Here is a 72089-nt window from a genome sequence, read left to right as displayed (position 1 = left end):
CCCCTTTTTGGTGATTGATGACAATACCACCTCGAGTATGTAAAAGAGTGAGGTTTTTGACATGCTTGGTTCATATAAGCTTTTGTCAATAAGAACAAAAGAGTTAGGCAAGCTTATATGACCCAAGCCAACATAATGTACTCAAAAGATATGAAATAAGCATGAGTACAAGTGGTAAAGCTCATTTGCATTGGAGTAAAACATGGAAGCAAAAGCAAATGAGTATAATACAAGTGATGTGACATATAAAGGAATTCAAAGTAGAGAGCACACATGTCATATATCACAATCACATAGATATCACTATCACATAGATATAATAGTATGCATGAAAGTAAACACACGAATGCATAATAGTAATAGTGTATCACACAAATAAAACTCCAAATGTATATAATAGACTAATAGCTAACTAGACTCCCCCTAAAAGTCACTCCCCCTGAGTCTACATACTCGAACCCTCTCCCCCTTTGGCGTCAAACACCAAAACCTAAGGGTCGGTTGGCGAGGCTATAGTGGACAAGTCGGGCGTTGAGGTATGAGGAGCAAGCTAGAACTAGGCGCCATCATCATCTGACCCTAAGCTCTATACTGGCTGACTCTCTATGGCTGGAAGTGTTGCTGAAGCAGTCTGGGTTTGAGCTGGGGCAGGTGCTGCCTGAGATGCTGCTGGTATATCTATCGTAGGATCTAAAGATGCGACAAAAGAAGGGAGCCTCTGAGTAGTCACGGTGATGGGAGCTACTGTAGAAGGACCTAGGGCATACATATGTGGCAGTGTAGGCATCCCTGTCAACTCACTGAAGGATGCTCCAAGACTCTTGGAGACTGACGTGTCAAGCACAAATAGCAAGGGTGACTGGTCCGATGTGAAGCCTGTCTGAAGTGGTGTGAACTGCAAGGCTACCACTAGTGAGGATAACCACTAGGACACCTATACTATGGGAGAAGCAAATGGAGCTAGAGGATGTCCCTGACTCTGAAGCCCACTAGGCTGTACTGCTAGAGTCATCATAGTGGTAGTAGGCTGACTAATCTAGGGTGAAAGTTGTGGCTGTGGGGCCCCAATGGCTGTCACTACATGCTGCATGAATCCTAAGAGCTACTACTGCATGAGTAACTGTTGCTGATGCATCTGCTGCTCCTGCTACTAGAGGACCTGCTGCTGTCGCTGGAACTCATCCTAACGAGCCTAAAACTGTGCAAAGTTAGCAACAGTCTCCTAAGCCTGTCTAGCCTGATCCTGCTACATCCGCTCAAGGATAGCAATCAAAGCGGGGTCCATCTATGGTGCAGGTGGAGCTGAGCTAGAACTACCGGCCTCTGCATCATGTCTGCATGGAGGCATCTGAGGAATAGGCAGGTAGTCGTCATCTGAACTATCACTAAACTCGCTCCTCTCCTCCTAAGCCTCAAGCTCCTCCTCCTCAATAGCTACTATGCCTCTAATAATCTCATCCTAGTGAGCTATGGACTTTGGTACATCTAGACGACAGCGAGGCTGAGTGGGTGCCTGTGGTGTGCTATGCCTGATCCTCTGTGCCATGTTATAAGCTAGAAACTCTATGGTGGCACCTCTGTACTTTGCAACCATCTCTAGTGTCCTAACTTGCATAGCCTTGAGAATGAGGAATGTGATCCAATGTGCATAAGGAAGCTGCCTGCAACTCTTGAAGCCCTCAGCTATAGTATCCTCCATCTCTGATAGAAGGAGGTCCCAAATATCAAACACTGTCTGCTGCATCAGGGTGTTGAGGAGCCAAAGCTAGAGGCGAGTCAAACCCTCTCTATATCTCATCCTAGAAAGTAGTGTCCTCCTAATGATAGCCTCTAGAACTCTAGCTATAGGAGTAAGGTCACTAGGGTTCCTCCTCGACCCCTCACCAAAGGGCTCCTTGAAGCAATGGTGCACAAGATCTTTAGGGGGCACCAAACCACCATGAGGACGCCTGGGAGGCTCTTGCTATCCATAACATACCTCATGTAACCTGACAGGCTGCTCCTATAACCTCAGTATCTCCCTGGCCCTCTGACTCATCATCCTATAGTCTTTGCCTCTGAATGCAAAGTGTATAAAGTTATGATGCGGTCCAATGTAGAGCGAAGCATAGAACTGTCGAACCCAAGAAGGTACATACAATCCTGTCCGGCCAATTAGAACTGTCAGCCCTAGTACATATGCAAGGTGGGGGTGAATATGCTCTCCAACTGCTATGACTATAGCCTCTATGCTATAGACCCTCTGAGATCTGAAGACTGCTCCACTGTTCAGATAGGCATTATAGAAATCCTCCTACAGTGGCATGTAGAAACTCTCTACTGGTCTCTCATCCCTCCTGGGTGGAAACCACACATCAAACTCCACAAAGTGAAGCTGCTGAACCTACTTGGCTGTGGTGGCCCTCAAGTCAAGGTGGGTCACTAGAGGTGGACCCTATGGTCTAGGCGGTGGGCGTGATCCCCTTCGCTGTGTCGGTGGCCTCGGTGAGACTGGAACACGGGTACGACCAGAGCGGCGTAGCTATGGCTAGGGTGCCTGCTCGGTCTCCTTGGCCTCCTCGGCCTACTGGCCCTCCTGAGTCTGCTGTGACGGCTGTCCCTCCTATGTCTCCTGAGCTGGCTGAGGCTCTGCTGGTGGGGGCTGCTGTTGTGACTCCTGCTATGACTCTCCCTGAGACTAAGGATCCACAACAGGAAGACGTCATCCTGCCATCATGATAGTCCTAGGTGGACTACCATGAAGATGCTCAATCTGCTCAAGTCTGCCCTGCGCGTCTGGTGATAGATGATCTGCAATGACAACTCCACTATGGGCACCTCCACTCTCGGCACGCTCTGCGGCCTCAGCAACTGTAGCTGCTCTGGCTATCTCTGCATCAGGGTACTTCCTCTTCTTGGATGCAGTCTTCTTTGTCGCCTTGCCTTTAAGACCTGTAGGTAGGCAAGGTGGAGGCCTCCAATCATCATCTCCTAGACCACCACCAACGTTCTTGGTGCGAGCCATCTGATCTGACTAGAACCACTGCCGCTGACAAGATCAACTGTCCACTGACACTTTCGACGCTAGGCCTCTATCTGTACTCGCGAGCTTGGCCCCGAGTTGACTAACAACTGCACCTGACACCTCAACGGCACCGACTCGCTGTATGATGGAATAGATGGATATACAAATAAATACGATATATCTAATAGATGCGAAACCCTATGAGAGCAAGCATTGTAGGTACGAAATTTAATCGACTGGCTTGCTACCTGATGAACCAACGATCCAAAGAAAAGGAGAGAAGCTTCACGTGGGGGAACCACCGAATCTAGGGTTAGGGTTGGCGGTGAGCAGTTAATCGATAGACCTAGATGCAATGGAGAACAATGCATTGAAATCGATTTAGGTTACAAGTGAGGCAATGTGGGTTAGGAGCTAGGTCAAGGGCAATGGCATTAGGTCAGACCCTTACCAACGCTGGATGTGGACGGCAGAGAGGCGGCTCTAGACCACGGCGGCATAGGCCATGACGCGGGACCTCGACGGCACTAGAACAAAGACACGATGATGCGCTGGGTGGCGCAAAGCAGGGCGCGATGATGTTGCGAGCACCGACGGCGATTGTGGCGTGGGGAGCTATGGTGGTGGCGTAGAAGGCAGCGATGGCATGGTGGCTTGGGAGCACAGCTTGGCCAAGAGGTGCACGAGAGAGGCGGTGGTGGAGCTAGGTAGCGCAGTGGCTAGGGCTTGCGGCGACTCGGGACAAGGGAGGCACGATGATTAGGGTAAACACGCGACAGGATTAGGTAAATAAGGGTCCCCAGACGTGACACAGAAGGAAATAGGAAAGAAACCTGATGCCACACGATATCTACTAACCAGACGCTCTGGTGGTAGTGACCGAACGCTACCACCTAGCGTCCGGTCGATTCCAGAGGTCTAATTCCTCTAGAAACACGACCGGACGTGTCCGGTGGACACCGATAGAACATAGCCAGAGTCCGGTCAACTTAGCCTTCGTCTTTGTCACACGATCGGATGCTGAGACATCATCTGATCGGACGATGAAAGACAGAGTCCGGTCACTCCTTCGCAGCGAGTTCACCTCCTGTGAACTGACCGGACACTGGACTGCAGAGTCCGGTGCAGCGTCCGGTCACTCTTTTCCAGCAAATCTTCAATGTCCCTTTGCGCTGCCTGTTCCCAATCAAGTCCCAACTTGAATAAGATCCAAATAAACACCAATTGGGACTGATGTGAGTGACCTCTCTTAAACCCTCAAGTTTTTCAAAAGATTTTACCTTAGGCTATAATTCTTTTTATGAAAATAGGCAATAAAAGGGCAACTGGAACAAAATGACAAAACAACATTCATGCATATGCAATACTTGTAAGTAAATCTAGTTGCTTGTCAAGTTTGATCCAAGGTTAAGCTTCTTCACACGCTTTTCGGCGGTTATCTTAACCATGTTAGACAAGCCCTATATGCATTACCAAAAATTAAATATGTTGTATATTACAATGAATGCAAGGGACAACACAAGCTCATCTTTTAGTGAAGTTACTAAAATCAAGTACATTGAGCTGATTCCGCAATCTACAAAATGTAGCCTCATCCAGCGGTTTAGTGAAGATATCCGCTAATTGATCTTCGGTTCTTACACCTTCTAGTGATATATCATTTTTAGCAACATGATCTCTTAGAAAGTGATGGCAGATATCTATGTGCTTGGTGCGAGAGTGTTGAACCAAATTATTTGCAAGTTTTACCGCACTTTCATTGTCGCACAAAAGAGGTACCTTTTCTAGAACTACACCATAGTCTAGCAAAGTTTATTTCATGTATAATATTTGTGCACAACAAGCACCCACGGCAATGTATTCTGCTTCGGCGGTGAACAAAGCCACACTATTTTGTTTCTTGGAGGACCAAGACACAAGTGATCTACCAAGCAAATGGCACCCTCCGAATGTGCTTTTTCTATCAACTTTGCAACCGGCATAATCCGAATCGGAATAGCCAACTAATTCAAATATAGCTCCTTTGGGATACCAAAGACCAATGCTTGGTGTGTGCTTAAGATACCTAAGGATTCTTTTTACGGCAATTAAATATGTTTCCTTGGGATTAGCTTGAAATCTAGCACACATACACACACTAAACATGATGTCGGGCCTAGATGCGGTTAAATATAACAAGCTACCAATCATGGAACGGTAGAGAGTTTGATCAATCGGGTTACCTCCCTCATCTAGGTCAAGATATCCATTGGTAGGCATTGGTGTCTTGATTGGCTTACATTCATGCATCTTGAATCTCTTGAGAAGATCTTTCGTGTATTTCTCTTGAGAGATGAAGATGCCTTCTTTCATTTGCTTGACTTGAAAACCAAGAAAGAATGTAAGCTCACTAATCATTGACATCTCAAACTCCTTTGACATCAACATATACTTGACAAATGAAGATATACCCATCAAGTTTCTTGGTGAATAGTATGGTGTCAACCTTTCTAATGGTGAAGCCCTTCTCAATGAGGAAGTCCCAAAGGCGCTCATACCAAGCTCTTGGGGCTTGCTTAAGCCCATATAGTGCCTTGGATAACCTATAAACATGATTAGGATATCTAGGGTCTTCAAACCTGGGAGATTGATCAACATAGACTAGTTCATTAATAAAGCCATTTAAAAATGCACTTTTCACATCCATTTGATATAGTTTCATTTCATGATGTGATGCATATGCAAGTAGGATACGGATGGCTTCTAATCTTGCAACCGGTGCAAAGGTCTCTCCAAAATCCAAACCTTCAACTTGGGAGAACCCCTTTACAATTAGTCTTGCCTTGTTCCTCATAATGACACCTTGATCATATTGCTTGTTACGGAACACCCACTTTGTTCCAATGACTCTTTCACCTTTTGGTCGCTCTTCAAGAGTCCAAACTTCATTGCGAGTGAAGTTGTTCAACTCTTCATGCATGGCATTGATCCAATCTGGATCTTTAAGAGCTTCTTCTACCTTGGTAGGCTCATAGCAAGAGACAAAAGAGTGATGAGCAATAAATAAAGCAAGTTTTTGAGATCGAGTCATTACACTCTTTGATGGACTCCCTATGGTGAGATCTTGTGGATGATCTTGTAGGAGAGGTGTATTTCTTCTATTGACCACTTGAGGAGGAGGTTGTGGAGCATCAATATCTTGTGCTTGTACCACCATTTGCTCATGAGAGACATGAGTATCTTCTTTTTCTACTCTCTCATCTTTTTCACCATCTTGTGGCACACTTGATGAAGAAGGTTGATCAATGACTTGTACATCATCTTCATCATCTTTTGGCTTGATGTCTCCCACCGGAATATTCTTCATAGCCTCCCTCAATGGTTCATCACCTACATCATCAAGATTCTCATGTGCTCCTTGGAAGCCATTAGATTCATCAAATTCTACATCATATGTTTCTTCAACCAAGCCAGTGGCATGATTAAATACTCTATATGCTTTAGACTTTGATGAGTAACCAACAAGAAAACCAATATCATAATGTCTTTGGAACTTCTCTAGGTGTTGCCGCTTCTTGTAGATGTAGCATTTGCTACCAAACACCCTAAAGAAGGAGACGTCTGGCTTCTTCCCATTGAGCAACTCATAAGGTGTCTTGCCAAAGAACTTTTGAAGGAATAGATGGTTGGATGCATAACATGTGGTGTTGATTGCTTCCGCCCATAGAGCTTTGGGGGTGTTGTACTCATCAAGCATTGTTCTTGCAAGAGTGATCAATGTCTGGTTCTTCCTCTCAACTACACCATTTTATTGAGGAGTATAAGTTGCGGAGACTTCATGTTTGATTCCAACCTCATCACAATAGGCTTCAATGTTTGTATTATCAAATTCTTTCCCATTGTCACTTCTTATCTTCTTGAGCTTCACTTCAAATTCATTTTGTGCTCTCTTGGCAAACTTCTTGAAGCAAGATGCAACTTCAGATTTGTCATGAAGAAAGAATACCCATGTATACCTTGAATAGTCATCAACAATCATAAGACAATAAAGATTTCCTCCCAAACTCTTGTATGTTGTTGGTCCAAATAAATCCATGTGAAGGAGTTCTAGCACTCTTGTGGTTGACATGAAGGCTTTTGTTGGATGGGTATTTGCAACTTGCTTGCCGGCTTGACATGCACTACAAAGCTTGTCCTTTTCAAACTTTACATCCTTCAACCCTCTCACCAAATCATTCTTCATAAGCTTCTTGAGTGAGCTCATCCCAACATGAGCAAGTCTTCTATGTCATAGCCACCCAAGTGTTGTTTTGGTGAATAAGCAAGTCTTCAAATTTGCATGTTCGGAGGTAAAGTCCACTAGATATAAGTTATTGTATCTAAATCCATTGAATATCACTTGATTATCATCTACCTTGGATACAACAACCTCTTTTTCGGTGAACAAGCATTGGAAGCCAAGATCACACAATTGTCCAACGGATAGTAAGTTGAAGCTTAATGAAGCAACATAAAGCACATTGGAGATGGAATGATCATTTGATATTGCCACTTTGCCCAATCCTTTAACCTTGCCCTTTGAGTTATCTCCAAATGTTATTCTCTCTTGTCCATCTACCTCTTCATCTAGTGAGGTGAACATACAAGGATCACCAGTCATATGTTGAGTGCAACCACTATCAATAACCCAATGACTTCCACTGGTCTTGTAGTTCACCTACACACAAGAGATTCAAGTTTTAGGAACCCAAACTTGTTGAGGGCCCTTCACCTTCTCAACAAGTGACTTAGCCACCCAAATCTTCTTAGGCCTATTCTTGTTAGGGGGTTCTAAGAACATGACTTTCACCTTTCCACTAGAATCCTTTCTAAGCATGTAGTGAGTATTGAAGGCAAAGGGTCTAGCATGCTTGGGCAAGGGTTGTGGCAGTGGAGTTTGGCACTCATGAGCAAAGTGGCCTTCTTGTCCACACTCAAAATATCTCTTTGGCTTTGGCTTTGGCTTTGATTGTTGTTGTTGAACTTGAGCCTTCTTCTTCTCTACACTTGCCACATATCCAATGCCACTTCTATCCATCTTTATGATGGTGTTTATGAGTAGCTCACTTTGGAGGTGCTTGCCTCTAGCAAACTTGCTCAACCCAATCTTGAGATGCTCTTTCTCCAACTTCAGCTTCTTATTTTCTTCCTTTAGAGCATCATCTTTCTTCTCTTCCTTGAGCTTCTTGTTTTCTTCTTTGAGCTTCTCATTCTCAAGGATCAACTCTTCATCATGATCAAGAGTTTCTAGCACAATGGCGTTGTGGCTTTTGATCTCTTCAAGATCTTTCTTGAGCTTCTCATTATCACTCTTGAGCTTGACATACTCATCATAGTCATTGCACTTAACCACTTGCTTGCCTTTGCCACTAGATCCTTGCTCAATGCTCTCATTAATTAAATCATCACATGAAGTAGCTATATCAATCTTAACAACATGGTTAGTAGCATCATGTGGCTCATTTGGTAAAAATTCTTGAGCAATAACAAGAGTATCATAATTGATCTTTAGAGTTGTATATTCATCTTTTAGCTTGTTGTGGCTAGTGATGAGCTCATTGTGCACCCACTCAAGTTTATCATGTTTATCTTTAAGCTCTTTCTTAGAAGATTTGAGCTCCTTGAGTTTGGATGATATAGTATCATTTGTTTCTTTGAGCTCAACATTAGCCTTTTCCAATGTATCACATTTTGCTAAAAGTGAATCATTTTTAGCATCAAGCTTTTCATTTTTAGCTCTACTCTTTCTAATGATCTTAGTGTATTGTCTTAGTATTTTGGCAAGATCATTATATGAAGGTGAATCATCATCATCGCTATCGCTATCATCATCACTAGCTTGCTCATCATCACTACTATCATCATTATTAGTTACCTTGCGTTCACCCTTGGCCATAAGGCATAGGTGTATAGAGGATGATGGCGATGGTGGCAGTGAAGATGAAATATCAAAAGCAATGGCGGCCACCTTCTCATCTTCACTATCATCGGATGATCCACTAGATGAATCAATGTCCATGAGCCAATCACCGCCTTTCCACTCTTCTTCTTCTTGTGGAAGTTCCTCTTTTTGTCATCTCTCTTCTTATATGGCTTGTTCTTCTTCTTCTTCTCATCTTCATCTTAGTTACTTGAGTCATCTTTCTTGCCCTTGTTCTTGTTCTTGAACTTGTTTTTCTTGGGCTTGGTGCATTGATATGCTAGATGACCAAGTTCACCACAATTGAAGCAATCCATTTCAAAGATTGGCTTTCTTCTAGAGCTTGTGAAGAACTTCTTCTTCTTGCCATCGAACTTGATGCCACTCTTGTTTAGCTTCTTTAGCATTTTGGCGGCTTTCTTCACCATGAGAGCAAGATCTTTATGTTCATCTTCTTCATCACTTGAGCTCTTATACTCAAGTCTTGCTTTGCCCTTATCTTGGCTAGCTTTGAATGCTAAGTCCTTCTCTTTCTTCTTGGTAGAGGATGAGCCATCTTGTGGCATGATGTGCATATACATCTCATGAGCATTGATCTTTCCCAAGATTTGTGTCGGTGTAGCGGTGGAAAGATCACCTTGGTGTAGCATGGTCACAATATGCCCATATTTGTCAATGGGGAGGACACTCAAGATCTTCCTCACAACGTCGGATGGTGACATTTGAGTAAGTCCAAGCCCATTGAATTCCTCTACATGAACATTCAAACGTGAATACATCTCATTAGCACATTCTTTGGGAAGCATCTCAAATGAATTTTGCTTTTTAATCACAAGATGATAGTGTTCCTCATGCTCACTCTTGGTTCCCTCATGGAGCGCACAAACGTCCAACCATAGTGCATAGGCGTCTTTGTGGTTCCTTACGTGGTTGAACACATCTTTGCAAAGGCCTCTAAAGATGGTGTTTCAAGCCTTTGCATTCCACTTTTCATAATTAACCTCATTGCCTTGTAAATGTATAGCATCCCGAGGTTTTGGGAAGCCTTGTGTGGTAGCTCTAAGAATACCGACGTCTAGAGCTTCTAAGTACGCCTCCATGCGGATTTTCCAATATGGAAAGTCATCTCTCATAAAGATAGGAGGAGGTCCATCCCTATGAGACATCTTGCTCTAAGAGATTAAGCTTAAAAATGTGAGCACGAGGCTCTGATACCAATTGAAAGGATTAAGATGCCCAAGAGGGGGGGTGAATTGAGCTAATTCTAAATTTTCTTGCAATAATTAAATCCTATGGTTAGCCTAATTAACCCCTTGTGCCTAGAAAAGGATTTCTATCAATCTAACGCACAAAGGACTTGCAACCTATGTTCCAAACTTACTCTAGCATGGTAATTCTATGAATATAAAAACAAGTATTAAATTACTCAAAGTAAATGCTCAAAGTAAATAGAGAGAGAGGAACACGGCGATGTTTTGCCGAGGTATCGGAGAGTCGCCACTCCCCACTAGTTCTCGTTGGAGCACCCGCACAAGGGTGTAGCTCCCCCTTGATCCGCGCAAGGATCAAATACTCTCTACAGGTTGATTCTTTGATACTCCATCATAGTGAATCACCCACAACCGCTCACACCTTGAGTTGGGTCACCCACAAGCTCTGCCGGGTGATCACCAAGCTCCCAATCACCACCAAGCCGTCCAGGTGATGGCGATCACTAAGAGTAACAAGCACGAACTCTCACTTGACCACTCAAAGCCTAATGAGAACGGTGGATGCACACTTTGCTACTCTTGATTCACTAATGAGGCTACTCTCTTGGATTCATGAATCTCAATCACCTCATTAGGACCTTGCTCTTTTTGGCACTCACAAATATGTTTCTCAGCTGTTGGAATGAGCAAAAGTAACTCCACACACGGGTGGAGCTTCTATTTATAAGGCAGCCTAAAAAATAGACCGTTATGTGCCTCTGCGGGGTGACCGGATGCTTTGGTCAGTTCAACCTGCACACCAGTGTTTGAGTGTTGACCGAACGCTGGCAGGGTCCGATCACCACTGACCGGACACGTCCGGTCGCATTAAACCCTCACTGGAACCTTACTATACTCAACCGGACGCTAGATCCTCAGGGTCTAGTTAGTATTGACCTGATGCATCTGGTCGCAGATTCACTCTTCTAGAACCTTACTAGAGTCGACCGGACACCGCTTCTCAGTGTCTAGTCACATGACCACTCAGCATCAGGTCACGCCAGACATAATCTCCTTGATCAAATGTACTGACTGGACCCTACGGCCAGCGTCCGGTCGCACCGGAGCCAGCATCTGGTCAGTATTTGACCATCCATTTACTTCCAACTCTCGATCATATGTGAATGAAGTTTGCTCCAAAGGATCATAGGGCTATTGTGGAGCTATCTAGTGCTAGTTTTAATAAGTGTGCACCACACCTAACTCATTAGACTCATCTCTAGGTCAAGCTACCCATCCATACCCCCCTTAATAGTATGGCCAAAGGAGAAACAAAGTCCTAAACTACTCTAAGTGTCTCTCCAACTCCAATCGACACTTAGAACTAGTCATCCTTAACCTTGTCGTCCATCCTTTGAAAACCAAAATGATTTCCATCGTAGGGGCATGACCACCTTGATTGCCCAATTAATCTCCATTACCATGACCTAACTTAATTGCCTCTGCAAAACACACGTTAGTCATAGTAATCTTGTATTGTCATTAATCACTAAAACCCAACTAGGGGCCTAGATGCTTTCACAAGCTTCAGACTTCCCTTGAAACTCAGATCGGAGCAACTCTTTATGTGTCTCGATATACGGATCCACCAAAGAGGAGTTTTGCAGAACTGTGTAGTGTGCTTTATTAAAATAATTGTCCTGCATGCCAATATATTGTTTCTTCCCTAGTGTCCCCTTTTCACTTAGTCTCCCCTTGTGTCGCGATTCAGGAACACCAATCGAGTCAAGGTCGGGAATAAAGTCAACACAAAACTCAATGACCTCCTCTGTTCCATAGCCCTTGGTGATGCTTCCTTTTGGTCGAGCACGGTTGTGAACATATTTCTTTAGGACTCCCATGAACCTCTCAAAGGGGAACATGTTGTGCAGGAACACAGGACCGAGAATGCTAATCTCCTTGACCAGGTGAACTAGGAGGTGTGTCATGATATAAAAGAAGGAAGGAGGGAACACCAACTCAAAGCTAACAAGACATTGAATCACATCATTCTGTAGTTTAGCTAGATACATTGGATCGATTGCCTTCTGAGAAATTGCATTTAGGAATGCACATAGCTTCACGGTGGCTAGACGTACATTTGGAGGTAGAATTCCTCTTAATGCAACGGGAAGCAATTGTGTCATGAGCACGTGGCAGTCATGGGACTTTAAGTTTAGGAATTTCTTCTCTGGCATATTTATTATACCCTTTATATTCGAGGAGAATCTAGATGGTACCTTGATGCTTGCTAGGCATTCAAACATGCTTTCATTCTCTTCTTTGTTAAGAGTGTAGCTGGCAGGGCTTAAGTAATGGTGTCCATCATCTGTTTTCTCTGCATGTAGGTTGTCTCGTTCTTTCAAACACCGTAGGTCCTGTCGTGCTTCAAGTGTGTCCTTAAGCTTCCCATACACACCCATGAAGCCTAGCAGGTTCACACAAAGATTCTTCGTTAGGTGCATCACGTCGATCGCGCTACGAACCTTTAGGACTTGCCAATAGGGTAGCTCCCAAAATATGGACTACTTCTTCCACATGAGTGCGTGACCGTTGGCGTCGTTCAGAATAGGTTCGTTGCTATGTGCCTTTCCAAATACTACTTTCACATCCTTAACTATATTGAGTACATCCTCACCAGTTCGGTTGCCCGGCTTGGTCTGGTGGTCTGCCTTACCTTTAAAATGCTTGCCTTTCTTTCTTAGGGGGTGATTCACAGGAAGAAATTGACGATGGCCAAGGTACACGACCTTTCAACATTTTTTCAAGAATATACCTTTAATATCATTGAAACAGTGCGTGCACGCATTATATCCCTTGTTTGATTGTCCTAAAAGATTACTTAGAGCAGGTCAATCATTGATTGTTACAAACAACAATGCTTGCAGGTCAAAGTGCTCCTGTTTGTGCTCATCCCACACACGTACACCTAGTTTGTTCCATAAAAGTAGAAGTTCTTCAACTAGTGGCCTTAGGTACACATCGATGTCGTTGGCAGGTTGTCTTGGGCCTTGGATGAGCACTGGCATCATAATAAACTTACGCTTCATGCATAACCAGGGAGGAAGGTTGTAGATACATAGAGTAACAGGCCAAGTGCTATGACTACTGCTCTGGTCCCCGAAAGGATTCATACCATCCGTACTTAAAGCAAACCTTAAGTTTCTTGTGTCATTTGCAAACTCTGGGAATTCTCTATCGATTGCTCTCCACTGGGACCCATTAGCAGGGTGTCTCAACATATTGTCTACCTTACGATCTTCTTTGTGCCATCACAACAACTTTGCATGGTCTTTGTTTCTGAATAGACGTTTCAAGCGTGGTATTATAGGAGCATACTACATAATCTTTGCAGGGATTTTCTTCGTGGGACGTTCACCCTCAACATCACCAGGGTCATCTCGCCTGATCTTATACCACGATGCATGACATACCGGGCATGCATCTAACTTCTCGTACTCCTTGCCATGGTAGAGGATGCAGTCATTAGGACATGCATGTATCTTCTAGATTTCTAATTCCAAAGGGCAAACTATCTGTTTTGCTTCGTACGTAGTGGCGGGCAATTCGTTATCCTTTGGAAGCATCTTCTTTTGGATTTTCAGTAACTCTTCAAATCCCTTATCAGATACACTATTCTTTGCCTTCCATTGCAGCAATTCTAGTGTGGTACCCAACTTTTTCTGCCCCGCATCATAAGTTGGGTATAGCAATTTCTTGTGATCCTCTAGCATGCGCTCGAACTTGATCTTCTTCTTTTCACTTTTGCATTCTCTTTGTGCATCACGAATGGCCTGACCAAGATCATCAGTGGGCTCATCTTCTACCCCTACCTCTTCTTCAGCTTCCCCCATTGCAGTATCATTGAAGGCCCCATATTCAGCAATAATGTCATCATCGTCCCATTGTTCTTCTTCACCTTCTTCCATTACAACCACGGTTTCTCCGTGCTTCATCCAACAAATATAATTTGGCATGAAACCCGACTTTAAAAGGTGTGAATGAAGACTCCTTGAGCTAGCATATTCCTTCAAATTCTTACATATGACACATGAGCAGCACATGAAACCATCGTGTTTGTTTGCCTTGGCTACACGTAAGAAAGAATGCACGTCCTCAATGAACTCTTGGCAGCGGCGATCAGCATTGTACATCCAATACCGTCTCATCTGCATTACATGACATACATACCATATTAAAACCTAGAACATAATTAGTTAATTATACGACATGCATGCCACCACATAATGTATTAATTTATGAAAGTCTCGCTACAATGTGGGCAATCCTAACTATCACTAATAAAACTAAAGCTAAAATGCACTTCAGCAGCATAAGAATTTTGCGACCAATCCCAACTAAAATAGATAGATCATGCGTTTGTTCAATATCTATGGGCTTCTTTGTAACACCTCGGGTGTTTAAATATTAAAATCTGACATGTCATCATATGCATTGCAAAGCATTTGGCATTTGGTGAAAACTTTGAGATGCATACACTAATACAAGTTTATATTTATGTGGTATGTGTTGCAATGTATTATTTGACTCAAGTTCAATGTTTGTTTGGATTTTGAATTTTTCGAGAAAACCCCGTTTTTCAACATTTAAATCCTACCCTGAAAATCCATTTCAAAATCTAAGCATATTTTGGGGTTGGGCCCAAAAGCAAAAGTGTAGAGCTTGGCAAGTTATACAAAGTTTATTTTTGGAGTTTTTCAAGTTGTTTAGAAAAATTTTGAGTAATTCAAAAAGGCATAATTCGTTAAATTTCCCTATTTGAGTTCAAAAGTTCATTTCAAAATCTAGACCGAAATAGGAAATGGTTATAAAAGCAAAGTTGTAGAACTTTTGATTTTGAACAACTTTTATTTTTGGAGATTTTTGAGTTGTTATGAAAATTTGGGAGTAATTTGTGAATTTTGGCGAATGGCAAACTTGTAATTTCGATGAACAGTGTTCACTGCTTGCGCTACACCGCCGGCGAGCTTCGGCTTGCTTCCAGTCGCGCGCGTGGCCATCTGGGCATCGCGTTGGCACGCTGAAGGCTTCATCATGGCTTCCTTGAGCTTCCTGGCCATCCTTTTAAGCCTGAGCCGCCATCGTCGTTGCCCTTCTCCCTTGCTCTGTTTTCCCGTCGCCGCTGCTCCACTCCGGTGAGCCCGTGCCATCGTTGTCGTGCTCCACCATCGCTGATAAGCTAGTCCCAGCTCCGCTTTAGCCTTACGCACTCAGCCAACCCATCAATTCAGCTTAATTTCGCTGGGAACCACCGCTCGTCGTGTTTCTTCTCCACGGCCGGTAGCCCCGCCGTCGAGCTTGCGTCGCCGTGGCCAGCGTGCTACGGTGAGTCCCTGCCCTTGCTGAGTCTTGCTTCGGCTTCACTGCAATGATGTAGTGCTTTGTGACCCATTGGTTTCTCATTTTGACCACCACAGCTACCGGAGCATCGCCGTCGTTGAAGATTGCTTCACCGTGAACCCTGTCAACGTCGACCCGTGTCATCGTAGCTCATCCGGTCCCATTCTTTGCTCCAATGTGTTCGTGGTGAGCTACTGGACCTTCCCATGCCCTCTGTTTCCCCGTTTTCGGCTTCGTTTCGCCGGCGTAGCACTGCCGTGTCACCGCGTCCGCCATGGCCGACGACGAGCTAGTGTAGGGTCGTAATCCGTGCTGATAGGGACATCAATCGATGCGCCTAGACTTGGTGATCATTTTGGTACGTTGGCCGTCGCCGTTGATCTCACCATCGGTGAGAAATCACTGGTCAGAGCCGTCGCTACCGTAGTCAACGTCGGAGGTTGAAGATGACATGTGGGACCCGTTGTCAGTGACTCAGCGTTCAAATGGATTTTTTTCTATTTTCAGATTTGATTGAATAGTATCTGTTTTTGTTATTTTTGTATAGATTTATTTAAAGCTCCAAAAATTATGAAAATTTTTGTGTGACTTCTCTGTGATGTATAGTATTTAAGAAAAATATGAAATAATGTTTTTCAGTAATTTTTAAATGTGGTAAAAATTGCTCAATTAATTCATAAATGGATTTCCATGATTTTTCTAGGCTTATTTATTTATCCAAAAATTATGAAATTTGTTTTGCCACTTAGTTAACATGTAATGAACATGTACTAAAATTTTGAGCTCAATTAGAATAAGTTGATTTATTTCATAATTTTGAATTAAATAATTAATTCATAAAAGCAAATAGTAACCTTTAATGATTTAGGTTTTTGTTTGGACTTTTGGATTGAGTGATGACCTTGGGTCCTTAGTTGATGATGATCCTTGGCAATTGATATATGTGTTATGAAAAAGGATTTAGTTGGTTGACTTGCAACTGTACCGCGAAGGAAAGTTGTATTCAAATTGTTAATTTTGCATCCATCATCGAGCATCATGTTTCATATTCCACATCATGTTAAACATGGCATTGTTATTACGTGTAGTGAACGAAGGTGAAAACATGGTAGTTAATCAAGCTATTGAGGAGGTTAATCCATCTATTGAGGTCGGATCAAATCCTTGTGTAACGTCATAGGAACCGGACTTTTCCGTCAACGAAGGCAAGCCCCGGATGCATACAACCCTACCTTGTGTTTTACAAATTAATTTTGCTTTTGCTTTCTGTTACTGCATTAAGTGATTAGGAGTTAAGCAAGAGCCTAATTGGTGCATTACCACCCTTGTTATTTCATATTTACCATATTACCAGTTTTAAACTCGTATATGCCTAGTTTTGCTTAGCTATGCGTAGAACGATGAAAGTCGGGTGACCCCCTGCCACCTGCAAGTTTTAAATGGGACATTGGTTAATATTGTTAGCATGTGATATGGGAATGTGGAGTAATAAATCTAGACCGGGCGGACTCGGTGTGTGTGAGCCACAAGACATGGAGGTCTTGTGAGCGGGTTCTTTCCGCCTGTGTCGATTAAGGCACGTCCGTTGTTGAATTGTATGAGGTGAGAATTTATAGTACTAACCACATACTCCGGTAAGCCTGAACTTGGAAATTCCATTACGAGAATGGCTACTCGCGCACTGGGAGTGGAGAGATGGCGGGAATAGCGTATACCCATATGGCCATGGGCTGGAATGGTGGAGTACTGTATTCTCGGGTGGCGCGGACCCGTTCTTATTTTAGAGGATCCAAGGGTAGGTTGATATATGTGAGTCGGGACCTGCATATGTCGTGTGGTCTAGAATCCCCAGCTAGGCTTAATCGGTTTGAATCGTCGTTGCTCCTCGGTTATGGAGACTCAACTCACTGTTCATCATCGTAGAATTAATAACCGAAACTTGAATAAGGCTTGTAAAGGTGTTGGATATGAAGTTTCATGATCTTAGTGCGGATCGTGTCAGCTTTGTATATAATTCTTGAGAAGTTTTCTATATAAAGAATGTTGTTAAAAGAGCTTTTACGCAAAAGAACTTTGATCATTGTTAAAGCTATACCTTGAATCCCTGAGCCTGTATTACTGAGTTTATTAGTTAATATTTCGGTTAAGTCTTGTTGAGTACTTTTGTACTCAGGGTTCGTTGACCCCTTGTTGCAGGTGAGCTTCATGAGCAGATCTATTTTGGATCGTGCTGCATGACTATCGTTCGTTCTGACGATGAGAAGTAAATATGTGATCCTTGGGCAGGATGTTTATTTTGTGTGTTAAGTATATGTTCATTATGCCACTCCACTACTACTATGGTTTGTAATAATTATCGAACTTAGTTTGTAAGGTTTGAAACAACTGGTTTATGAACTATGTTATCGTAAGACTTCCGCTGTTTTTACTCTGGTTTTGATATTTGAATAAATGTTGTAATACTGCAATGACTCTGTAATGTGATCTTGCTCGGAAATCATGGATGATTCGGGGTTCCCTGAGGACACCCGACAGTCTTTTTAAGTTATTGGAAACATATGCATAAATGTCAAAGGTCGTCGGACAGTGATAGGTGCATGTGAGCCCTATAACTTAGGAGGTTCTGCCACAGAATGGTATCGGAGCGATCGTTACAAGGTTTTTGTTGTATTGTTTTACAAAAACTTCAAAATGATTTGGATGACTAAATTTAACTTGTTAATTTGGTCCAAATTGCTTCTGACTTATCTTATTTCTTTCTCACCATTCCCTATTGGATTAAAAAGGTTTTGTGTGGTGGAGTAGTAATCATACTATGCCCTATATAAAAACAAATGTTTTTTATGTGTATTATAAACTTTGTTGTTTTTGTTCGTAAGAACGATTCATGCATCAGGAATAATTCACTCGTTACTTCCTTCACCTCTTAGTCTGGAATTAAGTAGTGAGTCTGGTTCGAGGAATGTAATCCATCTTAGCTACTTTTTGGATTTTGATCAAATGGTCTTACTTGGATTAAATTGGCTTCCTACAGTATGGCTCGTGCCAAGATGACGCCCCGTAAGTCCACCGGACCCAAAGGAGTTCCTCGTCACCAACTTGCCCCTAGAAATGATGGTGCTAGCAGTAGCAGCTCTAGGCCTGATCCCCAGGCAGAGATACTGAGGGTTTCTATGGAGTTAGCACAATCTACGAGAGATAGGGCTTTGAATGTTATACAAATAGGAGAATTACAAGGTCAATTGAGGCAGCTCACCACCGCGCATAGGAACTGCGAAAGCATGTTAGTTCGTACGGTGGAAGGAAGAAATGAAGCTTGGCACAGGGAAAATGTAGCTAGAGCTAGAACTCATGAGCTAGAATTCTATGTAGAAGATTTAGAAGAACATAATATGTATCTACATGAGGAGGTTCATAGGCTTAGCAATCTACTAAATCCGAATCATGAGCCTCAAGCTGATGCCATGGACCCCGGTGTCATCCTTGCCGATGATGATGAATCGGGAGAGGAAGAAGAAGAAGATCCTGAAGAATTAGTAATGATTGATGAAAGTGATGATGAAGGCGGTAATAATTCCGGAATGGATACCGAGCCTGAAGTTTGAAGAAATTGAGGAAAAGAGTAGAGTTGTATAATAGTAGCTTTAGTTTAAGTTATGTAGTTCTATTTTCATACTCGTGGGTTTGTTTGTACATTAGTAAACTCTATGTAATGTGTCTAGAGTAAGCTTTGGTACAATTCAATAAAGACATGTGAATAAAGTTTGGTTTGTTATGAGCAGATGCATCGTACACGGGGTTCGTTTATTCTGGGAACTTCACAAGATGAGGACGGTATTCCAGATCCGCCACCAGTTCCAACCAATTTAGCTGATGCTATAACTGCACTTGTCAATGTGACGGCTGAAAATTCTCGTTTGCTTCATGAGATGGCTCAGAGTAATCAGAATCAGATGTACGGAAACCGTGGACGCCACCATAACCGACAGGAGGCTACATATGTTGATTTTACAGACACAAGACCCCCGGTGTTCACCAAGGCAGATGAACCATTAGAGGCTGATGACTGGCTTCGAACCATGGAATAGAAATTTGACCTTATCCCATGCACGGAGTATCAGAAACCTACGTTTGCCGCCCAACAACTTAGAGGAGCAGCAAGTGCTTGGTGGGCAAACTTAGTGGCTATGCAACCAGCTGGCATTCCAATAACTTGGGCTGAGTTTCGTACAGCCTTCAGAGCCCATTATATTCCTGAAGGAGTGATGGCTATGAAGCTAGATGAATTCCTTGCTTTGAAATAAGGAGATCAAAGCGTGATGCAGTATGTGGGAAGATTTAATCATCTGTCCCAATATGCATCTAAACATGTCAATACTGATGCCAAGAAGAAGAGGTGGTTTATGAGAGGCCTGAATACCAAGTTGCAGACTATGATGACCACTTGCACCAATGTCACTTACCATGAGGCAGTAAATATTGCAATTGCTTCAGAATTAAAGTATCGGCAGCATAAGGAGCTCAAAAAGAAAAAGAGTGTGCCGTCTGGATCTTTTGGGGGAAATCCAAAGAGGCAGAGGGTGATTTATCATCCAGTACATCATAATCGTCCTCCTTATCGTCCGCCGTAGTTCCAAGCCGGGCAACAGTCAAATGTCCGTCCTGCTATAACCTATCCGAGTTCACAGTCAACCAATACTCCTGGTGGCAATGCTCCAACATCCCAGGGTCACAACTATCCGTGCTACAATTGTGGAAGGACTGGTCATTTCTCTAGGGAATGTCCATATCCTAGGCAAGCTAATCAAAATTATCACAAGGCCCTTGCTAATCAACAACAGGGTCAGGCACCAAACAAGAACCCCAATCAGAATGCTCAGAAGGGCAAAGATGAGAGGAAGACAGGACGGGTGTTCTATATTCAAGCTGGAGAAATTTCGGAAGGGGAGCCAGTGATGATGGGTATGTTTCCTGTTGCCAATCACCCTGCAGTTATACTTTTTGATTCTGGCACATCGCATTCATTCATCAATAGAACATTTGTCGTGAAGCATGAAATTTTAATTGGGGCAACAAAGGAAAGTTTCTTTATACAGTCGCCCGGGGGACGTCTATGTACTAAGGAAATGGTATACCAGGTACCCATAAACCTGGGTGGGCATATTTTTCCCACTACCATGATTATCCTTAAGGATCAGGATATAGATGTAATCTTGGGAATGAATTGGATGTATCAGCATAAGGCTGTTATAGATATTTTGAATAGGACTTTAAGAGTAAGTTTGCCTGATAGTAATTCTCAACTTCTTATCCAACTTCCAACCCTAAGAAGATCAGTGGGTAAGATTTGTGCAACTGCTGTCAAAGAGATTAGAGATATTCCGATAGTGTGTGAATTTCCGGATGTGTTTCCTGAAGATTTACCCGGTCTACCACCTGATAGGGATGTACAGTTCAATATAGAGTTACAACCTGGAACAGCTCCGATTTCTCGGAGAGCTTATAGGATGCCACCTAAGGAATTGGCCGAGTTGAAGACTCAGTTATAAGAATTGATTGAGAAAGGGTTTATCCAACCTAGTTCTTCACCTTGGGGATGTCCGGCAATTTTTGTGAAAAAGAAAGATGAGACTTTGAGGTTATGTGTCGACTATCGTCCATTGAATGAAGTGACCATCAAGAATAAGTATCCATTACCTCAGATAGATCTGCTTTTTGATCAATTGGTCGGAGCTAAAGTTTTCTCCAAGATAGATTTGAGGTCAGGATATCACCAAATCAAGATAAAGCCTGAAGATATTCCCAAAATAGCATTTACCACAAGATATGGATTATATGAATACTTGGTAATGTCTTTTGGTTTGACAAATGCTCCAGCTCATTTCATGTATCTAATGAACTCAGTATTCATGCCTGAGCTAGACAAGTTTGTAGTGGTGTTTATTGATGACATTTTAGTATATTCCAAGAATAAGAAAGAACATGCGGAACATCTCAGAATTGTTCTGACCTGCTTGAGAGAACATCAACTATATGCCAAGTTCAGCAAGTGTGATTTTTGGCTTAAGGAAGTGCAATTTCTTGGACATGTCTTGTCAGCCGAAGGAGTTGTAGTTGATCCAAGTAAAGTGAAGGATGTGCTTGATTGGAAACCGCCAACCACAGTTCATCAAGTTCGGAGTTTTCTGGGTTTGGCGGGGTATTACCGTCGGTTTATTCTAGATTTCTCGAAAATATCAAAGTCCATAACTGAATTGTTGAAGAACCAAGTTAAGTTTGTTTGGTCATTAGATTGTGAGGAGGCTTTCCAGACTTTGAAGAGACTATTAACCACTGCACCAGTATTAGCTCAACCTGACATTGAGAAGCCGTTTGATGTTTATTGTGATGCTTCAGGTATTGGTATTGGATGTGTGTTGATGCAAGAAGGCCGAGTCATTGCTTATGCGTCCCGGCAACTTAAGCAACATGAAGAACACTATCCGACTCATGATTTGGAGTTAGCAGCTGTGGTTCATGCTCTGAAGATTTGGCGGCATTACCTGTTTGGTAGTACGTGTCATATGTATACAGACCACAAGAGCTTAAAGTATATCTTTACTCAGTCAGAGTTGAACATGCGACAAAGAAGATGGTTAGAACTGATTATGGATTATGATTTGGAAGTACATTATCACCCCGGTAAAGCAAATGTGGTTGCAGATGCCCTCAGTCGCAAAAGTTATTGCAATTGTCTGACAGTGAGAACAATGGGTTTGAATTTATGTCAAGAAATGGAAAAGTTGAATATAGAAGTAATTCAACAAGGAAGTTTGACCAACATAATTGTTGAAGCCACTATTCGAGATCAAGTTATTGCTGCTCAGAAGGAAAACAAAGGTATAGCCCATATTAAGGAAAGAGTCAAGAATGAAAAAGTGGAATGCTTTAGTATTGACAATGAAGATGTGTTGTGGTTCAAGGATCGCCTGGTGGTACCAAAAGTTCCTGAGTTGCGACAGTCAATTCTAGATGAGGCACATGCTACTAGGTTATCAATCCATCCGGGAAGTAACAAGATGTACTATGACTTGAAGCAAAGATTCTGGTGGACTAAAATGAAAATAGAGATTACTAGATACATAGCAAAGTGTGATACTTGTCAAAAGGTGAAAGCTATACATTTGAGGTCTGCTGGTGAGTTACAACCATTACCTATTCCATCTTGGAAGTGGGAGGACATAAGTATGGACTTTATTGTTGGTCTACCCAAGACATCAAAGGGATTTGACTCAGTATGGGTTATTGTAGATCGACTCACTAAGTCAGCACATTTTCTTCTAGTCAAGACAATATATCCTACGATCCAATATGCCAAGATGTATTTAGCAAGAATCATGAGTCTCCATGGAGTACCCAAGACTATTGTGTCAGATAGGGGTACATAGTTTGTCTCCAACTTTTGGAAACAATTGCATTCTTCATTGGGTACCAAACTTCTGTATAGTACAGCTTATCATCCGTAGACTGATGGACAGACTGAAAGGGTTAATCAAGTACTTGAAGATATGTTAAGGTGTTGTGTCCTTAACTATTCCAATAAGTGGGACGAATGCTTACCTTTGGCCGAGTTCTCATACAACAATAGTTATCAGGAAAGCATTAGAATGGCTCCATTTGAAGCACTCTATGGTCGTAGGTGCAGAACATCGTTGAGTTGGTCTGAGCCAGGAGAGAGAAGATTCTTTGGAGTTGACCTTGTGAAAGAAACAGAAGACAAGGTTAGGCAAATACAGAGTAATCTGAAGATAGCTCAGTCCCGCCAAAAGAGTTATGCGGATAGACGACGGAGACTATTGGTATTCAACAAAGGAGATTTTGTATATCTGAAAGTATCACCAATGATGGGAGTTAACCGTTTTGGTGTTAAAGGAAAGTTGGCACCCCGATACATTGGACCATATCAAATTTTGGAGAGGTATGGAAAAGTGGCATATCGCTTGAAATTACCTGAACATCTTGCAGCTGTGCATGATGTGTTCCATGTTTCTCAATTGAAGAAGTGTCTCCGAGTGCCTGAACAGAATGTTGAAGTTGAAGGAGTGGAACTAGAACCGGATTTAACTTATTCCAAATATCCTATCCGAGTGTTAGATCAGAAAGATCGTGTTACTCAAAGACGGACAATCAAGTTCTATAAGATACAATGGAATCAACATTCAGAAGAGGAAGCTACTTGAGAATCAGAAGATTACTTGTTAGAAAAGTTTCTAGAATTTCTAGCGTCAATATAGAATAGAGTAATGTAAGTTGAGTTCGGTAGTACAAATTGTGTTTTGTAAAGGGACCTCAACTGTTTTATGAACAGAGTTTGTATGTGTTCTTGCGACACATTTCCTTTCCCATTACTTACCCTATGACTTTGAATCTCGGGGCGAGATTTCTTTTAGGGGGAAGGATTGTAACACCTCGGGTGTTTAAATATTAAAATCTGACATGTCATCATATGCATTGCAAAGCATTTGGCATTTGGTGAAAACTTTGATATGCATACACTAATACAAGTTTATATTTATGTGGTATGTGTTGCAATGTATTGTTTGACTCAAGTTCAATGTTTGTTTGGATTTTGAATTTTTTGAGAAAACCCCGCTTTTCAACATTTAAATCCTACCCTGAAAATCCATTTCAAAATCTAAGCATATTTTGGGGTTAGGCCCAAAAGCAAAAGTGTAGAGCTTGGCAAGTTATACAAAGTTTATTTTTGGAGTTTTTCAAGTTGTTTAGAAAAATTTTGAGTAATTCAAAAAGGCGTAATTCGTTAAATTTCCCTATTTGAATTCAAAAGTTCATTTCAAAATCTAGACCGAATTAGGAAATGGTTATAAAAGCAAAGTTGTAGAACTTTTGATTTTGAACAACTTTTATTTTTGGAGATTTTTGAGTTGTTATGAAAATTTGGGAGTAATTTGTGAATTTTGGTGAATGGCAAACTTGTAATTTCGATGAACAGTGTTCACCGCCTGCGCTACACCGCCGGCGAGCTTCGGCTTGCTTCCAGTCGCGCGCGTGGCCGTCTGGGCGTCACGTTGGCGCGCTGAAGGCTTCATCATGGCTTCCTTGAGCTTTCTAGCCATCCTTTTAAGCCTGAGCCGCCATCGTCGTTGCCCTTCTCCCTTGCTCTATTTTCCCGTCGCCGCTGCTCCACTCCGGCGAGCCCGTGCCGTCGTTATCGTGCTCCACCATCACTGATAAGCTAGTCCCAGCTCCGCTTTAGTCTTATGCGCTCAGCCAACCCATCAATTCAGCTTAATTTCGCTAGGAACCACCGCTCGTCGTGTTTCTTCTCCACGGCCGGCAGCCCCGCCGTCAAGCCCGCGTCGCCGTGGCCAGCGCGCTATGGTGAGTCCCTGCCCTTGCCAAGTCTTGCTTCGGCTTCGCTGCAATGATGTAGTGCTTTGTGACCCATTGGTTTCTCATTTTGACCACCACAGCTACCGGAGCATCGCCGTCGTTGAAGATTGCTCCGCCATGAACCCTGTCAACGTCGACCCATGTCATCGTAGCTCATCCGGTCCCATTCTTTGCTCCAACGTGTTCGTGGTGAGCTACTGGACCTTCCCATGCCCTCTGTTTCCCCGTTTTCGGCTTCGTTTCACCGGCGTAGCACTGCCGTGTCACCGCGTCCGCCATGGCCGACGACGAGCTAGTGTAGGGCCGTAATCCGTGCTGATAGGGACGTCAATCGATGCGCCTAGACTTGGTGATCATTTTGGTACGTTGGCCGTCGCCGTTGATCTCACCATCGGCGAGAAATCGCTGGTCAGAGCCGTCGCTGCCGTAGTCAACGTCGGAGGTTGAAGATGACATGTGGGACCCGTTGTCAGTGACTCAACGTTCAAATGGATTTTTTTCTATTTTTAGATTTGATTAAATAGTATCTGTTTTTATTATTTTTGTATAGATTTATTTAAAGCTCCAAAAATTATGAAATTTTTTGTGTCACTTCTCTGTGATGTATAGTATTTAAGAAAAATATGAAATAATGTTTTTCAGTAATTTTTAAATGTGGTAAAAATTGCTCAATTAATTCATAAATGGATTTCCATGATTTTTCTAGGCTTATTTTTTTATCCAAAAATTATGAAATTTGTTTTGCCACTTAGTTAACATGTAATGAACATGTACTAAAATTTTGAGCTCAATTAGAATAAGTTGATTTATTTCATAATTTTGAATTAAATAATTAATTCATAAAAGCAAATAGTAACCTTTAATGATTTAGGTTTTTGTTTGGACTTTTGGATTGAGTGATGACCTTGGGTCCTTAGTTGATGATGATCCTTGGTAATTGATGTATGTGTTATGAAAAAGGATTTAGTTGGTTGACTTGCAACTGTACCGTGAAGGAAAGTTGTATTCAAATTGTTAATTTTGCATCCATCATCGAGCATCATGTTTCATATTCCACATCATGTTAAACATGGCATTGTTATTACGTGTAGTGAACGAAGGTGAAAACGTGGTAGTTAATCAAGCTGTTGAGGAGGTTAATCCGTCTGTTGAGGTCGGATCGAATCCTTGTGTAACGTCGCAGGAACCGGACTTTTCCATCAACGAAGGCAAGCCCCGGATGCATACAACCCTACCTTGTGTTTTACAAATTAATTTTGCTTTTGCTTTCCGTTACTGCATTAAGTGATTAGGAGTTAAGTAAGAGCCTAATTGGTGCATTACCACCCTTGTTATTCCATATTTACCATATTACCAGTTTTAAACTCGTATATGCCTAGTTTTGCTTAGCTATGCGTAGAACGATGAAAGTCGGGTGACCCCCTACCACCTGCAAGTTTTAAATGGGACATTGGTCAATATTGTTAGCATGTGATATAGGAATGTGGAGTAATAAATCTAGACCGGGCGGACTCGGTGTGTGTGAGCCACAAGACATGGAGGTCTTGTGAGCGGGTTCTTTCCGCCTGTGTCGATTAAAGCACGTCCGTTGTTGAATTGTATAAGGTGAGAATTTGTAGTACTAACCACATACTCCGGTAAGCCTGAACTTGGAAATTCCATTACGAGAATGGCTACTCGTGCACTGGGAGTGGAGAGATGGCGGGAATAGTGTGTACCCACGTGGCCATGGGCTGGAATGGTGGAGTACTGTATTCTCGGGTGGCGTGGACCCGTTCTTGTTTTAGAGGATTCGAGGGTAGGTTGATATATATGAGTTGGGGACCTGCATATGTCGTGTGGTCTGGAATCCCCAGCTGGGCTTAATCGGTTCGAATCGTCGTTGCTCCTCGGTTATGGAGACTCAACTCACTGTTCATCATCGTAGAATTAATAACCGGAACTTGAATAAGGCTTGTAAAGGTGTTGGATATGAAGTTTCATGATCTCAGTGCGGATCGTGTTAGCTTTGTATATAATTCTTGAGAAGTTTTCTATATAAAGAATGTTGTTAAAAGAGCTTTTACGCAAAAGAACTTTGATCATTGTTAAAGCTATACCTTGAATCCCTGAGCCTGTATTACTGAGTTTATCAGTTAATATTTCGGTTAAGTCTTGTTGAGTACTTTTGTACTTAGGGTTCGTTGACCCCTTGTTGCAGGTGAGCTTCATGAGCAGATCTGTTTTGGATCGTGCTGCATGACTATCGTTCGTTCTGATGATGAGAAGTAAATGTGTGATCCTTGGGCAGGATGTTTATTTTGTGTGTTAAGTATATGTTCATTATGCTACTCCACTACTACTATGGTTTGTAATAATTATCGAACTTAGTTTGTAAGGTTTGAAACAACTGGTTTGTGAACTATGTTATCGTGAGACTTCCGCTGTTTTTACTCTGGTTTTGATATTTGAATAAATGTTGTAATACTGCAATGACTCTGTAATGTGATCCTGCTCGAAAATCGTGGATGATTCGGGGTTCCCCGAGGACACCCGACAGTCTTTTTAAGTTATTGGAAACATATGCATAAATGTCAAAGGTCGTCGGACAGTGAGAGGTGCATGTGGGCCCTATAACTTAGGAGGTTCTGCCACATTCTTCCGCAGGATCACTGCCTCATCAGCCGCCGTAACCGCCTGTGCAAGAGAGTTTTGCACGTGTTCAACATACTCTTCCTCCCAGTACCAGCCTGAACATCCAGTGCCATCCCACTGAAATTAAAACAAAAAAATAGAACTTTGATCACAATCATCATGAAAATAAGTATAAATTAACCATAATCATCAAATGTGACAAAATAACTCACATTGCGATCCGGACACTTGTAGAAGATTCGGCCCTTGTTGGGACACTCCTTCCTCACCCAGTACTCCATCACAATCTTCTCCTCACACTTGCCGCATGCAATGAGAGGGAGGTTCGGCCTCAGTCGCTTTGTAACCCGATGAGAGGCTGAGGACCCGAAAGCAGTTGTCATCTACTCTCTATACTCATTTTTAATATAATATAAATTTCTCATTTTATAAACAAATAAAATTAAAAAAAACTCTAAAATTCTCTATATCTCTAAAGCATGAAGTGGGCTATGCATGCTAGAAATGAAAGCTCAATACTAGTTTTGAATAACTACTTTAACCTTCCTTCATCCAAATATTCAAACTTTAAAGTTATTTTGAGCTTAAATGGCTTACAAATAAAAAAAATCTACCATAAAAAAACCACATATATCTAGTCCACAAAATGAAATAAGCTACTGATGAAACATGAGAGTATAAAGTTGGTAACCTTTAGAACCGAAGAATCGATGGAGGAATGGAAGAAATCTTGTGATCACCGGTGATGAGGAAGAAGAGAAGCCAGCGATGAAGCAAAAACACTGAGCTCGAAGTGGCTCAGGCTTGGGGAGGAACAAGGGGTATATAGGAGGGGAACTGTAGTCCCGGTTGTATACAGAAACCAGGACTAAATGTCCCTTTCTAGTTCTGGACGGAGCCTCCAGTTGGGAGTAGACTTTTACTCTCGGTTGGAGGTACAAACCGGGAGTAAAAGTGAACCTTTAGTCCTGGTTGGTAGCTCCAACCGGGACTAAAGGTCCCCTACAGCAAAAGCCTGCCGCAGTAGCCATTGGGCAGGGACCTTTAGTCCCGGTTGGAGCTACAAACCGGGACTAAATGTCTGTCTACTCCTGGGCACGAAAAATACTGGGACTAAAGCCAAATTTCGAGGTGGGATCAAATGTCGTTTCTCTACTAGTGTTAGGTACCTTCACTAGCTTGTGACCCTAGAAGAAATGGAATGTTGGTATTCTAGTACCCCTCGGCCATCCCTTCACAAGCTAATAAGTTCATCTCAGGGCCATAGGTGAATCCACCCAGCTAAGTGTTAACTACAGTATGTTAGCTTGGAGGAACCAGATAATAGCTAATTGTTAGCCCAGTGGTAGGTAAAATATAAGCTGGCTATTAGCTGATGATCTAAACAGGTCCTTAGCTAATTTTTAATAGCTAACTATTAGTTATACGCATCCAAACAAGCCCTAAGTCAAAATATTCTTAGTACCCATTTGGTGCGGGCGCGCAGCTTACGCTAGCTCTGCTCTGCTGTAGCACGACAGAGCTAGAGCTAGTGAACCAAATTCGTGGTTTTTTGTTGGCCTTTTCCTCTTTCTAGGTATTTATTTATCAAGTTTGTGAAATGGCTTCTTACTACAATAGTAAACAATGTTGCTATAGCACTTCACCAGAGGAGCCGGAGTTGATCTAAGAGCATCTCTCCAATGTTCTCTCAATAATCTATCTTCTAACATGTAGGTTTTAGGGTAGCCCATTATTATTTTTTGATATCCGGGAAGTTCCTACAACAATAGCCTAATATATATTCCTTAATACTGACATAAAAAGTGGGTCCTATAGGTGTGTAGAGTAAATATGGTTAAAAGTGATGATTGGGCTGGGCCCTATGGTATTAGGGAGATGCAACTCCCCTTTTATTTGAGTAGAGTCGAGGGACATGTTGGTGGGCACAAAAAAAAAAGATGAAATGTTGGCGCACTACCCGAGTAAAGAAAAAAGATAGTTACCACAATTTTATAGGGATAGGAAAATATGGAAGACTGCTACAGTATGATGCCTTTGTTTACATTGCAGGTCATCATGCTTTAGATCATCTACATTAGTTGGCATGATTAAAAAAATATTCGTCCAACAGCTCTTTATTCAATTCTAACTCCCAATCTTTCTACTCCTGAAAAAAACGGAGACATCCACGTGCAAAGATACACAAAGGATTGCTACTCTCTATTAATGGGGCGGTGATTTTTTTCTTCGACATTTCATCGTTCCATGCGCCGTTGCCTAGAGGTTTATCTGAATTGAATCTTCGGCCACTACTTTTAGATGTGAGAATAATAAAAAGTAGAATAGACAACGGCAACTTTTTTTATAAATTCTACCTATGAGTTAGGGTGCTAGGGTGGCGGTCGTAATTGCCCCACCACTACGTGGGAGATTCACCAGAATTGGATCTCGAGCCACTAATTTCATATCTAAGGCCTTGTTTGGATTTACCTAGCTAACTATTAGCTATGTTAGCTAGCCAGCTAGGAGAAACCAACGCCCTGTTTGGATTTACCCAGCTAACTATTAGCCGTGTTAGCTAGGAGACGCCGGCTAATATATAGCTAAGTGGTAGGTAAGACACTAGCTGAGCTTGTTAGCTGAGGATCAAAACAAGTCCTCAACTAATCTTTAGCAGCTAACTATTAGTTCTAGGGATCCAAACAAGCCCTAGGAATACTAGGTGGTAGAGTCATCAATGGAGTTTCCACTTTAGAGAGTTTCGAGTGTGTGTTAAGTGCCAAGTTAGTTAGTTGTGGCTTGTGGGGTGATTGTTGGCGGCGATGGCGATCGAGTCAGCGTCGTTATGACATTAGGTGGTGAAAAAAAATCTTGGAAGTGGACCTTTTTTTAGTTTTAGGAGTAAATTATTAGGAACGGTTAGTGACTAGTTATTTTTTCTTTCTAATATTTATTGTAAACATTATAAAACCTGATTTTAGATTATTTTTTGGTATAGTTGGAGGTACACCAATAAGTGCAAAGTAACGGATGGACAAAACGAAGCATTATGGTTACAGTAATACATGAACAGAAGGCGTGCGTCAGAGCAAGACTAATAATACAACTCATTGTTGGATGTACGTAAATTTATAGTCCACCTATTAGCCCACTCATATAATTAATGAGTTCATCTATGACCACTTTGTTTGTCTTACAACATTTATTAGTTTCCACTTTAGAGGTTCCGGGTGTGTGTTAAGTGCCAAGTTGGTTAGTTGTGGCTGGTGGGGTGATTGTTGGCGGTAATGGCGATCGTGTCAGTGTCGGTATGACATTAGGTGGTGAAAAAAATCTTAGAAGTGGTTTTTTTAGTTTTAGGAGTAAATTATTATAAACTTTTAGTGACTAAGTTTTTATCTAATATTTATTGTAATGAACATTATAAAACTAGATTTTATATTGTTTTTTTGGTACCGTTGGAGGTACTCCAATAAATACAGAGTAACGGATGGACAAAGCGTAAACGTTATAGTTACAATAATACATGAACGGAAGGCGTGCGTCAGAGCAAGACTAATAATACAACCCATTGCTGATTGTTTGTAAATTTACAGTCCCACCTATTAGTCCACTCATATAATTAATGAGTTCGTCTATGACCCCTTTGTTTGCCTCACAAAATTTATTTGCTCTTGTGGCGTAAGTTAACCGTAAGCTTATGACTAGTTTCTCTCCACTCTGCTCCTCTCCCTTCCACCATAGCAGAAATTTCGCCTACAACCTTATACTATATACTTGATCCCACGACATCATCCGCGTGCCTACCTCTACCTAGCAAGTGGTCCAGGATCCGTCCGATCCTATGTGACTGGTAACCTTCTCTGTGTTTTTTTTACATGTTATTATATTATTAGGTTTGTTTTAAGTCCAACATTCCTAACTTCACCATCAATTTCAAAAAAAAATCTATATTTGTTCAAACATATACTAACTATATATTATAAAATTATTTTTCTAGTAAATGTAAAAGTATAAATGTTACGATGATGATTAAAGCAGAACTATTTACTCTAGAATGAACGTTAAAAAACAGAGGAAGTACTACACACACGGTCTTTGAAACAAACGCCGCACAGCAAAGGTTGCGTACGGTTGATTACCAAAGCCATCTCGGAGGCATACGTATAGGCGGGCGGGCTACTAGGCTACTAGGCGGGTAGTAGGAGTACTATCGTGCCCTTTGGTGCAGAAAAACACGCATCCCGCGCACGCAGCCGGCCGCCGAGGACACGAGACGAGAGCGCGGGTGTGAAATCCGGTGACCCAAGGATTTTCCCGCCGCTGCACCGCACCCAGGCTTTTGATCCCTCCGAATCTTCCGTGCGAGCCCTCCTCTGCTTTCTCCACAAGCGGCATCCTTATCCACTTCGCTGCGCGGCGGGGCCCGTAGAGGCGGGGCCAGTAGGGACAGGAGAGGCGCTCGGACGACGATGGGTACACACAATAGCTGCGACCTGCGGGGGACGGGTCTTATCCTGGGACGGAGGCGGGCCCCACGGCAAGGGACAGGTCCGGGTCCGCGGCCCCCCGGCTGTTCGAACTGAGGCGCGGTGAATTGTCGGGTCCCGCCGGGGATCGTCTACGCCCAGTTGCTTTTCTGTGTCCCTTGGTGTTGCTTCGTGCTAGTGCACTATAGCACTACTATACCATATTCCTAATATTGGCTCATCTCTTATGCGTTCCGTCTCCGTTTCATGGGTCAAACAGCTACACTCGCTGTCTACATGCTTAACACTTAGCTCTAACATCAATGGTGTCAAAATCATACGTTACTTGTAGATATCATAGCTATATAGCATCTCTAGATATAGTGCTTATCTGTTTCTATAAATCATTATTAGAGCAAGAGAAGTATACAAAGAAAACACTTTAGCTAGTTTTCTCTTGTGTTCATGGCATATATATGTGAACCAACACATATTAGAGAAGGTAACTAGTAGCAAAGATGGGGTATAATGCCTAAATTTTGCAAATTATAGCAATTATAGGACCATGATTCATTCTCGGAAATACTTGTCATGCAAAGCTTCCACACCAAGTTACCTATTTCATTTGGTACTCAAGGCCATTCAGCTTATTCGGCTCGTGCTGATACGATCGTATACGATCGTGGATTATTATTGCTGGCTGGTTTGGTATGAGAGAAAAATATTGTTCTGCCTGGAAATTTACGATCCTTTATGACCAAGCGAACAAGCTAATTATAGCTGGATATTTCCATATCGAGTCACAACAGTAGGCAAAGACGCATGCTCCACAAATATTCTAGTTAAGTGATTGCTCCCTTCCCCCACCAGCATGCAAATCTATCAATTCTAGGACATATATCAATTCTCAAGTTAATTTACCTAGATGCACCTAACTATTTTAGTGATTCCTTTGGCACTAATCAATGAGAAAGGATGCAACCTTCCCTAGATAGCCGCAAGCACGCACGATAATTTTGGATTACATGCATGCATGAGGGATGTAACTAATGCTAGTAGCTATCTATTTCATGAGCAATTTTAGCTGCTGCCACCAAAGGCCAAGATTTGAAATGCAAGGCGTCATCTTTTGGCGCTCTCAGCTGATGCCACTAAATCCACATTTGTTAGGTATTATACGTGAAATATAATCACCTCATGACTGCTAAATGGAATAAAATATGTTAATGTTCAACCATTCCAAGCGTGATAGACAACATGTTGGTAGATCACTTGTGTGTTTGACATCGAGTCGATGGAAAGAACGTCGACTGACGTTAATTAGTATTTTTTTAAATAACGTGGGACAAGAGACCACAATTAACACATGAAAATCTAAGGCGTGGAAAACAAGTTGCCAAAAGACAAGGGATAATTATTCTAAAAAAAGATAAGGGACAATTACTCCAGGGATTTGGTAATAAAAGCCGAGAAGACAGGGTCGTCGTCCATTTCAGGCAACATGCTTATTATGCAATAATTTAGGAGAGCTCATGAAACTTATGCACTACGAAACTTACCCCGTATTTTAGGCAAGGTTTAGATGAAAGATGTTTTAGCTCAAGAAGATGGTAAATAAACACGGGTGTGCATTTTTATTTTTATCCACGACTACAATGAGTGCTCCGCAAGGTTAGCAGTTGATTAGTAGTCTGCATTTCCTTTCACATATGAAGGAGGTATCAGTTTTAGAAAAAATAGAAGTCCTGTCACTACCAATAGCCAAAAAAGAAGGTGCTCTGAATATCGACTTTTAATACTACTCTCTCCGTTTAGAAAAAAACGCAATTCTAGCTTCAAACCCAGACACGACGTGTATTCAGATTCAGAGCTAGAGTTGTTGTGAGAGAACCCTCTGGGCCGGTTCGGCTAGTATTAAAGCCGCCTGATAAGCCGGCCTTAACTGATTTGTTGTGAGAGAAAAATACTGTAGACTCTAACTGATAAGCCAGCTGATAAGTTCAAAGAAACATGCCAAGAATTGCGATTTTTTTTTGACGGAGGGAGTACATCCAATTTGCAATAAAAGCCGAATGATCAATCTGAACTGTCAGTGGAACATACGAATTTTCCATACTGGTGGATAGAGACGAAGCGTTGAAAGTACTGTTGTCAGAAAGCAATTAAAATGAGAAAAGCATTCTAATGCAAGCAGTGAGTGAGAGAGAGGAGAACCACAGCTATATCTCTCCGGCGCAAGCAAGCAAGCAAGGCACGCCCGAGGAGGCCGCCGATGGATCGATGCCTTGTCCTAACCAACTCAGCCCAAAGCCGTCGCCTCCCACAACTCCCACCACCCAAATTTAAACCCACCTCCCCCCAGTGCACCGCTCTCTTCCCTGGATCCCACTGCAGTGCTGGCCCCACCCGTGTCTTCAGTTACTGACAGGGAAGCCCGCCTAGACGTGGGCCACATCTCGTCAGTTTCAGGTGGTAGCGCATGCCCCGGGGCCGCCGCACGCGCCGCGGTCCCGTGCTCCGCGGTTGCGGTCACCGGGCGTCACCGCGGGGTACGGTATAAAGGGCGTTCCCCCCGTGTCTCGCCGCACGCGTTTGGGTTGGTAGTTGCTGTTCTCCCCTGTCCCTGAGGCCCGCGTCTCCGCTTCGTCTCACCACCCACCACCTCCTCCTCGCCGGGGACCCCTCGCCGGAGCCAGCAAAGCTTCCGGCGAAGAAATCTGGCGGGCACACCACAAGGGGGCGGAGCAGGGGGACGGGGGCGGGCGCCGGAATGGGGGCCAGCGGCCGGGGGCGAGCCGTCGTCGTCGCTGGTGTCGCGTCGCTCTAGGGTTAGGTAGGTGTCCGTAGCTTTCTCCTTCGCTCCCGCGGCCAGGGCTGCGCGGCCCCGGCGTCGCATTGGGGTCCCCGGTCGACCGTCAGGCCGCGTGATCCACCCGTGCTGCTGCTGCCCGCGAATTCGGCACCATTTCGGAGCTCTGAGGAGGAGGAGGTGGCAGCAAGCGCCGATCTGGTGAGCCCCCACTCGCTTCCCGTTGCTGTTTTTTCTGGGGGATGTTTCAATTTTGGGAATTGTGGGGAGCTCTCCTCGTATCCTTGCTTGCTTTGTTTTGTGGGTGCCCTTGCTTGCTGTATGTGATCTGAGCTTGAATTCGGGGGCTGACAATTAATTTCGGCTATGCTCCGCGGAATTCCTCGTTTTGTTTTGATGGTTACCTTTGATCACAAGGGACTTGCTTGTTTGGAGCTCGTAGAGCCCGAGGCGCATTAAATTCCACATCTTCTGTGCTGTTTTATTGGGGGAATTAAACATTTCTCTCACAAGTTTTGTGGGATTCGTACTCGGATTTGTCAAATCTACTGGTTCTGATTCAGAAATGTTGACTTTGGAAGCTCACACGAACTAAATTCCGCTTTTTTCTCTGCTGCCCTATGGCTCCGTTGTCATGGATGCACATATTTCTGCGCGTAAAATTGCTCTGATTCGTCATGTTTACCCCCTCGACGCTTCATCTTTTCCGCAAAATTTTATCAATTTTGCCTTGATCCCGGGCAATTGAGGTACGGTGCTGTTGTCAAGGTTTGTGCCTAACACGTTATATGGTCTGGACGCCTGCAGGATGCCATCTCAAGTCATGGATCCGAGGCGCCACCTCCCCCAGTTCAGCAATCAAACCCTGGCTGCGTCCTCCTTCTCTGAGGAGCAGCTTCGCCTTCCCACAGAGGTAATTATCTGCAATTGCAGAATTGTTACCCCAGTTATTGTTTTTCTGTTTTTGTTAGTTTATTTATGCTAAGGCCAGTGATGTCTTTATTGTTTTAGTTCATGTTTGACACCTATCATTTTGTCACTTGATCATCTTTCTTGAGTCTTGACTATAACATGCACTAATTTTTTTTTATATCTTTGCAGAGGCAGGTCGGATTTTGGAAGCAGGAGTCGTTGCATCACATTGGTGAGTACTGAATTTGATTCAATCTCCCTTAGCTTTTTGCTCATTTCCATGCAAAGGATGCCTTTTGGCTGCAAAAATTCACGTGTTATTGGGGGGCATTTTGTGCATTTAACGAGTCACAACATTTTATGCATGACTAAATAACATAAATAATTTGTTTCCATGGGATGAATATGATTTTAGCTTACCCTAACTTCAAGGCTTTGTATATGTTGTCGTTGTGGTGGACATGATTTATTGCACTTTTCATTTGTTGTTTCTGTAGTTAAGTGAAGCCATTGTTTTGTGTTCACCTTGGTTTGCAAAGGATTTTTGACATATTTGATGTCCAGGTTATCCTTTGATAAACAATCGGTTGCTGCTAGTTTCTACCTTATTATTCCTTTTTATTTCTTTGGCGCTCGTGTCATACTCTCTCTTTGTTATCACAATGCCTCATGCATTTTGTTGTTCATTATCAAGATGTCTTCTCAAAACAAGATGTTTCTATTGTTGTCAGGAAGCAAGTCAGTTGCATCTTCTCCAATTGAAAAGCCCCAACCCATTGGGACAAAAACTGTGGCTCGGATAGATCCACAACCATACAGGCTGAGAGACCAGAAGACTGCATTTAGCCTTGAGCACAAGACTTTTGGTCAAGAGAGACATGTTAACTTGCCACCATCTCTGTGGAGAGCTGATCAAGACCCTAACCTCCAATCTGATTCATCTTTATTTCCCGACGGAAGGAGGACTAATCCAAATGAGTCCTACAATGAGAATGGGCTTTTCTCAAGCTCCCTGTCAGAAATTTTTGACAGAAAATGTGAGACAGTTTACTCTGGCACTTTCATCATCTTAATTAGAGCGATTGATTGTACTGTGCAGTGAGCCTGAACCATGAGAACCATTCTCTTCATCATAGAAAATGCATTGAACTGTATCACATATTCCATAGCATGTATTGTGTATGGGTGCACCTTGAAATCAATAGAAAGGAATAAAAAGTACAACAAAGAATATCAATGAGTTTTAAAGGAAGAACAAATAAAAAAACTTTCATCTTTTTTTTAGCATTTTTGCATCTTATTTTCGAAGGAATCTACCTGCTTTATTTTTTCTTTGGCCTAAGAATCCTTTCACTTTAGTTTGGTGTCGTTATCCTTTTATTTTCAGTCACATCTTTTGCAAGATTTGTGCAGTCAGACACTCCGATTAAATCATTGCTATTGTAGTAAGCAATATACTGTTCCTATTTATTGCTTCCTAACCAATTTTATGCTTCAATCTGTAGTGGGACTGAGATCCAAGGATGTGCTTCTACGTCAGCCAGTTGAAAAGGTTGATCCAACTCATGTAGATGATGAACCCTTTGAGTTAACGGAGGAAATCGAAGCGCAAATAATAGGAAACATACTTCCTGATGATGATGACTTACTATCAGGTGTTCTTGATGTTGGGTACACAGCCCATGCTAACAATGGTGATGATGTCGATGATGATATATTCTACACTGGAGGCGGGATGGAACTGGAAACCGATGAAAATAAAAAAAATACAGAAACTAATGGTGGAGCTAATGATGGTCTTGGGTCGCTCAATGGCACAATGAATGGTGAACATCCATATGGGGAACACCCTTCAAGAACTCTTTTCGTCCGAAACATTAATAGCAATGTTGAGGATTCTGAATTAAGGCTCCTATTTGAGGCATGTTGCTTTTTGCCGTTTTCTGCTCAAACCTATTGTTTTTGTACAGAACATTTGTTTCTGAAAATCATTTACTCTTTACCCACAGCATTATGGAGAAATCAGCAACCTTTACACTGCCTGCAAACATCGTGGTTTTGTGATGATATCTTACTATGACATAAGATCGGCATGGAATGCCATGAGGGCACTTCAAAACAAGCCACTCAGACGTAGAAAACTTGACATACATTATTCCATTCCGAAGGTATTCACAACTCTCTGTCTTACTGGCTTGATTTGTAGACATATTTTGCCCAAGGATGCCAGTGTGTATGTAGTTTGCAGTTTTTAGTCTTGTGTAGTGCTTGTGCTAATTGCCACCTTTTTTCCCTTTAGGACAATCCTTCGGAGAAGGATATTAACCAGGGGATGCTTGTTGTATTTAATGTTGACCCGTCTGTAACAAATAATGATATCCATCAGATATTGAGCGACTATGGTGAAATAAAAGAGGTATGCTATGCTCTTACATTAACTACCTACTACTACATTATAACTAGGACTGTAATGTCTTAAATTAATTGCAGATTCGTGATGCACCGCAAAAGGGCCATCACAAAATTATAGAATTTTACGACGTCAGAGCAGCCGAAGGTGCAGTTCGTGCTTTAAACAGGAGTGATCTTGCTGGCAAGAAAATAAAATTGGAGACTGGCCGTCTGAGTGCTGCTAGACGGTATGTATTTGAAATGTTAATCTTGCTGTCCCTTCTCGTATTTCATCAGCAATACTTCCTTTATTACTTTTGGACACTCCGTATTTAATCGTTGATCATTTGATCACAGCTTTAGTGAACCTTAGGTTATTATTTAGCAAGCTGAATGATTCTTGCTTAGGCATCACTGGTATATAGTGGTATCACTTATTCTATATGACGGTACCTGTGGATAGTATGCACATTAGTTTTATGCTCTGATTTTTATTTTCTTTTCTCAAGTGGAAAAACTCTTCCTGGAGCTGTAAACATTGCACTGTTTTTATGTCATGTATAGATAGTTACTTAATCTTTGTTTGTTTATTTCTGTGTATGGGCTCTCATGTCCTAAACAAAACATATTTTTGTTTATTCTTTCATATTATATTCCTAATTCTTTGTATCGTATTTAGGTGTATTGATATATACTTAGTATGTTAGTTATTTAATTCATCCAGAAAAAGAGCAATTATTATGTGATGCAGCATTCTAATTTTGATTCTATCGTACAAACTTTTGAACATGGTGGTGTAAACACATAGGTTTTAATCACTGTTCTAACATTGATTTTAATGTTGTTTTATAACAGTTTAACACAGCACATGTCCAAAGAGTTGGGGCAGGAAGAATTTGGTGTATGCAAACTGGGCAGTCCAAGCACAAATAGCCCTCCATTGGCTTCATTGGGTATGATGTTTATTTTTTCATCTTTATTGTATGTCATGTCAATAGCTGCATTTCCTGACATGGAGGATTATTCTTCAAGGTTCATCTAATATGGCAGCAATGACATCTTCTGGCCGTGAAAATGGGAGTATTCATGGTTTGCATTCTGGACTTCTCACATCAATGAGCCCGTTCAGAGAGGCTTCTTTTCCGGGTCTATCGTCTACCATACCACAGAGCCTGTCCTCTCCCATTGGAATTGCATCTGCTGCAACTCATAGTAATCAGGCTTCCCTTGGTGAGCTCAGCCACTCACTTAGTCGGATGAATGGGCATATGAATTATGGTTTTCAAGGCATGGGTGCTCTTCATCCCCATTCCCTTCCTGAAGTTCACAATGGAGCAAATAACGGCACCCCTTACAATCTAAACCCGATGGCACCAGTTGGTGTCAATAGCAACTCGAGAACAGCTGAAGCAGTTGAAAGCAGACATCTTCATAAAGTGGGTTCTGGTAACCTCAGTGGGCACTCATTTGATCGTGCCGGTGAAGGAGGTAAGTTTGTAAATTTGGACATCCTAATCTCCATTTTTATTTTTGACCCCATTCTCTCTCATTTCCATTCCTTAAGCATGTGTTTTGTAATAAAGCTGTTTGGTCTATCAGGATTGTGACAGCTAACTGTCAAAAGTTGATCAATTAATGTATGTTATTTAACTGTACCCTGCATGACTGCATGTGTACCAATTTTTGCAGCTATGGGATTTTCAAGAAGTGGAAGCGGTCCTGTCCGTGGTCACCAGTTAATGTGGAATAATTCAAATAACTTCCACCGTCCTCCCAATTCCCCTGTGCTGTGGCAAAATCCGGGATCATTTGTAAACAATGTACCGTCTCGCCCCCCAGCACAAATGCATGGAGTTCCAAGAGCACCATCACACATGATTGAGAATGTTCTTCCAATGCATCATCATCACGTGGGCTCTGCACCAGCAATCAATCCATCACTTTGGGACAGGCGGCATGGCTATGCAGGGGAATTGACAGAAGCATCAAGTTTTCATCCTGGCAGTGTTGGGAGCATGGGATTTCCTGGTAGCCCTCAGCTTCATGGTTTGGAGCTAAATAGCATATTTTCTCACACTGGTGGTAATCGCATGGATCCAACCGTGTCTTCAGCTCAGATCAGCGCACCATCTCCTCAACAAAGAGGTCCTATCTTCCATGTAAGGAATCCTATGGTTCCCCTTCCATCATTTGATTCACCTGGTGAGCGGATGAGAAGCCGAAGAAATGACTCAGGTGCTAACCAGTCTGATAATAAACGGCAGTACGAGCTTGATGTTGACCGCATAATGCGGGGGGAAGACTCACGAACTACACTGATGATAAAGAATATCCCAAATAAGTATGTTTTGAGATCACCCAATTTTATGCTACATTTATGTTCTGTCTCAATAATATATATTTTTTGTTCTGGTTCTCTTTCGGGTTCCAGGTATACCTCCAAGATGCTCTTGGCTGCTATTGATGAAAGTCATAAGGGCACTTATGATTTTATTTACTTGCCGATTGATTTTAAGGTAGTTTGAATTTAACTCATAAGCGACCGGTGCCTCGTATTTGTTGGGACTGTACTTGTCTGTTCATGTTACTAAATGAAATCAATCTCCTTTTCAGAATAAATGTAATGTTGGCTATGCTTTCATCAACATGACCAATCCTCAGCATATCATCCCATTTTATCAGGTGAGAAAATTATTCAGTTGACGAAGTGCTACTGCATTGATGCAATTATGGCTATTTTGGCCTTTGATCAACTTGTATGGCTTGCCAAATTCGTACTTTGATAAAATATCCAGCTTGAACATCGATGTGCTATCCTGAGCCATTTTGTCATCCTTTTCAGACTTTTAATGGTAAAAAGTGGGAGAAGTTTAACAGTGAGAAGGTGGCATCACTTGCTTATGCCAGAATCCAAGGGAAAACAGCCCTGATTGCTCATTTCCAGAACTCTAGTTTGATGAATGAGGACAAACGCTGCCGCCCCATACTCTTCCACTCAGAAGGTCCTAATGCAGGAGATCAGGTATGCTTGTCTTTTTTTTTCCTGGGCAGTTTCCCTGCTATCTTGTTCTCCAGTAGTCCAGTTACATTATGTATCGCTGATTCGCTGCCCTGTGACAAGTCTTCTCTATATCATCTAAGTCTTTGTGCAAAAAAAAAGGTGTGAGGTAAATTTACACCTGCCATTTTTGCTGCATTAACTGTCCTGTGACAAGTCTTCCTATAGTCATCCATATATTCCTTGAATCCTTGATGGGCTGATGGCAGCTAAAAACATAGGTTTTGTGCAAATAAAAATGTGGGAGTTAAATGCCCACCTGCCATTTTTGCTGTATTAACTGCCTAACTAGTAACGAGTCCACAATTATAGAAAATGTAACGTCTGTGGATACCTTTTTCATCTGCACTTTCATACTGTGCACCAATGAACTAAGATACATACATTTCACAAGTGGGGTAACATTCTTTGAACACTGTATCATTCTCACTGTTTTCAAAGCAAGTTTGGTACATAGTTTGCAATCGTACCATACTTATATGGTCCCAGTGTCTGCTTAATAATTTCAGAACTTGCTCTATTATTGTGCCTGCAGTGCTTTTAAGCATATGGTTGCAATTTTGACATTTTGTTGTGATCTTTCTCAGGAACCTTTCCCTATGGGTACAAACATCCGAGCCAGGTCTGGGAGATCCCGGACTTCCTCCGGCGAAGAAAATCACCATGATATCCAGACAGTCTTGACCAACGGTGACACTTCTTCCAATGGAGCTGATGCTTCAGGTCCCACCAAGGACACTGAGTAGCTGAGCTGCAGCTTGCTGCATCGCTAACCACAAAGGCCCAAGCTATAACTTTTTGCAAAGCCATTTTCAGTCCTAGTTTTCCCTTTCCCCCCTTTCCCATTTTGGTTTTGTTTGGTAAGTCTCCTGATCTGTATTTATTAACTTCCATGATGCGGGTCACCGAAGACTTAGGTTGCTGCAAAATTTGTCTCTGGCGGGAAGCTATATGCAAGAGGGTGCTACCGGGTTCCCCAGAATCTATGTGCTTGTTAACCTGAAGGCCGAGAAAGGTGAAAGGCGCAGGGAGAGCCTCCAGATTTTGGTCGCTGTAAGAATTAACCCCATGTTGTACAGCAGGTCCCAGTAACTTGTGCTGAGGGGAGAGTGAAGGAGTCATTGTCATCAGTTTTTAGTGGTGGTGTGTGTGGAGAAGAAGAGTCTTGCCTGCATTTTCTTTTGGAACCTTCTCTTGTGCCTTCACCTGTATTGCATTTTGAGTCGAGGGCTCCTCTTAAATTGTGTGCAGAGGGGCTCGATTTTGTTAACCGGAACAAGGCGCATTTGCGTCTGGATCAACCCCGGTCTTGTCTTCAGGGCACTGTCGCCGTATTTATCAACCTTCTTATGTACATCTCCATCTATATATAGTATGAGTTTTGATGTCATCTATTTTGTGGCTGTCGTCTCACAAGGTTATTTATCTATATCAACGCGTCTGTTACGGTCTGCATAAAACCTTTATGAACCTTGTGCTTGGTTGCTTATTATGTAAGCATGAATGCAAGCTCTGTGAGTGCGTAATCCTTGTTCAAATCCTTTCAAGAGTATACCAACTTATAGGAGACGATTTTACGAATCACAGAGTCTTTGGCTCTCCATATCACCCGGCTACGTCGCCACATCCCAAGAGGAAGAATGCCAAAGTGGACACATGACTCGCATATCGGACGCTCCTTGGTTAGAAAAGCCGAAAGCGTGTCGTTTAAGGTTGAGTGCAGTCAGTACCCTTAAATTTGTCAATCAATATCTCTTTGAATATTTTACTTCAACTTTTGAAAACATATATATTTGTCCTGGAAAATAGGGTTGGTGATATAAGATAAGGCCCCGTCAGGAAAGCTGAAAAGACCCAGCATACAGGAGCTGCCAAAAGTTACCTGGCGTCCTCAGCAGTCAGCACCACTCGCAAGTCGCAAGCATACCAAAAAATGCCAAAAAGGCTGAGGCTGTGACATCATAGGAACTGACTGCAACTTACAGTTTACCAACCAAACGTCTGAGGTTGTCATACAAATTCACCAGAACACAATGATAGGCTGATAGCTAGAGAAGATAGAAAAATAATTACAAAGTGAATAAAAAAAAGAACTAACAAATGCAAGCTTGTCAGAACAGAACTAATCACAAAAAGGAAAATGCACAAGAAAGATTTAGTCTGTACACATACCAAATGATTATGAGGCAAAGTTACCACAGGAACCTAGTTAAGAAAACGTGATCACAATTCACAAAAAGAATCAAAATCAATGTACCAAGTCGAGACTTTAACCGAGCTACAGAACAAAGTTTTCAGCCCTGTCAGAGACAAAGGAGGAGCAACTACTGATCATCCACAATCCTATTGGCACCAGCAGTTTGTGCCAACAGGATAAAGAATCCAGAAGTATATGCCTATCTATCTCGTCAGTGTATGCATAATTCTCGATCTATAGCGTCTCTCAACAAATGCTCACCATACTCATGGTCAGAGACGAACTTAACTTTCCCGCTCCGCAGTGTGTTTATCTGATTTTATCTGATTCTGATTTCTCACCAGTGGAGGTGGAGCCCTCCACCCGGTCAATCTGCTGATTTGATGTCTCACCACTGCAGCTACCCGTCTGGTGTTGACTTGGACTCTTAGCGGCCTGGCTCTCTGTCTTGTCAGACCGCTGACCAGAGCTCTCACCAGAAGTCACAGGACCATCAGGATGGTATGGGTATATGATGTCATAGTGCTCCTGCGTGTGTAGCACGGTCACACGGGGAACTTCATGATCAGGGGGTACTTGATGATGATGACGTGGCCAACACGTGCTTCTTGGCATATCATCTTGGGGATCTTGGCCAATGTAGAGGTCTTGACCAGCTTCTTGAAAGAGGTACTCCACTCGCAGAGGCACCCGAAGCGCCCTGACTAGTGCTGTTATCTGAATATGATCTGTAAAGACCCTACGCTGGATAACTTCTTGAAAGCACCACTGTTTTAAATAAAGAAAGGTGTGAGGATAGAATGAGTGTCATGTTTTCTGAAAAAAGATGCACTGGGTGGTTCAGAACTAAGTAATCCAAGAACCCAAGGTAAACTGGCGGTGATACTTACTTCGGTGAGAGTGCGACCTTCATTGAGCTCGGGTATAAGTGGTACAAACTCTTCACTGTGCGAGCATATCCAGATAGCTGCTACCAATCTGAGGAAAGCAAAAACTGACCAACAAAATGTGTTGGAACAATGAACTAGGAATTAGGATACAAGTGGAGGAAGGGTAGCTTGGTTCAGGGGGGGTGTATTACTGTCGTCTGTCCCCTTATAACCATTGAAGAACTCAAGAAGTTTCCCTATGCGGTAGCTGAAAAATGGCACATATTCAGTACATCATGTGAAATGCATTGGCAGCAACACTGATGGAATTGCTGGGAAGAAACATATTAGAAACCTGTTAATTGTTGGTACATGCTTCCACCGTCTGTGTGTCTTCCATCTCATTACTTTCTTTATCAGCTTCTTAAATGCCTAAATGAATCAGATAATCACTATATTTTCTTGCAATAAGGTTTACACACTGACTATTATAACAAGGTACGAAAAGATATAAGCAACATAAGATTTGACTGCGCAGCTTCTACCAGTAAACAACAACTATAAGATAGTAGTTGAGAAAGAAAATATTTTGTAAGCAAGTAGGAGAAACAAAACATTAGTGATTTGATCAGATGACCACACAAAGCAGCATGGGCGCATTATCTTGGTTTAAGGAAGAAGCATGATCTCTTTTATCTCTCTACAATGATATCTCATTATTGCTGTTCTGTGAAAGTGAACTTATGTGAGCATGTATTTTTTATTAGCATTAGATTGTTACGTTTCAAATAAAATCAAATTTGAACCCATGTCAACAGGTTGTAATGTTGTGATGGCATGCCCCTATGCCACTACAGTGAAACAATGGTGCATATCCTGCAAACGATAAAAGAAAAAAAACGAAAGTGAGATGCCAGATCCAGCTTGCACCTTGATGTTAGTTGAAGAAATGATCTATTAATTAAACATATTTATCTCAGAAATGGTAAACTTGGAGGTGAGCTTACTTTGTGGCTCCTGGAAAATTCGGAGGCCCACCCAAGGCGTGCATGTTGCCTAGCCACTCCTTTAACAGCAGCAAGAAGACGGTGTTCCTCATGTGTATCCTGCCTATGAAGGACTTGCTCCTGTTTTAGAGTGGCGCATACTAGGGTGTTAACCACAAAACGTAAATCTTATTCAAAGGAAAAGGGAGGACACTAACGAGGTAGGAAAATATGAAGCTCCTGTAGAAACACTCTCCATCTCCATGCACTGGCCTAAATTCAGAATAGGCATTGCGAAGGTTCAGAGCATGTGAATGAAATAACACTCCTCGTCCAGCAACCATTTCAAGGAGATTGTAATGCCTAATGAGCTCGGTTATGTGGAGTTTCTGCACAAAAACAAGAGCAAAGGAATTCAAATCAAAATGATCTGAACCAGGAAGCAGCAGTTCTAATATGGGATTATAATTTGTTAAGTTTTCAGGTTTCCACATTATAAGAAAACCTTAAGCCACTAATAAATGCAATGTTTTTGCTGATATTGATTTGTTCGATGAATAAATAAAGAAAGAACATATACTGCATTTCTTGAATTCAATACAAACTCAAAGCTGACTAAGGTCCCATCACAAACCAATAATATTAATTAGAAAAGGCACGTAAACAGTGTATGGAGTCAAACCTGGTAGCTCACATGAGGTATTGTGTAATTTCGGTTGGAGATTCCTATCCTGTCCAAAAACTATTCCACATAAAATGGGTTAAAAATTCCACAATTTTTGCCAGAATAAGAAGCAATTGTAAATAATTAATGCCAAGATCCATCCAATAGTTCACAGAAGGAAACAATGAAGAAGGCAATGGAACTTTTTAAAATATTACTACAGAAATATCCAAGATCTTATGTATCTGACAATTGTCTCTTTTGCTAATCATATAATAACTTCAACTATTAGACCATTCATCAACATCAGATACCTGTATGTTTGTCTTCAGAATTCCTTGGAAACACGTCAACAAGGACAATTTGTGGTACAATGAAGAGTAAGACATAAATACTGACCGTTAATAATATCAGTGTAAGCAATAACACTTTTTACAGTTTTTAAAATTATGAAAACATCACAACAGCATTGTTTTTTCCCCTTGAAATTCCATATCAGATCACAATAGTAATCAAGAATCATCTAATCTTGGCAGAACAGAAACTATAACATTTGCCATTGCTTTCATCTCTATGCTACACCCATTTGAACATGATCTCCTGCCAGAATAAATTTTATGATCTCAATATTTCATATAAGCATGGAGAGAACAAAGACTGAACAATCCTGATCCAACATTCAAACACAAAAATTGGCACAAGAGTGCTCACACCAGTTACCAATCACAACCAAAGATGTAAGAAATATTCAGGTCATATTATACCTTTCTCCAGAGCGGTTTCTTGCCTTTTTTGGGCCAAAGTGCTGGTGAGTCCACCTGTTCCAAAATTAACGTCGAAAGTCAAATATTGAAACAAGGGAGCAGTGATAACAAAATCGACACTTATCGAGTCTCTTCTCAGCTATTCAAAATATGATTATGCTTTAGGCAAGAAATCAGCCAGGCAAGGGCTAAAACCAGCAATGCATGTAATCCGCCAATGATCTAAAGAAACTACATTGGTTTATGCTATCTCAAATAAACATAGAGATTGACCCTGACATTTGACGGTGAAATGAAAGCATGATATCAAACTGAACAGAAATATCGATCATAACAGCGCAAGAACATGCACCTACAAAAGTATCTGCAAGATCGTTGGCTTGCCACTCTAAGCAACCAAGAAAGAGAAATTGGCCCTCAACATCTGCCGAAGGATTCCACCCCTACTCTAGGATGCCGTACAGTTTCTTAGGTCCAGACTCCAGTATCCAAAATCCTTCCCCAAGATCCCCAAGAACGGCAGGATTCGATATCCCAAAGGCCAAATCACAAGCAAACAGGAATCGCTCAAGAACGTAGTCGAAATATCCAGGAAACAACACCTGCTCATTCTGTTGCCTCGGCGTTCCCTCAGCCTCGGCTTTCTGGTCCGTTTCCCCGCTCCTCTCCCTCTGGCACTCCAGCATCAGTTCATCGAACACGTTCTTCAAATCGAACGCGGCGCTCGGACCTCCGGCTCTCGAGGAGGAGGGAAGGCCCTCTCTCGAGAAGGAGGGAGGGCGTGGAGGAAGAGGGGGCTTGCCGCCAGCGGAGCCCCAGGCCGCCCAGAAAAGAGACACGGTCTCCTCGCCCTTCTGCTCTGCCGCCGCAGCTGTGGCGGTGGCGGCGGAGGGGTTCTGGCCTCCGGCTTCCGGTGGCCCATGGACCTCTTCCTCTTCTTCGATGATCTCTAACCGCGGAGCGGAGGGCGGCGGCTCTGTAGCGGCGGCGGCGTTGGACTCCTCGCGCTGGCGCAGCGAATCGACCGGTTCTTTGGTTTCGTCGTCGTCTTGGTTCTTTCCTGAATCGGAGGCCATCGTGGCGGGAAGAAAAGCCTGAAGGGAAGGGGCTGTGGAGGGTCTGCTTCGCGAAATCTGGGAGAGCGAGGGGGCGGAGGGGAAATACGTGGAGGGCGTCGTTGTTAATGGTAGAGATGATGGGGGGATATTTATAAAGGCCGTAATGGTCGGTTCCTGGAGGAGATACGGTAACGGGGGAACACGAGGGATTTGGGCAGTTTGGTTCTTGGATGATTTTCTTGCTGTTATATCAGAGGAGAAACTAAATTTAAGTTTTGTACATACTCTGTGTTCTTGCATACTCTCCTAAAAGTATTGTATGTTTTGTTCTTTATTAATTATTATGTTAGTGTTTCTATTGGCTTTTCACCAAGTTTTCCTTGAGCACTTTAGAACTTGTATTTTGACCAATGTTGCACCCCCTCTTAATTGTAATACATACATATGCTCAATCAAAGATATACAATATATAACTTCTATATATTCAATCGATGCCACCACAATCAAAGATATACAATAAGTCACCTCTTGAGCTTCAATATGTTCGATCGATGCCACCACTTGGTCAATCTGAACCTAAGGGCTTTCAACATCGCATGTGAGTAAATCTCCCTTGAACTAATGACTTGCACACCATGTGATCAAGACTTCACTTTCATCCGTATAAGTCACCACAACATATGATTCAACAATTACTTGCTACTTCACACTGCATGGCTCATCATGGATTGATTAGTTCCTCGGAGTTAACACATGTACTTGCTTCTGCACCTAGCCTTGCATTGGTTCCTTGGTTCTCAAGCCATTGCTTGCCCTTTACCTTCGATTTATACCTTAAAGACATAGCTTGATTTAATCATTCACCCTATTTTGTATCATCAACAACATTCAACTTGAAATACATTTTCCCTATATCCAATTTATGCAAATCATCAATAACGATGATTATGCATAAGCTACTGTCGGGTTCATAAACCCGGGGTCCCTCATGGACCGGCTTCCCAGCAAAGGCTCGGCCCAACAGACGACGTTGCGAACGACGCGCAACTCCTGGGCTGGCCCAAAACACCTAAACGACAGGCCCGAAGGGCGATCCAATCTCCGACCGGAAGGCCTCGCTAAGGAGGAATAACGCTCGCTTCCGACTCCGGCCCGCCTCTCCGACTGGAAGGCCTGGCCAAAGAGGAACAACACTCGCTTCCAACTCTAGCCCGCCTCTCCAACCGGAAGGCCTAGCCAAACACCGCTTCCGACTCTGACCCGCGTCTCCGACCGGGGATGCACCGAACCCCTGCTTACAACTCTTCTCCGATTGGCGCAATCAGAGCCGACTGGGACCAACTGATCGGGGACGCCCGCTCGGTGAGGACCAGGAAACAGACGACGAAAGTAAGGCAGGGCACTCAAGTCAATTGCGATACCGAGGACCATACCCTATACACCTACAGGACAGTACCAACAGGGCATGTCAGACTTCCCCACTACAAATTTCGAGCACCTGGGCTCAGGAATAAAGTCACTGACCAACTCAAACTGGACGTAGGGGCACGTTGCCTGAACCAGTATAAACCCTGTGTCATTGAGTGCTAGGCCACATCCGATCATAACATACGGCAAAACTAAAAATATTTACGTGTTGGTCACTTTCTGCACCGATAGTTGGCGTCGTCCGTGGGGAAGACGCTGTACGTTCATACTTTTGGTCATCGGATGACCTACTTTTCCGCCACCTTCGCCATGGCGGGCTCAAGCGACATGACTTGCTTCGGCTCACTAGAGTTTCCCGTACTCCCACCTATTGGGATGTGGGTTCCACCCGTCTTCGAGCCATCCTAGGCCTTCATCTTTGGAAGCCTGGACTTCGTCGCCGACCGGCTCGGCATACTACACCTCCACGAGGAGGCACTCATTCCAACGCCCGTTGGAGGGGCGCCCTCCATCGGCTCTAGGACACCCAACGACTTCAATGATGAGGCGCCTGCGCTTCATTCCGTGTAAATGCTCTGCTCAAACCCCATTGTGAGTAATGTACATACTATTATTTACTCGCTATTTACTATCTTCCATCGATTATCCAGAGGGACCGCGTTGTCTGCACCGCAACCACCGTACGACTAGTTCCCCTACAGCCTCACGTCCCCTGTGGACGCGTACGCCCGAAGGCTCTAAAAAATGCTGACACTATGTCCTCTCACATCTGAATTCGTGGGGATGGCGAGCTGTGCTCCCACTTGTTTCTACGAACTCGTAGATGATGATGTTGAGAGTGATGGCTCTAGCATCGGTGATGTGGCACCTAGCCACCATCCTAGGAGTGTGCTATGGCGAATGCTCCGGGCCAGCCACCGGTGGTAGCGGAGTCCTTGCAGACTCACACCCCTTCGGACCCTCATGCGAGGGCCCTCGTGCTCGCACAAAGGCACGGCGAGGAGCTATGACAACAGCGGTAGAACCAGCCACCACCTGTGCTGGCGTGCTCGACGCACCACACTGCGCCCTATGCGCATAACCCGATGAGCGGTGCCCAGGGTCACACCCGCTAGGTCCAACACAACATCATGGATGGGGGAATGATCCCCCATAGTTCGCTCGGGCTGGCCAGAACATCGCCGCCACGGTAATGCTCCTACATGACCTCCCCAAGCCGAACGACCCCTAGGAACAGGCGATCCACCAGAACCTCCAGGCACTGGTGGAAACCGTCGCCGTTCAACAGGCGGAGAGCTCCACATCACGACATTGACTCATGGCCTCTCTCCCCACCAGGGGAGTAGGGACGCACCAGACAAATCGCTCCATCCGCTCACCGCTACGACCACCGAGCACGGCATAGGAGGCCACAGCCGCTCCACGGTCTGACCTGGCACCCGCTCCACACCGGCCCCCTGTGCGAGAGCGGCTCAGGCTAAACCAAGGCGCTCGTAGCATCATCAGCAACCGGCGTGACGATGACGTCCATCAGGCGGCAGTGAGGGCGGGCAACACGGGCTCTAGCCGGACCATCGAGGGGAGCGATGAAACATGCCCTAGGCATGGTCGCCGGCCAGATGACCAGAGTCCCAGCCTGGATGGCTTAGGACCATGGGCCTTTGGCCGACGCATCTAGAGAGCATCGTTCCCACAGCGCTTCTGACCGCCCACCAACATCGCCAAGTACACCGAGGAGACAAACCCTGGTATATGGCTTGAAGACTTTTAGCTCACCTATTGAGCCAGAAGAGTGGATGATGATCACTTCATCATTCAGTACCTCCCCATCTGTGTGGGGGAACATGTTCGGGCATGACTTGAATTCCTCCTGCACGACAGCATCCATGATTGGGCGGACCTCAAGAGGATCTTTATCAGAAATTTCTAGGGGACATATGTCCACCCTGGTAACTCCTAGGACCTCAAGAGCTGCTAGCAGGAGCCCACCGAGTCCCTATGGGATTACATCCGTAGGTTCTCCAAATGATGCAACTCCCTTCCTGATGTCGTCGATGTGGACATCATCAGCATATTCCTCTCTGAGACAACCTACGAGTCCCTGATCCACAAGCTTGGGTGTCTGAAGCCCCGTACCACCCATGACCTGCTCGATGTCGCCACAAACCCACCTCCATCGAGGAGGCAGTTGGAGCAATCTTCAACGGAGGCTAGGACAAAGGCAAGGCCAAGCACGAGGACCAAGACAAGGGCCCCTCCATGTAGAGGGGCAAGAAGAACAAAAAGGATCGGCGCTGACCGGCCAACACCATGTTGGTCGCCGTAGCTGATCATGCGAGCAAGTAGCCCCAGCAGGGCCTACCTAACCACTTCAACAAGCTCATGGATAGTCCGTGCACCAACCATGCCTACCCCGTGAAACACCTCTACAAGGACTGTGAGCTCCTTAAACGTTTCTTGCGATAGGCTGGCGGGCCAAAAGAAGGAGACGGCAGCCAAGAAAGGAGGCATGGTGGGAAAGGATGGGGACAACTTCCCCAACCTTGAGGAATGCATCATGATCTTTGGGGGATCCGACGCCATCTGCTCCAAGCGCCAGCACAAGGTACACTATAGAGACGGTCGTCCCCTCCTTCCTTAGCTAGTCAAAATCTCTAATCACCTTCAATCAGAGGGACCACCCCTCCCATGTCGCTAGACCGGGATGCTACCTACTCATCGTCGACCCCATTGTCTACAAGAAGCGCCTCACCAAGGTGCTGATGGATGAAGGTAGCAGCCTTAACATCCTCTACGTCGATACCCTCGATGCCATGTGCATCCCCCGGTCAGAACTCCGCCCAGCGAGCTCTCCCTTCCATGGTGTGATCTTAGGAGCGTAGGCATACCCGCTCGGGCAGATTGACCTACCCATCACATTTGGCAACCGACCCAACTTCCACTCGAAGGTCTTCACCTTCGAAGTGGTAGACTTCCTAGGGTCCTACCACGCCATCTTGGGGCGGCCATGCTACACCAAATTCATGGCAATCTCCAACTACACCTACCTCAAGCTGAAGATGCCGGGAGCGAACGTCGTCATCACCATGGGCAGCGCCTTCTCGCATGCCTTCACGTGTAACCACAAGCTTTTCAAGCTCACCACCACTGTCATCAACTCATCCGAGCTCCCATGGCTCGAGGAGTCATCGACCCCAGCAGTCCTGGACTACAACAAACCAACCTCCTCAATGGCCTTCTGCCCACTCGAGGAAACCAGGGCAGTGGGAATCGATCCCACTAACCCCATCAAGATGGTGCGGATCAGGACCCAGCTCTCGGCCAAATAGGAATACGAGCTCGTCGACTTCCTATGCACCAATCGCTATGTCTTTGCATGGAAGCCTTCTAACATGCCGGGCATACCATGGGAGGTCATCGAGCACGCGCTATGCCTCATCCCAGGCTCAAAGCCCACCAAGCAGTGCCTACGTTGCTTTGACGATGAGAGACATAGGGCCATACATGAAGAGATCACCAAACTCCTAGCAGCTGAATTTATTAGAGAGGTATTCCACTCCGGTTGGCTTGCCAATCCTATTTTTGTTAAAAAGAAAACCGAGAAATGGAGAATGTGCATTGATTATACTAGCCTCAACAAAGCATGTCCAAAGGATCACTTTCCTTTGCCACACATAGACTATATAGTTGACTCCACCTCGGGATGCGAGATCCTCTCCTTTCTGGATGCCTACTCAGGCTATCACCAGATTGCGATGAAAGAGTCTGATCAACTCGTGACCTCATTCATCACCTGTATGGTTTGTACTGTTATGTAACCATGCCTTTCGGTCTAAAGAACGCTGGCGCCACCTACCAAAGGTGCATGCAGCAATGCTTCACCGACCAAATCGACCCGCTCGATCAGCTTGATCAAGTCAAGCAGCCGAAACCAACCATCGCCGTCTATGTTGATGACATAGTGGTCAAAACAACTCAAACTTGCGACCTGATCGCAAACTTGGCCGCGACATTCATGAACCTTTGAAGGTTCAACATCAAGATGAATCCCAAAAAATGTATTTTCAGGGTTCTAAAGGGGAAGCTTCTTGGATACATTGTGTCTGAGCGCGGCATCAAGGCCAACCCCAAAAAGATCACGGCCACCTCCAACATGGGCCCTATACACAACGTTAAGGGCATACAAAGGCTCACCAGCTGTCTAGCTACCCTGAGTCGATTCATCTCCTAGCTCAGCGAATGGGTATGCCACTCTACAAGCTCCTCAAAAAGACAAATGCCTTTATCTAGACTGAGGAAGCTCAGTAGGCTCTGGAGAGCCTCAAAGCATCACTGACATCAGCCCCAATCCTTGTCGCTCTCGAACGGGGAGAACCCCTCTTCCTCTATGTCGCAGTGAGCAACCATGTGGTGAGTGCCACCCTGGCCGTCGAAAGGGAGGAGCTGGAACACCACCATAAGGTCCATCGACCCATATACTTCATCGGGCAGGTACTCACTGACCCTAAGGTCTAGGACCCCTAGGTGTAGAAACTCCTATACGCCATGCTGATGGTGACCCAAAAGCTCCTACACTACTTCATCGACCATGAAGTCATGGTCGTCACTTCATACCCTCTCGGAGACATCGCCTACAACCATGATGACGTGGGATGGATCTCTAAGTGGGCACTCGAACTCATGGGCCATGACATCAGGTATATCCCCTATACTGCTATTAAGTCTCATGCTCTTGTGGATTTTGTCGCCGAATGAACGGAGGTCCAACTATCGACCCCGGACGTCACCCATGAGTACTGGACAATGTACTTCGATGGGTCTGTAATGGTGCCCAGCTCAGGGGCTGGAGTGGTTCTGATCTCCCTAGATGGGAGTAGACTCCGCTACGCCATCCGCCTCCATTTCTTGGCCTCAAACAATGCCATGGAATATGAGGCCCTCATCAACGAGCTACGCATCACCATCGAGTTCGGCGCTACGCGACTCTACATCCATGTCGACTCAGAGTTGGTCGTTGACCAAGTCATGAAAGAGTCCTCCTGCAAAAGCCCCCTCATGGCAGTATACTGCCAAGAGGTGCGCAAGCTCGAGGACAAGTTCTAGGGGATCGAGCTACATCACGTTCTCTGAAAGGACAACAGTGTCGTCTATTTCTTGCAAAATTGGCCACCAGGTGGGATCTGTCTCCAAGCGGGGTCTTCATCAACAATGTCCATGAGCCATCTGCCTACATTCTAGAAGGTCTGATCTAGACACACCCCAATGCCAAGCCGGCGCCCGGGGTGATGTAGACTAGGCCCGATCTTTCGAAAGGTATGATATCGTCGATTGGTGGAGACTCGACATTCATGATCTAGGCTTCGAACCAAGATTGATTCAGACCCCCACAACCATTACACCACTGCTCCATTAGTTATCAACCACGCGAACACGATTGACCTCACCGAGAAGGCTTTCCTGCAAGCGAATCGAGAACACAAGCAAGAACGGGATGAACGCAATCTGAAATTGCAAATAAATATGAGGCTTATGAAATCAAGAAGGATTTCAAGTCTTTATTCGAAAGGACTAATCGCCACAGGTGAACAAGATCAAGAACTAGGGCCCTGGTTCATAGAAAAGCAGCCTTGGCGGCGACAGTTGCAGCAAAACAATGTCTGTTTCATGAGGAAATCAAGAACTAAACAAAACTCAAACCCTAAGGAGAGCGACGGCTGCTATTTATAGAGTCTTGGGAATCATCCCCCCTGGACGCGCCCCCTAATGGGCCGAAACATGATACACGGTCCAACGGACCAAAAGACGGTGTCGCAGCACCCTGACAGATTCTGGACGCTGACTTGTTTCAACGATTCCCATTGATTACGAAGGTCTTTTGATGTGAAACCACTTGGATTGTCTTCCTTATCAAATTAGCTTTCCAACCATATATGGATCGTCGAAAATGGAGTCCGAATGCGTCCTGGGTGACCAGTTTAATGCAGACTGGTCCTAGAGCCCGAACCGGACTCGAACTTGAGTTGGACTGGGCTTCCACCATGAAAAAGATGAATTGGATGCCCATGCTGGACCTCCTCCTCTACTTGGCTTGTATGTGATGAAGTAGTGATGTCCTCATCATCCTCCCTTTCTTGAATTGAAGTCATCCTCGACTGAAGTAGATCGTCTCCTCCATTGGATGACAGCAACGATGGTTCTGGAAGAAGACGTTCATCTTGGCGCCCCATCCTTCACAAAGGCGGCTGACATGGTGGCTTCCCTATTGGGAATTCATCCTCCTTCTCCTGCAAAAGGTTAGTACCAATAAGAGGTATAGCACTAGGAGTAGGACCAAGTGGGCATATAGGCGATGTATAAGTTAGAGCATAACATGGTTCATCATGATCAACAAGAACATATTTAAGAGCAAATAAAACTTCTTTCATGTTACTTGATGGTTCATTTGTTGGTTTGCTAAAGTCTTTATCATGGCCTTTCTTTTTCTTTTCAACAAGTTCCTTTTCATATTGCACAATTTCAACAGGTGATAAAGGAAGTAAAGCAATGGTCTTTCCTTTAAACATAAAAGTATATCTATTTTGCCTACCATGATGTACAACATTATTATCATATTGCCAAGGGCGACCTAACAAAAGTGAACAAGCTTGTATAGGCATGACATCAAAATCAGCATAATCATGGTATGACCTGATAGAAAATTGCACACGAGTAGATTATGTTACCTTTACCTTACCACTATTGTTGAACCACTGAACATGGTATGAATGTGGAAGAGCACGTGTAGATAAACTAAAAGTCTTGACAAGCTCAGAACTTACCAAGTTATTGCTGCTCCCTACATCAATTATAGCACGAACACAGAAATTATTGACAATGAGGAACATTTGAAACAAATTATGGCATTATAGCTTGTCTACTGGCTCAACTTGTGTACTCAAAACATGCTGAACAAGGATTGATTTGTAGTCATCATCAGTAGCAATATATGCGTGTTTGCTGGGGCATTCTTTAGCAATATGTCCCATGCCCTTGCAGCGGTGGCACACAACTTTAGAAGAGCTACTGGAGGAAGGTGTAGCAGATCCACTAGAAGAAGGTGTGATAGGAGAATTCTTCTTTACAGGCGCTGGTGGTGTCTACACATTAAAAAATTTACTCACCTCAATTGGACATGAAGGAATGGATGGAGTCGCGAATGGAGTCATGGATCGCCTAGGTTGTCATCCCTGTACTTCCCTTTCAGCTTTAATAGCATAATGATATAATTGGGAAAATCTAGTCCATTCTTTATAGTCAAGAACATCCTGTATTTCACGATGTAAACCTCCAAAAGATCTAGAACACTTATCCATATCATCCTCTTGTATGTTACTACGTGCTAGACCAATTAAAAGCTCCTGATAATATTCCTCAACAGTTTTACTACCTTGATTTAAACGTTGTAGTTTTAATCACAGATCACGCTGATAGTATGGAGGAACAAATCTTGATTTCATTTGTCGTTTAAGTACAGTCTAGGTTTGAGGTATTTGAGCATTAGCATTAGCATTATTGCAAATATCATTCCACCAGAAAAGAGCAAAACTAGTAAACTCACTAGTAGCAAGTCTAACTCTATATTCTTTAGGTACTTGATGGGAGCTAAATTTTTTATCTACAACCATCTCCCAATCTAAATATGCTTCAGGATTAGTAGAACTAGAAAAAGGAGGCATCTTAAACTTGGTTTTAGAGAAAGGATCATTATTACCTTGGTTGTTACCTCCCATACCACGTCGGTTAATGTTTGATCAATTATGGTTACGTGCATCCTCAGCACGTCGTTGAGCTTCGGCTTCAGCCTCCATGTCGCCATCGTCCTCCTCAGAGAGATCATCATCATCATCTTCAGGACGTGGTTCAGGATGTCGTTGTTCAACATCTTCAATCCTCTTGGCCAAATTGGTGATTTGTTGAAGGATCTCATTAAACTTGTCATCAAGAACAGCATGGAGCTCATTCTTAGAAACACAGTCATTGAAATCTATAGGTGCGTTCTCGTTTCCTTGGCCGCTGCCACTGGCTTTTCCTGACATAGTTAGTAGAAAGAAAAAGACAACACAAATAGTATTATCCCTACCAACTACTTAGGTTGTGGACAAGGAAAAATAAGGCACTCAACTCTCAAGCGTCTTACCACGGTCTTACAAGTGTTCTTACCAAAGCAACAGGCGGTGCAATTGGTCGATGACTGTGATACCGTTGTAGCTTGAGTGTAATAGTTGCAAGGTGAACCTATACTTGGTTAGAAGAAAGTGGAGCTTGGATAGGCACAATATAGTAGCAAGGAATAACAAAATTCACAACTGAATAGCAAAGCTGAATAAGTATCCTAAGTACTTGTCTTAGTTGCTAGCCTACTCACGTTCCAAGTACCAGATGTATCAAGTGATGTGAATAGCAAGAATATGATTAGGAACAAGGTAGAAATTAGTACACGCAAACACAGCTCAAATGGCGCTCTCTATGTGCTCCTCTAGATATTGTTCCACTTTTGCTCCTCTTTTTCTCTATTTTTGGCCTGTCGTTGTTTTTTTGGGATTCTTTGACTTTTTCTTTTTATTTTTTTGATATTTTTTCTTCACTTAGGAGCACAAAATAAGTAACCACAGAAAATATGAGCCTAAACAAGTGAAAGACGTGGCCTGTGTAATTTTTAGAAGACGTGCTCGAAATCGACAAAGACCTTGTGACCACGAAAAGAGAATCTTATGACCACTTTTTGATCAAAATAAAAATCTCCGACCCTGACAAAATAGGGGATGGACAGATCCAAAATTTTTTCTGATCGATTTTGATATATGGAACGTCAAAATCCGAGTTCGTATGCGAAAACTAGATCGGTTTTAAGAACGCATTCCGAATTAGAGGACAAAATGGGAACAATGTGCGCAAAATTGATCACGATAGCAAGGATTTGATGAAAACAGTGAAGACAAGTGTAACAAATAAGATGGCGTGGACTAGGGTTTGATGAATACAAAGGAATCATAGCAATACTTGAAGGTGTTCATGGATTATGATGAAAACAAAGGGGAAAATACAAACTAGACTAAAAAACAATCTAAAACCAGCAACAAGAACTTGACCTAGGGCACAAACTCAACAACGCAAAATAGAGACAAAATTGCACGACACAATGAGGCCATAGGATAGGGAATATGTGACGATGTATATTTTTTTGCTTTTTGTGGACTATAGGTAATGCAAAAACAGTAACAATCTAAAGGGGAAAACAAAGTTATACCTAACGGGCAATAAGGTCTCTGATACCACTTGATGTAGACTAGGCCCGATCTTTCAAAAGGTATGATAGCGTCGATTGGTGGAGACTCGACGTTCATGATCTAGGCTTCGAACCAAGATTGATTCGGACCCCCGCAACCATTACACCACTGCTCCGTTGGTTATCAACCACATGAACGCGATTGACCTCGTCGAGAAGGCTTTCCTGCAAGCGAATCGAGAACACAAGCAAGAACAGGATGAACGCAATCTAAAATTGCAAATAAATATGAGGCTTATGAAATCAAGAAGGAGTTCAAGTCTTTATTTGAAAGGACTAATTGCCATAGGCGAACAAGATCAAGAACTAGGGCCCTGGTTCACAGCAAGCGGCCTTGGCGGCGATAGTTGCAGCAAAACGATGTCTGTTTCACAAGGAAATCAAGAACTAAACAAAACCCAAACCCTAAGGAGAGTGACAGCTGCTATTTATAGAGTCTTGGGCGTCACCTCCCCTAGACACGCCCCCTAATGGGCCCAAACACAATACACGGTCCAACGGACCAAAAGACGGTGTCGTAGCACCCTGGCAGATTCTGGATGCTGACTTGTTTCGACGATTCCCATTGATTCCAAAGGTCTTTTGACGTGAAACCACTTGAATTGGCTTCCTTATCAAATTAGGTTTCCAGCCATATATGGATCGTCAAAAACGGAGTCCGGATGCGTCCTGGGTGACCAGTTTAAGGCAGACTGGTCCTAGAGCCCGAACCGGACTCGAACTTGAGTTGGACTAGGCTTCCACCATGAAAAAGATGAATTGGATGCCCATGCTGGACCTCCTCCTCTACTTGGCTTATATGCGATGAAGTAGTGATGTCCTCATCATGGGGGCTCTGACCCTGACACCAAGCTAGCGCTTGGGGCCTCCGACCCTAGTGCCTCCATGACGACGTCGCCCGCCGACGTCGCCGTATTGGCACTCGATCAAACCGACTGGTGAGCGCTGCTACTCACCTACCTCCTTGAGGAGGTTCTCCCACCCAAAAGGACTGAATCTCGATGGATCGCTTGATGCACCAAGACCTTCATCATGCTCGGTGATGAGCTCTACAAACAGAGTCCATTGGGGGAGCTCATGAGGTGCATCCCTACCAACTAGGAGAAGCAGCTCCTCCTCGAGGTCCATGCTAGGATCTGCAGACATCACATGGCCCTGAGGTCACTGGTCAGAAAAGCCTTTCGCCAAGGTTTTTACTAGCCCACCACACTATGAGATGTAGAGGAGGTTGGCCGCAGGTGTGAGGGATGCCAATTCTACACTCGGCAAACTCATTTGCCGGCACAAGAGCTTCAAACCATCCCCATCACCTAGCCATTCATGGTCTGGGGCCTCGACATGGTAGGACCCCTCAAAAAGGACCCGGGCGGCTTCGCTCATCTGCTCATAGCGGTCGACATGTTCACTAAGTGGATAGAGGCCAAGCGCATCACCAACATCTGCTCGGAAGAGGCAGTCAAATTCTTCCTCGACATCATCTACCAGTTCGGCGTTCCTAACTGCATCATCACTAACCACAGAACTAACTTCATCGGGAAGAAGTTCCTGGACTTCAGTGATGGATACGGCATCAGGATCGACTGGGCCTCGGTCGGACATCCATGTACTAACGGTCAGGTCGAGCATGAGAATGGCATGGTCCTCCAAGGACTTAAGCCACGCATCTTTGACCGACTCAACAAGTACGCCAGGCGATGGGTTATAAAGGTCCTAATGATCCTCTAGAGACTAAGAATGACCCCAAACCAATCCATAGGGTTCACACCCTTCTTCTTGGCCTACGGAGCTAAAGCAATGCTGCCCTCCGACCTCGACCATGGCACCCTAAGAGTGAAGGCTTTTGACCATGACCGAACCATGGAGGCTCAGCAAGACGCTATTGACCTGCTCAAGGAGGTCCGCGAGACGGCCGTCATCTACTCCGCTCGCTACTAGCAAACTCTCCGCAGGTACCATGAAAGGAAGGTTAGGGGGCGGATCCTTGAAGTCGGTGATCTTGTACTCCAGAGGACCCAATCAACGAAGGAGAAGCACAAACTCTCTCCACCATGGGAAGGTCCCTATACAGTGACCAAGGTGATCCGATTGGGTGCCTACTGACTCAAGGATGGCAACAACAACGTTCTCACCAACACTTGGAACATTGAACAACTACGTCATTTTTCCCTTAAGGTCTTACTGCTTTTTATTCAACACTTGCTCCTATAAAGCACCCCATCCTAAACACTTTCAGCCCGGGTTGCTCGGGGGCTCCATGAGGGTACAATACTATCTCTCTTTTTTACTATCACATGGTAAAAACTTTTTTCTCGAATGAAAGGGCATTCCATTCCTTTCATTACTGTATGTGACTTTATTTTTACTCCCAATCGAGCGCACCCTGCCATGACCTACGGTTACGAGCACCCGAGCCTCGCAGGCCATGCCTAGGTTCTTAAAGTTGCAGCCTACGGAATGAATAGGCAGGTGTGAAAAAGAAAGGAAAAAAAACAAAGCTATTCTAGGATAAAAAACAAGGAACAGATAGTGATTCTATCACAAAGCTAAATTGATGTATTTATTGATACAAAAACTATTCACACGGGGGCTCTCCCACAAACTTAACGGTTACAATTGTTGACTACTTGTACTCCAAATGCTACTGTGGCTGCTTGATGGCATCGGTTGATGCCAAAGGTGAGGTCATGGCACATACTACCGGACATAACCACCACTGCAAGGGCCCTGCCGGTTCCACTCCCTCAACTTCGGCAAGCGCAATGGGTACCTCAAGGGCATTGCATCCACAGATGCTTAGCAGAAGAGCATGGAGCTCTGGACCTTCTCATTCAGTTGAGGCAGCTCCTATGCAGGGACGCTGCCCGCTGAAGTATGGCCACCATGGCTAGAGGATGTCTCATCAATCTTTATGAACTAACCAACCTGAGCAGCTGTAGGGGCAAAACCTCCCACCAGTGCAATCCTGAGCATCTTCCTCTCCGATAAGACTCGCCTAGAGAAGATTCACTAGAAGGAGTCCACGTGTGGCTCTATCCCAATGAAAGCCTCGTAGACAATGATGAAGCCAGTGACGTGTAGTACCCTTCAGTGCGCCACCTCCTTCGATGGAAGTAGCCTCTTCTCGCCGAAGGCGGCCAGCACCACCTCCTTGGGTAGAAGCAACCCCTTCTTGGTGAAGGCGGCTAGTGCCACCTCATCTATGCTGGATGACCTCCAGCTCGACATTGCGCTCTAAAATCATGAATGGGTCTGTGAGTTCTCCTTTCCCTCTCCCTTCCCCTATTTAAGGAGGAGATGCAGCAGTTGAAGAAGGGCAAAGGATTGGGGCAAAAAACCCTCTTCCTTCCCCCATTCAATGTGGATGGGAAACAATGGGACGTGCCCTGACCGATGGGACGCATCCTGCCTGATGGAACGATGCCTGGTCAGACATGATGCGGCCTGGGTATGACCCACCACTACCACACGCTGGGTGCGAGAAACAAAGTGCCACCACACGCAGGCGGCCCTCCGCCTTCCTAGGCGGGACTTGGAAAGGCCCAACTATGGGATCTCCGCCCAGGAGAGACCACCGGGCTTCCTAAGTCAAATGGATGGCTCAGGCAAATGTCGAGAGACAGGTAAGGAGCAGAGGGACACCCCATGTGGGCCATGGCAACTCTATCACGAACGACGAGCGTGGATCCTGGTTGGACATTTCTGATTGGAGCTCCTCAAACCCCATCACTTGAGCCATCAATGTAACATTACCAACCCCCACTATTTCTTTATATGAACATTCATTCATCCATGCACACATTCATTCATTCCATATATCCAAAAGCATCGCATATGTAGGTAAATGCATCACAACGCTCCGTGTTGCGTCATGAAGCAGCAGTTACCTCATTCAACATGAGCAACGACCGACCGAAGTTCGAAGGCCAGCCCACGAAGGGCTTGAGGCCTCCTCATGTCAAATAGAGCTAGGGGAGAAAACACAGATGAGCCTTGAGCTGCCCTCACCCAGTCTGCCCGAAGCAAACAGGGTCATCTCAAACTTCTCATTTGATCCTAACCTCAAGCCAAACCCACAAAATCTCCATTGAGGGGAGGCCAGTGGGCCACCCGGGTCGGTCTCCAGAACAACCTAGGCATCTGCCGGGTTGTAGGTTAAGGAGTAGTGGAGTGCCACATGAGGGCTATGCCAACCTTGTCACAAACGATGGACCTGGACTTCACTCGAACATGCCCGTTAGCGAGCTCACCAAGCGTGTCACTCAAGCCATCGAGTCAAGCGACGTTAGCTCAGCTCTCCGGTTGTGAGAAACTATGGATGGAGTAACACACAAAAGTCAACCAACCCCTACCAAGCCCAACGGGGCTCAGGGGCTCAAGACACCCAAATGCCTTGGCTATGCCTAGGTCCATGACTCCGACTTGCTCGATCTCATGGTGCGCCCGACGCTAGGATCCGTGACTCTGTCTCACCCAATCCCTAAACTACCTCGGCTGCTCCACGAGTCCATCGGTCTCGTCCGATCCCTAAACTACCTTGGCTGCGCCTGACGCCAAGATCCACAAGTCTGTCTCATCTGATCCATAAACTACCTCAGCTACACCCGACGCCAGGATCCATGACTCCTCTCGCCCGATCCCAAAACTGCCTCAGCTGCGCCCGACGCTAGGATCTGCGACTCCATCTCAACCTGATCCCTAAAACTGCCACGGCTATGCCCGATGCCAGGATCCATGACTCCATCTCACTTGATCCCTAAAACTGCCTCGGCTATGCCTAATGCTAGGATCTAGACTCTGTCTCGCCAAATCCCTAAACTGCCTCAGCTGCGCCCGATGCTAGGATTCGCGACACTGTCTCGCCCGATCCCTAAACTACCTTGGCTGCACCCGATGCCAGGATCCATGACTCCATCTCATCCGATCCCTAAGCTACCTCAGCTATGCCTGACACCAGGATCCACAAGTCCACCGCGCCCGATTCCTAAAAATGCCCGCTGACAAAACCCCCAGGCGATTCTATCCGAATCGCCCGAGGGCATGGGGGCTACACCTGCGGGTGTGCTCACGCACACCTGCTGACAAAACAAAAAATTCACCCACTAGCAAACACAAAAAAACCCCCAAATGATTATGCCCGAGTCACTCGGGGGCTCGGGGGCTACACCCGTGGGTGCGCTCGTGCGCACCCGCCGTCAAGACAAAAATCCCCCAGACGATTCTACCCGAATCACCCGGGGGCTCCTGTCGGGTTCATAAACCCAGGGCCCCTCATGGACTGGCTTCCCAGCAAAGGCTTAGCCCAACAGACGATGTTGCAAATGATGCACAACTCCTGGGCTTGCCCAAAACACCTAAACGACAGTCCAGAAGGGCGATCCAATCTTCGACCGGAAGGCCTCGCTAAGGAGGAATAGCGCTTGCTTCTGACTCCGGCCCGCCTCTTCGATTGGAAGGCCTGGCCAAAGAGGAACAATGCTCACTTCCAACTCTGGCCCGCCTCTCCGCCCGAAAGGCCTGGCCAAACACCGCTTTCGACTCTGACTCGCGTTTCTGACCGGGGATGCATCGAACCCCTACTTATAGCTCTTCTCAGACTGGCGCAATCAGGGCCGACTGGGACCAACCGATCGGGGACGCCCGCTCAATGAGGACTAGGAAACGAATGGAGAAAGTAAGGCAGGGCACTCAAGTTAACCGTGATACCGAGGACCGTACTCTGTACACCTATAGGACAGTACCAACAGGGCATGTCAGAAGGGTACCCTACAACCTTCCTGGCATGTTAGAACCCAAGCAGTGTTGTGGGCGCCAACATTTGCTCTACAGTGTTGTAGGTGCCATCAACTCCCATACCAGACAAGCACGGTAAGGCGCCCCCATATGCCTCTGGGCATCAACAGTGTTGTGGGCGCCGACATTTAACATACTAGGCAAACATAGTAAAACCCCCTACATGCCTCTAGGCATCAACAGTATGGCAGGCACCGACGTCTGCCATACCAGAAGAAGACGACGCAACCTCCCACATTCATCTGACATTAACAGTGTTATGGGTGCCTACAATCATCTTGTACCTGACTACGTGGGCAACAAGACTTAGCATACGTATACTCTCCCTCTCTCACTTGTAAGGCCACCCCCTTCATCTATAAAAGGGGATGCACTCTCTCCCAACAAAGAGAGAGAAACACAACAACCGATCCCTCAGTTCACTTACATCGATCAGTCCAGTCACACACCACAACAGAACCACTAGGTTCAAACCCTGAGCACACGCTTGAACACTTAGCACATAGCGGAGCTCCCGTCACTCTCGGCCCTTCCGACCAGAGTCCGACCAGACCTCTTGCACCCCCATCTTTCTCCCTTCCGTTTATAACCCCACAACAAACTTCGAGCACCTGGGCTCAGGAATAAAGTCACCGACTGACTCAAACTGGACGTGGGGCACGTTGCCTAAACCAGTATAAATCCTGTGTCATTGAGTGTTAGGCCACATTCGATCACAACGTACGACAAAACTACAAATATTTATGTGTTGGTCACTTTCTGCACCAACAGCTACAATCTTCATTCATTTGCTAGGTGATATAATCTTAATTATCCAACCATCTTGTAAATGAGCTTCCAACTAATGAGGCCAGGGAAATACATATGGTGCCTCTTCTCTCTTTTCAACTCTATACAGTGGTAGAGGGTGGGTATAAATTGAGGTGTGGCACAACTATACCAATAAAGCTCCATGGCTCAATTTATAGTAAAGACATAGGAAAAAAACACCAGAAAAAACTAAGATATAAAAGAGGAGAAGTTGACGAAGAAAAAGGTATGGCAGAGGTCCTCCCTAGCCATATTGAGTCCTCTGCCACTGACTCTATACTTGTCATTTGATTATTTATAACACATCTTGTTAGGACTAATCATTTGACCAAATTTGAAACCCAAATACCAATGCTCCTTATTTGATGGACAAGCTAGCCATTCATGTGAGACAAACTTACCTTGATTCATGTCTTCTTTTAATTAAATTTTAAACTTTGCTTGTCACCTAATCATTGAATCTTTTGGACTTATCTCATTTGAATGACATTTTCTTCTCACAAGTCCATATACATAAATCATCATGGGAGTAAACACATGATCATATATCATCAAAACATGTTAGTCTCTTAATTGTATTGTCATTTAATATACCAAAGCCAGAACTTGCACCTATCCAGTTGTTTATCTGCAAAGTTTTCTCTTGTTATTTTTAACATCATATATGTGGTGGATATGGTTAGAGTTGCTTGTTCTATGGTGATAGGGGCAAAGGAGGCACAAGTGGTGACCTCGTTCCTGCTACCCAAACATCTAATTTGTTAAGTAGAATCTATGATTTTACAATTGTAGTAGTTATATCCTATGATTTTGTGATCCTACCATTTGAAATGCTCTCCATTTGCTGCCCAACGCCATCAATGTCCAGCAGCAAATGACCTTCTTGTAGGAGGATCCATAAGTGCATAAATTCTTCAAGCTGTGTGGGGAGTAAACCTTGGTGCCTTTGTTCAAATTTCATGTGGCCTTTGTCCCATTCCTATCATACCATGACTAAAATCACTACTTTGGTTTACTAGCTGACATATCTGGGAGTAAATCTTGTTTCTCTCTTCTTTTTCACTGGCCTTTATCCTTTCTAAACTTTCTTCAAACCTGTGTCCCAAGGATGGCATGTTGCACTGACTCCACAGGTTCAGTTAGTGCACGTTGGGCACAGCAATGGTTTTCTCTGCTGAAGCTGCAAGTTCTTGACCTCCACAGCATTAATTTACCAAGCAATGAATGACCTGCAATAGAGAAAAAGGTAATAAGGTACAGTATGGAATTAGAGTGCTCAGCAGTCGTCCTGAAGATTGACACATAGGATCTGGTGCCACCAAACAATGAAACGAAGGGACAATGATACATAAACCTCATCAACAGCTGGTGGGTATTCTATCTTGACATCTACAGACTACTACAGCCCAGCAGTGAAGCCTTCTATACCGTATCTGTTATACTATCAGTTGCGATCTGCAAAGGCTAGTCATTCATCAAATTGGTTTTTAGAATGGTTGCATGTAGTACTCTGAAGCAAGTTCCACACATGAAACCCATACATCGCACAGCACAGCTTTGTTTCCCAAAAAAAAAAAAAAAAACACAGCACAGCAAAATTTTCACCTAGGAACCATAAAAGTCCATCTTCTATTTGTATCCCAATACATACATCAAGGATAGACCAATCCACTGCAAAAATGGCTTGGAAAATGGTCCGCGTGCTACTGCTCCATGCTCACGCTCGGCCGCTCGCCATTTTGTCAAGCACAGCTAGTGCAAGCCTGAGGTTGAGGCCAAGGAAGAGCCAGAGGTTGAGGCCAAGGAAGAGCCAGAAACACAAAATTTTCCTTTATTAGGGGGCCAGCAGTACAAATTGTCAAGATTTGGATTGAATTTTAAAAATTTCAGTGAAAGTTTTATCAACTTAACGACCCCTCTCCCTCTGCCCCTGGTTGAGGCTGCGATGGCCTGGATGCCCCGTGCTTGGGTTTGTTAGGATGATCTCCACTAGTTGGCCCAACAGCCAATTGGGCCCTTGATCCGCTTCCTGATCGGGTGCTCAGCCGATTCTCCTGGCTGATGGGCCCTCGTCGCGCAGCGCCATAAAAGGACGGTGGGGGCTGGGGCACAAGACATCAGGTCACCGGTAGCCGCCAGCCTCACTCCGAAGTTCCTAACCCTAGACCGATCGAGAGAGGCGCTGTGAGCGACGAGAAGCGCCATCGCCTTCGCCGCCGCCATAGTACCACACCTACACTGCTGCTGCGTTCAACGACCTCGCGGGTGCCTGCACGGCTTCCCCTACTACGACTCTAGTGGCCATGTCACGGTGGCGCCATGGCCGTGACTGCGCATGGCAAGGTACATCACCAAGTCTCCCTTATCTAAGTTAAGGTTTTACCCACTGATCTGCACCTAGAGGTCCTAGAACACTATCAATGGCATCAGAGTCAAGGTTGGTGTGCAGATCTAGTTTGGAGTAGTCTAAGTTTTAGCATTTAGAAGGAGATGAACGAATCGATTCAAATCGAATCAGAAACCCCAACCCTAACCCTAACCCTAACCCTAACCCTAACCCTAACCCTAGATCGCAAGGATAGAAAGGACAGAGGGGAGGATCCTACCTGGGTACACTCGCCGCCGTCACAACCACCGTCATGCGGGAAGAAGTCCCACCACCGCCGACCACCTGATGGCGCCACGCAGGAAGTCATGACAAATCGGGGCACGATCTAGAGCTCAGGGCACCGCCACGCGGGCGCTCGACGTCCGCGAGGCCACCCTTGGGGGAGCACGTGCGCCAGCTAGAGGCCTCACAGCGGCACCATCATTGTAACACCCTAGGTGTTAAGCATGCATTTGGCATTGGCATTGCATGAGCACAAGCATCATTGATCATTCATGAGCATGAGCATCTCAAATTTTATCTCTATGATTGCTTATATCACATGTGTTTGTCACTAAATGCTTTACATTTGCTAGGGTTTACATGTGACCAATGTATAAAATGCTTATGGGACCCTAGGAGTACCTTTAACATGTCTAGAATGTCACATGGAATAACTTTGGTATTCATGACTTGGACCCAATCGGTCTCTAAGTCATGGTTATAGTGTAAGCTATCATTTTCAAGTTGCATATTTGACCTAAGTTGAACTATAGCATAGATTGTTTGCATGGTAGTGTACCCTTAAGCAAAGTTGCAGTACTTTACTAGAGTAACAACTTTTATTTTTGGGTCAAGACCTAATTCAGTGCTTAGCATGCTCAAAAATAGTCCACAAGTAGCCTTGAAATGCTGTTGCCACACAGAAAATTTGGATGTGTTAACTGTAGTTTTAGTTTCAATGTACCATACTTTGAAGCTTTGCAATTTGAAAACCATGGCAAATTAGAGGAAACTTTCTAAATCAAAGTTGTAGATCTCTTGTAGCTCTACAATTCTTATTAAAGAAGTTTTTGCAAAGGACAAACGGTTTAGGAGTAGCGATTGCGTGAAGTTGCTCTGTAAGTTGTGTTTGTCAGAGTCTGATGCCATTTGATGCCAGTGTCAGTGGCTGACTGGGGGTAGGCCAGGCGTGCCGCATGGCGGCTATACGTCGGTGCTGGCCCAGCCGGTCAGGCCAGCATGGGGAGAAGAGGCATGTGCCTCTGTTGCTTGCCCCATTTCACTCTCGCACCTTGCTCTCTCTCGCCCACGCCAGAGCAAAGCGAAGCACCACACCGCCACGCCATCGCCGTCACTCCACCGTGCTCGCTCGCCGCTATCGCAGCTCCACCACTCAATTCCTCATGCCAATAGCTCTTCCACCTCCACCTCTACCTCCCTGAACCACTACTACCTCATGTCATGCCTTGGTAAGGACCCATTTCACCTTGCCGCCACCATGCCATCATCAGAGCGCCGCCACGCTCTTGGCTCACCGTGGCCACGCCATTCCACCACACCTCCTGTCCTCCTCTTCTTTGGGCTATAGCCACTTTGTGGTCCATATGCTTAGGTAGGAACTAGGTTAGACTATCACAGAACCGACCAATTTATAAGAGCACAAGTACAATGGCAGCCCACAAGCGGTCGCATTGTCATACTTGAGCCCATATAAACTCGGTAGTCCGTGGAGTACCACGACGGGTCTCGATAAATGATCCACATACAACCAAGATCGTATATGATTCAACATACATGTCACATATTACATAAAGTTCACAGATACAGTTCATTCATCAAAGTGCGAAATAAGGTTATTACAAACCAAGTTCGATAGATAGTAGCGGAAGTAAATTAAAGTTTGAAACTAGCATTTGCCAACATAGTTCAAATACAGTGCCATCACATGATCACAATCCACAAAAGCATATAAGTGGGATTATTAAAGATGCCTGCCCAAGGCTCACTCCTCATCCATGGCAGGATAGAAGCAGTTCTTGCAATAGTCATGATAAACTGTACCATCTACAACAGTGGGAATAAAACCCTAAGTATGAGAAGGTACTCAGCTAGACTTACCCATCATAAACTAGAAATAAACTGACTCCAAGGATTATGCAAGGCTTTATAAGTGGAGGTAGATTGACAACATTTTGCATAAAAAGTGATTAACTCAATTATACAATTATAGTTCAGTCATTAAGTTAATTATAGCTATTCATCTCTAGATTAGCAACTATCCTATGCCAAACATGTGGTATGTCATTTGATAACATATAATAGTAACAATAGTAGGTGTAGTAATTCTATGTTTATCTGAACCATCACATTCCATAATATAATTACTACGATGTTGGGGCTAGCCAAGTTTCTCACTATCTGGGAGAGGCGACGATTCGAATCGATTTCAACCAGCTGGGAATTTATTCCTAACATAAACCTGGGCAGACCAGATCAACGGTCACCTTAGGTCACCTTTGGTACAACTAAGTCCACATTTCGTGGGTACGCCGAGCGCCACACAATCAGGGACAACCAGCTGCCAGGACGTTCAGGCCCAGCCAGCCCTTAGGCTCATGCCTAGCTCCCCACACATCCTTACTACCATCTAGAGTGCACACTTTTACAGAGCAGGGCCCGGCTTGAGTTGAGCTACTCGGCTTCACGGTTGGAACGAGTTATCCGACCAGCTAAGTGATAGGCATGCGTTCAATCTTATCAGAAGTGCCAACAATGGTACGGTCCTTAATCGGCACAGACAGAATCACATCAGTCACCCTACACATAGACTCTGCCCAGCCTCCATTTACATTACTCCATGGTTCTTTTTCACGATAGCAAATATAACCAACCATGCTTTGGTATCCACTTATATCTCGCAGGTGACAGAAAATCACTCGACTTCTACCGGTCTAAGCGTGGCTAAGCATATGTTTGATCTTGGACCTACATAGGGTTAAAGGTGTATATATATAAACATGGTAGTTCCATGTATTAAAAGTTTTCAATCAACTCTTATAACCTAATGCTCATAACAAACATATACCAAATACGCACAATAAATTCTCATAACATTACAGTGGCTTCCAAGTGCTCCCAATAGACTACTGTAAAAATTTCATACCATTTGAACATGCATAACATCCTTTATAAAAATGATAAGTTAGCAAGGTTTATTTTAGTAAAAATAGTTAACCCTATAGAAAGGTGTCAAACAATAGATTCTATATTTTTCTTAGCTTCATACTAGTGCCATAATACTGTACAAAAATTTGCATGTCAATATGTTACTTATTTTTATCTCCATAATTTTCCTCAGAAAATACCATTTATTAATAGATAAATAGAAAGATCATATTTCAATCAAGTTTACTGCAAGTTTATTATTTTTCCTAGCTAGAGCATGTCAACACAAGACCAACAAAATTGGAATCACAATTTTATCACATCCCTAGCTCAAGTTACACATTTTACAAAATTGTAAACATTTAAAAAGCACTTATCTAGCTATATTTTATTCATGAATAAAAATATTAGAAACTATACATCTCATATTTTTATAAAATACTACACTTCATGAAGAACACAACAAAATTTGGTTCACTAAATTTGAACATTCCTAGCTCTAGATATGATTTTCCAAATTTAGTATAAAAATCTAGAAAATAAATAACAAAAACCCTAACTGAAGTCATTGACAGAGGGGACCCACGGGTCAGCAGACCCCACCTGTCAGTGAGCTGAAACAGGGCATGGTGGTCGATCGGCGCTATCTCGCCGATGGTGAGCACTCCGGTGAAACCAACCCCACCTACATGATCTACTTAGTAAGCCGCGTCGACTGGTACCCATGGTGGTAGTGCGGACGCACTAGAGCTACCTCGTCACCGGCCATGGCGACACGGCGACGCTGTCTAGAGGTGTGCCAGCCGTTATAGTCCACAACGAGGCTTGGTGAGAAGCACATGAGCTCTGTGGTGACTACATGAATCTAACGAGATGACCTAGGCTAGATGGGACACGCTAATGAGGCCTGCTCGCGTGCGCGGTGGCGCAACGGTGAGAGCGCGGTGGCACTACGCGTTGTGTTCTACACCGGCTCTGGCAATGGCTCACCGCAACGTCATGCTACAAGCTAGACTACACCCTAACCAAGCCCTAATGTGAGGAAGCAAAAGGAATGCTCAACAGAGCCAAGCAGCGGTGAGCTCGCCGTGAAGGCAGCCATGGAAGCCAAACTTTCCGACGAGGACGAGAACGATGATTTCGCCCTCACCGTAGCTTGTTTCGTACTACAAACATGTCGAGGAGGTAGAGGGGAACATAGTGAAGCTAACTGCAAGATGGAGGTGGCAATGGTGTGGTGGAGTGGGCGCTAGGCAATGATGGAGCAGCGCTACGGCTTGACGGCGCTCAGTTCTCCGTGGCGGGAGCGAGAGAGGGCAGTGGAGAGGGAGAGAGTGAGCGGGAGTGAGCGAAATAGGCAGCGTAGTTTCTTAGATATCATGTGCCAGCACGCTGCAGTGAGGGCCCGACACTGGCCAGTGGTGGCCACGTGGCGGCCAGACGCCATGCCCGGTCGGCCACCACGGCGCGTGACAACGCCTC

General features: G+C 44.2%; 2 protein-coding genes across 3 annotated transcripts; one reads left to right on the top strand and one right to left on the bottom strand.

The window, feature by feature from the left end:
* Positions 1-34599: 34599 nt before the first annotated feature.
* Positions 34600-42256, top strand: LOC136477413 (protein MEI2-like 4). Of its 2 annotated transcripts, XM_066475569.1 has the most exons (16): positions 34600-35020; positions 35627-35732; positions 35921-35963; positions 36463-36768; positions 37237-37652; positions 37741-37899; positions 38031-38147; positions 38222-38370; positions 38978-39075; positions 39155-39610; positions 39812-40281; positions 40387-40463; positions 40554-40638; positions 40736-40804; positions 40965-41144; positions 41768-42256. In XM_066475569.1, exons 2-16 carry the CDS (start codon positions 35628-35630, stop codon positions 41924-41926), a joined length of 2889 nt encoding a protein of 962 aa, XP_066331666.1. In that variant the 5' UTR covers positions 34600-35020; position 35627; the 3' UTR covers positions 41927-42256. The 2 variants fall into 2 exon arrangements, with proteins under 2 accessions (XP_066331666.1, XP_066331665.1); XM_066475568.1 differs by having other exon boundaries at positions 34602-35020; positions 39812-40463.
* A 1409-nt stretch (positions 42257-43665) lies between these two features.
* On the bottom strand, positions 43666-47775 carry LOC136477414 (uncharacterized). The gene is made up of 9 exons (XM_066475570.1): positions 47263-47775; positions 46661-46714; positions 45915-45974; positions 45451-45621; positions 45254-45373; positions 44602-44678; positions 44459-44514; positions 44268-44371; positions 43666-44145 (listed from the first exon to the last, which is right to left on the bottom strand). Exons 1-9 carry the CDS (start codon positions 47734-47736, stop codon positions 43687-43689), a joined length of 1575 nt encoding a protein of 524 aa, XP_066331667.1. The 5' UTR covers positions 47737-47775; the 3' UTR covers positions 43666-43686.
* Positions 47776-72089: the final 24314 nt, after the last annotated feature.

The sequence above is a fragment of the Miscanthus floridulus genome, chromosome 8 (genome assembly GCF_019320115.1).
Source record: "Miscanthus floridulus cultivar M001 chromosome 8, ASM1932011v1, whole genome shotgun sequence".
Taxonomy (NCBI): domain Eukaryota; kingdom Viridiplantae; phylum Streptophyta; class Magnoliopsida; order Poales; family Poaceae; genus Miscanthus; species Miscanthus floridulus.
Note: the sequence above shows the minus strand (reverse complement) of the source record. Positions and strands in the feature narration are given on the sequence as shown.

Coding starts and splice junctions, on each gene's coding strand:
- LOC136477413 (XM_066475568.1), top strand. CDS start 35,628: ATGCCATCTCAAGTCATGGATCCGAGGCGCCACCTCCCCCAGTTCAGC. Junction 35,733..35,920: donor AGCTTCGCCTTCCCACAGAG/GTAATTATCTGC, acceptor ATATCTTTGCAG/AGGCAGGTCGGATTTTGGAA. Junction 35,964..36,462: donor GGAGTCGTTGCATCACATTG/GTGAGTACTGAA, acceptor TATTGTTGTCAG/GAAGCAAGTCAGTTGCATCT.
- LOC136477414 (XM_066475570.1), bottom strand. CDS start 47,736: ATGGCCTCCGATTCAGGAAAGAACCAAGACGACGACGAAACCAAAGAA. Junction 46,715..47,262: donor CGAGGCAACAGAATGAGCAG/GTGTTGTTTCCT, acceptor ATTTTGGAACAG/GTGGACTCACCAGCACTTTG. Junction 44,679..45,253: donor AATTTTCCAGGAGCCACAAA/GTAAGCTCACCT, acceptor TGATTCATTTAG/GCATTTAAGAAGCTGATAAA.